The sequence below is a fragment of the Rutidosis leptorrhynchoides genome, chromosome 1 (assembly GCF_046630445.1).
Source record: "Rutidosis leptorrhynchoides isolate AG116_Rl617_1_P2 chromosome 1, CSIRO_AGI_Rlap_v1, whole genome shotgun sequence".
Taxonomy (NCBI): domain Eukaryota; kingdom Viridiplantae; phylum Streptophyta; class Magnoliopsida; order Asterales; family Asteraceae; genus Rutidosis; species Rutidosis leptorrhynchoides.
In genome coordinates, this window is record NC_092333.1 from 442,746,624 (window position 1) to 442,818,712 (window position 72,089).

Sequence of the window (72,089 nt, forward strand, 5' to 3'; positions counted from 1 at the left end):
GGAAGCATGTTTTTGTGAGCCTGAATCTATGGTACTATTTACTAGTAGGCTTCTCAGGTGAAGTAATGGAATGGTGGGACTCTATCACTGCATATTTACCCAAAGAACAGATCAGTCAAATAACCTGGGAATAATTTGCTGCTAAGGTGCGTGAGCAGTATTGCTCTGAGTATGAGATGGAAAGATTAAAAACGGACTATCTGAATATGAGAATGACAGAAAGTATGACAATGGATGAAGTTTTCAGAGATTTTACATTGAAGTTAAGGTTTGTTCAATAATGGGTACCGTCTGAGAAGGATAAGATTCAACATTTTATGCGGGTGATTAAGCCAGAGTTTGGAACAGTTGCAAGATTTGCAATGACTTTGTCACAGGCTCATGAGATGGCTAAGATTACTGAAGGTGACATCAATGCAGCGAAAAGAGAAAGTTCGAGAGGTGGATATTTTGGGGGGAAATCAGAAGGTCAATCGGGTGGACAGTCGACTCAGCAGTCGGGTAAGCAATCTGATTTTCGTGGTAAAAAGTCAGGCGGGTTTAAACATAAAAGTAAGTCTGGTATTAGTGGACCGAGATCAAGTCAGTCTGGGTGGTGTAATGTTTGTAAGTCGACCTATGTAGGTCCGTGTTCTCCAATGACCAGAAGGTGCTTGAAATGTGGAGTGTTAGGTCATGAATCAACAGCTTGTTCTTTTAAGTCTAATGTTTGTTAGAGTTGCCATCAAGAAGGACATAGATCAGTGAATTGTTCAACTGGGTCAAGAGCCGGTTATGGGGCAGGGTCAGGGGCGAGGTCGGTTACTTCTGGGGGATCTTCTGCTTCTACTGCCGGGCAGAAGAGAAAGAATCCTACACAGCAGAGGCAACGGCATTTCAGATGATGGTAGATGCAGCAACCACTACCGATGACATCATTACTGGTATGTTCTTGGTTAATTCCTTGCGAACTCGTGTGTTATTTGATTCAGGAGCAAATCGTTCTTTTATGTCCTTAGGCTTCTATGATAAGTTGAAGTTTCCTGTTAGGATGTTAGATGCGCCTTTGGAAATAGAAGTAGCTGAGGGTAAAATGGTTCCATGCACATCATCTGTGTCTGGAATTACCATCGAAATCGATGGCCACTCCTTCCCTTTAACCTGTTTGTTGATGCCTATACCTAGCTTTGATGTAGTCATAGGCATGAATTGGTTCAGAGCTAATAGGGCTAATATTAAGTGTGATAAGAAGATGATTTCTTTCCGTTTGGCCGATGGATCCCGAGTGATAGCTAGGGGAGAGCGCAGTGGATTTAACTTCCCTATGGTTTCCCTAATGAAAGCTCGGAAGGCGATATCGAAAGGGTGTGACTCGTTCTTAGCCTACGTGATTGATGCTAAGAAAGAAAAGAAGCAGGTGACCGATATTCCTGTTGTGTCAGAATTTCTCGAAGTGTTTCCAGATGATCTACCAGGGTTACCTCCAGTACATGAGGTAGAGTATAAAAATGATTTAGTTCCAGGTGCTACACCAGTTGCAAAAGCTCCTTACAGATTAGCTCTGTCAGAAATCCGAGAAATGATGTCTCAGATACAGAAATTGTTAGATAAGGGGTTTATTCAACCAAGTTCTTCTCCGTGGGGTGCTCCTGTTTTATTCGTGAAAAATAAGGATGGGTCGCTTCGTATGTGTATAGATTACCGCGATTTGAAAAAGAGAACAATAAAGAATAAGTATCCGTTACCAAGAATAGATGATTTATTTGATAAGTTACAGGGTGCTTCTTACTTTTCAAAGATTGATTTAAGTTCAGGGTATCATCAAGTACGTGTTGCAGAGACTGATATACCGAAAACAACATTTAGAACAAGATATGGTCATTATGAATTTCTAGTTCTGTCATTTGGGTTAACGAATGCACCAGCAGTGTTTATGGATTTAATGAACAGGGTGTGTCGTCAGTATCTTGACAAGTTTGTGATTGTCTTCATAGATGATATCTTGATATATTCAAAAATAGAGAAAGATCATGCTACGCATTTGAGGTTGGTGTTAGAGCTTTTGAAACAGGAACAGTTGTACGCTAAGTTCTCCAAGTTTGAATTTTGGCTGCGGGAAGTACAGTTTTTGGGTCATGTGATTTTTGAATAGGGTATCAAAGTAGATCAGTCTAAGATAGAAGCTGTAATGAATTGGAACTCACCGAAAACGCTGACAGAAATTAAGAGTTTTCTGGGTTTAGCAGTTTATTACCGCAAATTTATTAAAGACTTTTCTAAAATAGCAGGTCCATTGAATAAGTTAACCAGAAAAGATGTAGCCTTTCGATGGATGGATGAACAAGAATAAGCCTTTCAGACTTTTAAGCAGTTATTATGTCAAGCGCCGGTTTTAGCTTTACCAGAGGGATTATAAGATTTTGTGGTTTATCATGATGCGTCACGCGCGGGTCTGGGTTGTGTTTTGATGCAGAGAAATAAAGTCATAGCGTATGCTTCACGACAGTTGAAGAAACATGAACGAAATTACCCTACTCATGATTTAGAGTTAACTGCCGTGGTGTTTGCTTTGAAGCTTTGGAGACACTATTTGTATGATACACATTGTGAAATCTATACAGATCAGAAGAGTCTTCAGTACATCTTTTCGCAGAAAGAATTAAATATGCGTCAACATCGATGTCAAGAATTGATTAAAGACTATGACTGTGAGATTAAATACCACCAGGGAAAAGCAAATGTGGTCACAGATGCTCTGAGTCAAAAGAAAATCATCGAAAATGTCAGATTTATGAGAATTGAGATAGTTTCAGACTTGATCGATCGATTGAAAACAGTTCAGTTAGCAGCATTGAATGATGAAAACCTAAAGACTGAGCAAATGACTAAAAGAAAATTTGACCTATACAATGATTCAAGAGGATTAAAGACCTATAAATACTGAATTTGGGTGCCTATGCTTGGAGAATTGAGGGATTTAATCCTTGCAGAAGCGCATAAATCTAGATTGATAGTGCATCCAGGTAGTACTAAGATGTACCGAGATTTGAAAACATTGTATTGGTGGCCGACAATGAAAACAGATGTTGCAAGTTTCGTCGAAAAGTGTCACATATGTGCGCAAGTTAAAGCAGAGCACCAGAAACCGTATGGGTCTCTACGACAGTTAGAAATTCCTCAGTAGAAATGGGATCATATAACGATGGATTTTGTAACCAAGTTACCCTGAACCCAAAAAGGACACAACATGATCTGGGTGATAGTGGATCGTTTAACCAAGAGTGCTCACTTCTTAGCTACTCGTGAAACAGTTTCGTTGAGTGATTTGGCAGAGTTGTACTTAAAAGAGATAATTAGTTGACATGGTGTACCGTTGTCAATAGTTTTCGACAGAGATACTAGGTTGGTATCATTCGAGTATTAGAATGCTGCCGTATGAAATATTGTATGGTCGCAAGTGTAGAACTCCTACGTGTTGGTTAGAAGCAGGTGAGAAACAATTTACAGGTCCCGAAATTGTTCAGATAACTGCAGAAAAGGTTAAAATTGCATGAGAGAAGTTAAAAGCGGCTAGAGACCGACAAAAGATGTATGATGATCTGCGTAGACGTCCGGTGACATTTAATGTAGGTGATCGTGTTTACTTGAAGGTTTCGCCGTGGAAAGGGGTTATTAGATTTGGCAAACGTGGTAAGTTGGCACCAAGGTATATTGGGCCATTTCCGATCAAGGAAATTCTGAATGATCAAACTGTTGTTTTAGATCTTCCTTCAGAATTAGCAGGAATTCACAACATGTTCAATGTGTGTTATTTAAGGAAGTGTAACGTAGAAGACGAAAGTTTGATTCTTCCGCTGAAGGACTTGAAAGTGGATTTGAGTAAGAAATTGGTCGAAGAGCCGATTAGAATAGTGGACAAGAAAGTCACAAAGTTAAGGAAGAAGCAGATTCCAATGGTATTAGTGGAGTGGCGGCACAGCTTAGGTTCCAACCTAACATAGGAAACCGAGGAGTTGATGAGGGCGCGTTATCCCCATTTATTTAACCTTGACCAAATTTTGAGGACAGAATCTTTTTAAGGGGGAAGATTTATAACATCCTCAACCAGGCCTAGCTGTAAGATTACTAGTTTGCCCTTAAGTATATGTTGTGTTACTATATGCTTTTATTTTAATTTAACATCTATGATTATTTGATGATGTGGTTAGGACCAGTTTGTGACAAGGGTCATAGAACAGGTTTGTTTATTTGATTTGGGCTTCGTTTGGGTTACCAAATGATGTATGAAAGATATCAGATAACTGATAAATACCCATGTGTTGCATAGTATAGAATTTAATCCCAAATAAAAGACTTGTGTTTATCTCTCTCTTGCATTTTTCAGAAACTTACACACACACATCCGTACCTTCATCTTCATCTAATCAAAACCCTAAAATCTAATCTTTGATCTAGAGCTCAAATTATTCACATCTTCTTGTTCTCTGTGTTTTTGTGATCATTTTAAGTAAGCTTCTCTTTGATTCATGTCTTGATTCTTGCTTAAATTGAGTTTTTGTGTTCATATGGGTTTTTGGTGTTTTGATGCTTGATTCTTAATCATAAGTGTTTGTTATGCTTAATTGATGTTAGATATATGTTCTATATAGTTTATATGATGTTTTTTGAAGTGGTTTTGGTGTTAGATCTTGCAACAATCATGATTTGGGGTCAAAAAACGCGAAAACATCGAGCTGGACTGTTCTAACAGCCCCCATACTTTTAACAGCTCAACCACACAGTTGCGTACGCGTTTGAGGGCTCAACCATGTGGTTGAGGGCTCAACCGTACGTTTGAGGTCTCAACCACGCGGTTGAGCACTGGTCACCTTTTGGTAAAATTGTTAAGGGCATAACTTTCAAAAAGTAACTCCATTTTCGATGAATAAACTATCGTTGGAATCGTCTTGAAGTTTACTTTCTAATGATAAGGTTTTAAGAAGCTAGATCAAACTTTATTTTGGTCATAAGTAAGGTTTTTAAAGTGTATGTCTTGTTTTGCACTCATTGAGTGTCGATATTGTTTGAATTTATGATGTAGGCTTATCATATAGTGAATATATGATGGTATGTGCTAATTTATTGTATGTATTGATGTTTTATGTTGTGTTTTTTGAGTTAAAACTCGTATAAACAGCTGCTGCTACTGTTCTACATCACTCGCACGAGTGGGCCTTCACTCGTACAGTTGGGGTGGTCTACAGTATTATGAACCGTGCGAGTGAGTGGCTATGGAGAACTATTGTTTTGGGTAAGATGATACATACGGTTGGGATGTGACTCGTACGAGTCACTGGTCACGCGTGTGGAGAACCGTAAGGATCATTTAATTCTTTGATGGGTGTTCAGTCATAGACCGAATGTAGGAGTAAGTTGTCAACCACACGGTTGAGTGTTTTCAAACGTGCGAGTGAGAGTTTTACTCGTACGGTTGGTAGATCAGTCTTTAAGTGCTTAAGTGTTGGTATTTAGTGTTATTGTTTTGTTGTCGGGTTGTTATCGAGACATTATAACTAACTTGTGTATATGTCTTTCTCAGGAGAAAAGGAGAAAGAGAAGGTTCAGTGATTAGACAGCTGAACACCTTCTCATTTGCTGATAATCGGTGAGTGAGACTAACTGGAGTATATAGTATAGAGTAGCATGTTATATTATGATTGTCATGCATGTTAGATATACTTGCTACTATAGTTAGTTAGTATGTTGTGATGACTGCATGTTAGTCAATGCTTGTCTGCTGGAGCCCAGTGCATCCCTATTGTGTGGTAGCCTCGGTAGGAGAGATCAACCTGTGGGTTGGGTTCCTCATGTGGTAGCCTAGACAATCGTAGTGTATATAAGTGTGAATGACGCGTCCGTCGCGTGTGGATTATATATATACAACACGGTGGTGGAGGAACTTCTGGTAAGCCCCAGTCCGATCAACTGGTGGTTAATGGTTTGGCCGATCCGCCAGAGTCTATGTAGACGACACTTGGGTGATGTTTGTGTGTTAGATTTTGTGACATAATTAGTATGACGGTTCCTGTATACTATTGCCTGTAGTTAGTCGTACTCACTTAGCTTCGTGCTAATTCCCCTCCATCTCCACTCTGGAGGTTGTAGCTTTGTAGATTTTGCTTTTGAGAGAAGACGGGCATGATAATGTTATGTTTGACAGTGTTTAACTCTGATGAAGTCTTTTATCATATAAATTGTGTTCTTTTGTAAACCGAATGTAATTATGTCTTTTTCGTTTAAAACATGTATTTTGTTATGTGGTCACGTGACACTGTTAAAGTGTATTTGGTAATTAATAAATAAATGCTTCCGCCACGTATAAAAAAAAAATTTAGCGGTGTCACAGCACACAGGAGAATCATGCAAATAATATCTCATACGAAAGTTGCATGATTTTGGTAGGAATTTAAGAGTTGTGATCGGAGGAGTGATGATTTTCCCTGATGGTATCCTCAAGTTTTGTTAACCTTTGACCAATTTTCAGAATGTTTCCATGAATTACACTATTTTGTCCCCAAGGTGGGAGAGAACAAAAGTTAGGAGGATTGTCTAGTGAAGGTTCATGGACCTATTTAGTTGAAGCTCTACATATTGGGTATGAAGAGGTTTGAGTGGCATGGTTAAAGGGAGATGTCATTCCAACATATGTGAAAAGTTTGGTCAGATGTAAACCATACGAAAGGGACATATGAAGATTTTGAGCTGCATGTTGCATTCTTGATGCCATAAGAAATGCGACATTTACTTTGAATGTGTTCAAGAGACACCATAGGAGAGTGATCTCATTTGCATCGAGTCACCAAAGTTGTTCACCCTTTCCATAGACGTTTGTGGTAATTATCTATTGCCAAAGATCGTACGTTGGAGCGAGATGACGACAAAGGAATCCATCCTCACTGATGGAATCGGTTTTAAGTATTTCATTACATAGTGTTTCAAGAACACTATCTCTCTCTACCCACTCAGAAAATTCATCAAAGGAATTTGGGTTTAGGAAGAATGTTCGTCCTTTATTCAGAACATCCATGATGTTTCCAAACTCTTTAAGTGTCAAAGAATATCCTTTTTCATAAAGTGAAAATGATATTTTCCCATCATTTTGTGAAAGTTGAAAGTTTCTGTAGAATTCTTTGATGTGAAGAGGGTAAAGTGGTCTTCTTAGATGGAGGAATGCATCCCACTTAATTTTGGATAGATTATCAAGATAATAAGTAGACAAGTGATGGGTAAGCACTTCTCTTCCCTCAACAATAGATCTCATTTCTTAGGATTAAATGGTGATGAGTTTTCTTGCTTAGATGATTGATTCTTATAGAGAGTTGTGGATATTAATGGTGATGAGTACCTAACTTTGATGCTTTTTCACAAATTTGGTGTAGTGGAATTGATTTCATCTCAGTACTTTATTTGAGACTTTATTGTGCTTTCAAATCAATTTTATGGAATGGGACAAAGCGTGACAGACTGTGCATGATTTGGTGCGCGGTCGACCGTAATGTCAGCCGTGCTTAGCAATTGTTTGATTTCTTTCAAGAGTTATAGTTTCCACAAACATAAACTATTGCACACATTTTCTACGAAATATAGCAGTTATACAATACATTTATTCAAAAGTTAAATTAAACAAAGACTTCACAAGTCTTATAAACCACACATGTTAGTCATGCGTCCTAAACTCTCTTGCATGAAAGTGCCTTTGCCATGTCTTTTATAGCCTTCAAAATTTTGGAGTTGTTCTTTCTGAGCTTCACTTCTTTCTCAAGAATCTTGTCAACCCTTGCGCTTTGGTTTAGGTTCAAGAATTCTTCATAGCTTCTCTCCATGCTTTCCTCTTCACTTTCAGAGGAAATTTCCTTTACTCACTATGCCTCACTGAGGTCGTATTTGTCGATGTCCTCTGAGTCATTGTCGGAGCTTGCACGTCTTTTGCGAGATGTTCCGGATTAATGACCGCTTCTGGCAAGAGTGAGTTTGTTGATTGGTTTAAGAGACGGGGCATGAGAGAGATGATGAGTGACTTCTAGATGAGTGAACAACATGTTAAGCTGTAGACTGTAGGGAAGTCCTCTAGTCGTTTCAGTGAGTACCTTGTTCATTCTTGAGGCCATAAGAAAAGCTACATTGATGGCTTTATCAAACTCAATAGCCCATATGAAAAAAAATTGTGTGGCATGAACATTTGAATGATTTCCTCCTCTATAGTAGATGTTGTGATCTATTATCTTGTTCTATATGTTGTACCTAGGTAATAGATCCCTTGTCATCAAACCATGAGTAAGAATTTCAGAGTGATCGGCGTCAGGGTTGCAGTAGTGGTTCAGAAAGTCAGTTGCCTTGATGTATTCAGGTAGATTATCCATCTTGTGTTTCCTACTGTAGAAGCAGTGTCCTGTAGTAGGAACATTCAGGATTGTACCAAATTGCTCTAAAGTGAGTTTATACCACCGATTTACTAGATGAAATTTTACTATACCATCTTCAAAACTGTAGTTGGCATAAAATTATTTCACAAGTTCTGGATAGACCATTCCATCGAGGATAAGAAATGTTGTTAGTGCTAGATGCGAAAACTTCTCAACAGCCTCGGGAAATGCTTTGCAATTGACCACTCTTCCTTCTATGATGTTTCTTTTACTAATCCATTTCTTGTTGTAAGCAATTTTTACTTTTGCGCTTTTAGGTGGATCATAGACCCCTTGATCTCTTGATTCTGCATCTTTAATCCTTGCCATTTCCCGTGCAACAACACTTTAATTAAAGTGAACGTACAAATGACTCAATTGTGTAATCACTGTTTTGTAAACTTAGCTAACATAAGCACAAGTGTGTTCTAAACTTTCTTCACATTCTTAACCACTTTTGGTAAGAATGTGTTTGCAAATATATGAACACGTTTTTTCACAATATTCATATAACACAATGATTTGCAAACTTGGTTATCATCAATACCTAGTGTTTTGATGTTAACATTCTTCACATTCTCACCCTTTTTAGTGACAATGCGTTTGCACTTTAGATTATTAGTGGTTTTCACAATGTTCACATGGATTCATGTTTTGTAAATTTGATTTTCATCAACGCAAGTGTTTTGATGTTACCAATTTCTACATTATTACTCTTCATTAGTGACATTGTGTTTGAATCATGTAAACAATGAACTTATAAAAACCTAATCTAGTTGTATAATGAACCCTAGAATTCTCAATCTTAAGTTGATGCAATCTTAATCATGATTTCAAAGATTTTAGAAGTTTTCATGAACACAATTGATTATTAGCATCAATTTGAGTAGGATTTTCGAATTAGGGTTTCTTCAAGCAATGTTTGAAGAATTCATCATACCAACACAATTGAATGAAGGAAATTCGTAGACTAATCTTATCGAGATTGAAGATTAGGGATGAGAAGGAGCAAATTTGTCAGTGTGCGGTTGGAGATCTTGAGCAGTGGAGTAGAGGAAAAGAAAAACGATTTTGAATATAGTGAGGAATAAAGTCAAGAAATTGATTAAAAAGCCCGTCGGAACACATGCGGTCGATCTGCGGTCGACCGTAGGTTAAGCCGTGAATATTGACTATGGTTGACCCTGCGGTTTGCTGTGGTTCGGCAGTGCAGCTTGGAATAGTGAACTTTTTGTACGATTCTTCATGTCGAGCGCGTTTTGGCGATTTTGTCGTTTCTATAGAATACTTGAAGACAAGTTTTCTTTTCCTAACATTGTACGATCACATCCAACCGATGTTTCATCATCAATGACACATATGTAAGCATGTATATATATATAGTTACACATATATTATACACATAAGGCACATTGTCCTACAACTAGCATGCAATCTATTCAAGTAAGCATTTATTCCTAAGTTAAGCATTATCTTATTGAGAAGTCCTTTTAATCATTTAAAGGATGTGCAAATTTGAAATAGTGACACATTGACTTAAAATACATTAAGTTTTAAATGCACAATCCTCTTTTCTTAATGTTTGATCATTGATTATCATTTATCCTAAGATTACCCAACCTTTGACTTATCCCTCCCATAGATTTGCTAGATTTGTTTACCCTTCCTAGGTTTTCAACTTTCTTAATGATTAACCTTGGACTTAGAGTACTTTGTTTGTGTTTACTAGAATTGTGACTAGATTTCAAAACAATTTTATCTTTAAAACAATTTTTGTCATTTAAAGATCTTTTCAAATAATTGTTTTCGTCACTTAAAATTTCGTTGAGTTGATTTACTTTTTGTAATTCTTTTTCCAACAATTTTACTTTGTCACAACTTCTAGTATATACATATTTTACTGCTTTGTATTCATCTATCAAATCTTCATAATTAGAAGGATAGAATACATGTACATCATTACTTTGAACGCTTGAACTTTCGACTTCTTCTTCTTGGTAGCAAGATTCAACCTCATCTTCACTACGAGCATATTGACTTGGAGAGTATCTTGAACCCATGAGACAAAAGTCTTCACTTCCATCTCCATCTTGATCATCTAACCAATTCCCACCAAGACATTCAACTCTTGTTACCTTCTCCTCAAACCCATTCTTCATCATGCAACTAGAGGCTCCTTCAACTTGAGGACATATTGTATACCAACATTCCTTTGCACTTTTACATGAAAGCATTCTAACCCTTTCTTCACTAGGAAGAACTCTATGAAGTAGTGATATAGCATCAAATTGCTTTAGTACTTTTTTCACTACTTCATCATTTTGGAATGTTGGTTTCACCATACTTGAAGAACTTTGAGAAACGAGTTTTCCTCCCTTCATTATTCTCCACATGTCATAATCCTTGGATTTGACATACATCTCGAATCTTATCTTCCACACATAGACATCCTCTCTATCAAATATTGGTGCTTCATTAGCCAATCTTTCAAGGTATGCCATTGTTTGAGTTGATCACAAGAACATTTGACTCGGGTTTTTGCCCAAAGTGATTTTTGATTCAATCAAAAATGTTTCTAGAGCAAATGTTCGAGCAACCGCTCTGATATCAATTATAAGTAACTAGAGAGGGTGAATAGTTACTTAATACGATTTTTAAAACTTTTTCGATGATCAATAAGATTTGAACAATCATTGATAACAAAAATCAACTCAAACCATTGTGTGGTGTGTATGTTTGTAATATTGCAGAATGTAAAATAAAGAACATAAGCACAAGAATTTATAATGGTTCGGGTGGATGTTAACTAATCCACCTTAATCCACTCCCCGATTCTCTAATCAGGATTCTTGCTTCACTAAGAACCTTTCTCCAAATCCGGTGGAGATCCGATTTACAAGCCTTGTACTTCTCCTTAGACAACAAACCTAATCCTTTTATTCCTTTGAAAGATTATCTCCAACTTAGATCAACTTGTCTTCACCTTGGACAAGTATTAATCTTCAATGAGATTAATTAACTCCCTAGTTCCTTTTAAGGAAGATGATAGCTAAGCTAGCATATGCTTCTAATTATAAAGTACAAAGACTCACCCTTTTCTAGTGATGACAATCCTAAGACAATTCTAAGGATTATTGTAACACTATGTAAACTCACAAAGATAAGAATTTGAAAGTAAGTTTACAAAGACCCCTTCTATAATCTATGAGATTATAGAACTTCTCTTGCTAATCACAAACGTATGTATAAGTGTTATGTTCTTGTGATTCTCTGATGATTTTGAGCAGTAGAATGCAAGAGGTCTAAGTCTTCAAAGTTCTCCAAGCCTTGCTATTTATATGAAGAGATAAACAAGTCAGCCGTCTCCGCGGCTTGGACCACGATCAACCGTGTGTCGATCGCACGCGGTCCAGTCCAAAAAACTTATTCGTTGTATAGCTGTTTGAATCAGTATTGGACATCAATCTTTGGCCTCTTTACTTCATTTAACACCTGCAAAAGATACCCAACATCCTATACAAGTACTATATGTATTAAATGTCCATTTACCTTGGATGTATTACCTTGATAGTGACTTGTCATGCTCAAAATGGAAAGTCTAACATTCTTGGATACAAGTCATGATAATCGTTTAAGGCAATCTCAGTTTTGTTATAATCATTTATTTGTAATTAACACATTTGCTAAATCTCTATTGGTTGATCAACATGTCATTGATAACATAAATCTACTTTAATCACAAAGTATGCTAGTATTCAAATTTGAACTTGTTTGTAATTAATTAAGTGTGTTAATAATGTCTAGACAATTTAAGGAAGTAATAATAATTAAGCATGTTGCAAGACATCAAGTTGAATCAAGTTTAAACTTATTCATAAACTTAATTTTAGACTTAAGCAAACCTATGTGTTAATTATTCATTGTCTTTTAAGATTACTAGATTATGACATTTCAAGTATTATCCAAGTAACATAAGCATAAATTGAAGTAATCCAAATACTAGTTGGTGAAATCTCAACTTGTAACATATAGCAAGGCAAGATTGATACATATACATATTAACTAACTATTTAGTATTTAGCACTTAACACACAGTCAAATAATACGCATGTATTAATAGCGAGTAGCCAAGTAATATTCATGTAATGACTAGCAAGAGATCACAAATTAATTTAGAATTAAATATATAGTGATAACATAGTAATGAAATAAGGCTATGTAAGTTTTACTTGCAAAGTGGCATTTGCAAGATTAATGTATAAGTATACATTAATGTCCAACACATGTACAAGGAAGGAGTAACTCTTGGTTGGGACTTGGTGACCATCCTAAGTATGTGTAGATACATTTTAGATGTACATGTTTTCTTATAACACTTATGTGTTATCCTTAATCAAGGCTTAATCACCATTAAGGTGTCATTAGGCGTGATTAACCAAGATTAGTGTTCTAGTGACAAAAACTCCTTTGGGTATGAAGGAGGCAACTATTCTAAGCATGTTTGAATATGTTTCATGAATTATAAATGCCCCGAAGTGGTCAAACATTTTTCGGTCAAAATTCGGACAATGAGATTCTGCGGTCGATCTACGGCCAGCAGGAGTCAACCGTGCAACCCTGATTTCACAAATCTTGGTGCAAGGTTCGACGGCCTGACCTGCGATCGACCGTGGTCCTAACCGTGTAGCTTATTTTTCATTTTAAGCTTTATTTGGTTTTGATCTTTTTCTAGAATAAGTGTGGATTAGTGAACTTGTATATTTATGTCAAGATGTCTACCATCACCTTTAGTTATGTGCATATGTCATCATCAAAACACTTATTGTTATGGGTTAAGATTAATATAGTCATTAAGCATAGTCCCACATTAACCCACATTCTCCCCCAACAGGTTGTATTAGATCTCCCGCTTGAGTTATCCGGTATTCATGAAACGTTTAATGTTTGTTATCTTCTCAAACTTAAGGTAGACAGAGAGAGTCAGATCCTTCATCTACAAAACTTGATAAAAAAATCGGTAGACTGTAAAATTACGAAACTTTCCATGAAACAAATTCCGATAGTGTTGATTGAGTGGAAACATAGTTTTGGATCAAATTTGACATGGGAAACTGAGGCCATGATGAGAACTAGATACCCTCACATGTTTGTAGGTGACGAGATTATGAGGACGGAATCTTCTTAAGGGGGTAGATTTATAAATTCATAAATGTTATTGAAATTGATGCATAAATGCTATTAATAGTTTGTCAAAAAATATTACATTGGTACATACTATAATATAATTTTTATTTCGTAAACTGTTTGCAGCGATATACTTCGTAATAGATTTAGAAAAAATAGTGTCAAATACTCAAGCCTATAATTGTGGAGGATGTAAAACAACATAATTCTATTACCAAAATAATTTAGCGACATGATTTCATCAAAATTTAAAAGCCAAATATTTTATTCTAACTAGTGAAATGACCTGTGAAATTACGGGTTTATATAAACGAAATAGTTTAATGATATGTTTTATGTATTAAGTGAACGTAAATGCTAAAGTCATTTAGTTTAATGACCCGTGGAATCACAGATTTTGACTAAGAAACTTGTCGTTGTTTTTATAAACATATTACTATATTTAATTTGGTCAGACTAAACGAACTACATTTATTCTCCCACGACCTTCTTACAATTTTCATCACAATTATTATTTTCCTTGTCATAAAAGTCTACATTACAACATTTTATTGAGGCATGTTTTTCGTATACATATGTAACTTAATTAATCTCGTAAAAAAATCCATATTTAAATAATAATAATAGAGTTTGCTCTAAAATTGAGTATTTATATTTTTAATGATAATTAGTAGTAATAACAAATGCATCTTTAATTTTTTTTTTTATTTAAAAGACAATTATTATATGAAGGTTGTACAATATGCTTCAATTTTTATACATGTGTTCATGATGTGTTTTGTAAAAGATCGTACAATTTGTTTTAAAGTTTGTACATATGATCACGGAAATGTTTTATCATAAGGTTGTACATAATATTTCAAATATTTTACATATAGTCATGGGGGTGTTTTACCACAAGGTTGTACATAATGCTTCAAATATTGTACATATGGTCATGAGGTGTTTTATCATAAGGTTGTAAATAATACTTCATATATTATACAATGAACATGTTAATATTTATATTAAATATAATTAATTGTTAATGACATCATCATGAGGAGTTTAGAAATTTTTTCTTTATTTTGTTTTTTTTTTAAATAAAATTTTGATAATTCTTATTTATGACATCATTATTTTAAAATTTTATATGATACTATATATAGAAGATAGATAGATAGATAAATACATAGATAGATACGCTATATAGAATACTAGTTTTATGAGCCTGTACGTTGTACTGCAGTTATATAAATTAGTATTTGATAACGTTAATATTGATAGTTATCAAATATATAATACAATTAAAATGAAAAAAAAAACTCTTTAATACCGATAACATTTGTATCGAAAATATTAGTATTTAATATTAATGCATAGATTATGAGTCCGTCCGTTGGAATCATTTTAACTTCAATTAACAAATAATCGATAAAACACTAAACATGAGTCCGTAAAAAATTGGTTTAAAACTTATCGCTAAAAATATTTTTTATGAATAACTCTAATTGTATATGTTTTTAGTACAAACTAATTTCATTATGTTAAAATTTCAAAAGTTTAATTATGCTACAGAACATACACTAGCAATACTCATAATTAATATTATAAGTATGAGAACGTCATGATCATCACACTCTTATATAGCATTAGATATTCTTCGATCGCTACAAATAGCAGATTGTAATAAAGGAGCCATTAGTGTCGGTTAGAAGTATTTTGTTGTCCTAGGCGAGATAGTCAAATGATACCTCTGTAAATTTAAAAAAAATAATCTTAAAAAATGATCATATAGTATTATAAGCTTTTGCATTTTAAAAAATGATCAATGTTAATTTTTTTATTTATATTAATTAGACATCTTATATGGTATTATTTTAGAGAAACTGGTCTCAACAAGCGTACGACTCGGATGACAACCAGTCATATCAGCACGCTCAATAATCTCAGTCGCATACTTCTGTTGAGATAAGAACATCCCTGAAGAAGTGCGTGTAACCGAAATACCCAAAAAATAATTAAGTGGACCCAGGTCGGTCATAGAGAACTCGCGATGTAAAGAGGTGATGACCCGCTGTAGAAAAGCATCGGACGAGGCTGTCAAAACAATATCATCAACATAAAGCAGCAAATAGGCAGTATCAGTCCCCTTTCGATATATAAATAAAGAAGTGTCACAACGACTCTGCTAAAAACCAACACTCTGAGCATATCCAGCAAACCGCTAGTACCAGGCACGGGGTGCTTGCTTCAATCCATAAAGGGATTTCTGCAGAAGACAAACATGATCGGGGCGTGAAGCGTCACGAAATCCTGGGGGCTGATGCATATAGACAGTCTCAGTAAGATGGTCGTGAAGAAAAGCATTCTTGACATCGAGCTTGAAATGTCCCGTTCTTATTGATTAAAAACGTTCCATATTAATTGATTTCGTTGCGAGGTTTTGACCTCTATATGAGACGTTTTTCAAAGACTGCGTTCATTTTTAAAACAAACCATAACCTTTATTTCATAAATAAAGCTTTAAAAAGCTTTACGTAGATTATCAAATAATGATAATCTAAAATATCCTGTTTACACACGACCATTACATAATGGTTTACAATACAAATATGTTACATCGAAATCAGTTTCTTGAATGCAGTTTTTACACAATATCATACAAACATGGACTCCAAATCTTGTCCTTATTTTAGTATGCAACAGCGAAAGCTGTTAGTATTCACCTGAGAATAAACATGCTTTAAACGTCAACAAAAATGTTGGTGAGTTATAGGTTTAACCTATATATATCAAATCGTAACAATAGACCACAAGATTTCATATTTCAATACACATCCCATACATAGAGATAAAAATCATTCATATGGTGAACACCTGGTAACCGACATTAACAAGATGCATATTTAAGAATATCCCCATCATTCCGGGACACCCTTCGGATATGATATAAATTTCGAAGTACTAAAGCATCCGGTACTTTGGATGGGGTTTGTTAGGCCCAATAGATCTATCTTTAGGATTCGCGTCAATTAGGGTATCTGTTCCCTAATTCTTAGATTACCAGACTTAATAAAAAGGGGCATATTCGATTTCGATAATTCAACCATAGAATGTAGTTTCACGTACTTGTGTCTATTTTGTAAATCATTTATAAAACCTGCATGTATTCTCATCCCAAAAATATTAGATTTTAAAAGTGGGACTATAACTCACTTTCACAGATTTTTACTTCGTCGGGAAGTAAGACTTGGCCACTGGTTGATTCACGAACCTATAACAATATATACATATATATCAAAGTATGTTCAAAATATATTTACAACGCTTTTAATATATTTTGATGTTTTAAGTTTATTAAGCCAGCTGTCCTCGCTAGTAACCTACAACTAGTTGTCCACAGTTAGATGTACAGAAATAAATCGATAAATATTATCTTGAATCAATCCACGACCCAGTGTATACGTATCTCAGTATTGATTACAACTCAAACTATATATATTTTGGAATCAACCTCAACCCTGTATAGCTAACTCCAACATTCACATATAGAGTGTCTATGGTTGTTCCGAAATATATATAGATGTGTCGACATGATAGGTCGAAACATTGTATACGTGTCTATGGTATCTCAAGATTACATAATATACAATACAAGTTGATTAAGTTATGGTTGGAATAGATTTGTTACCAATTTTCACGTAGCTAAAATGAGAAAAATTATCCAATCTTGTTTTACCCATAACTTCTTCATTTTAAATCCGTTTTGAGTGAATCAAATTGCTATGGTTTCATATTGAACTCTATTTTATGAATCTAAACAGAAAAAGTATAGTTTTATAGTCGGAAAAATAAGTTACAAGTCGTTTTTGTAAAGGTAGTCATTTCAGTCGAAAGAACGACGTCTAGATGACCATTTTAGAAAACATACTTCCACTTTGAGTTTAACCATAATTTTTGGATATAGTTTCATGTTCATAATAAAAATCATTTTCCTAGAATAACAACTTTTAAATCAAAGTTTATCATAGTTTTTAATTAACTAACCCAAAACAGCCTGCGGTGTTACTACGACGGCGTAAATCCGATTTTACGGTGTTTTTCGTGTTTCCAGGTTTTAAATCATTAAGTTAGCATATCATATAGATATAGAACATGTGTTTAGTTGATTTTAAAAGTCAAGTTAGAAGGATTAACTTTTATTTGCGAACAAGTTTAGAATTAACTAAACTATGTTCTAGTGATTACAAGTTTAAACCTTCGAATAAGATAGCTTTATATGTATGAATCGAATGATGTTATGAACATCATTACTACCTCAAGTTCCTTGGATAAACCTACTGGAAATGAAAAAAATAGATCTAGCTTCAAAGGATCCTTGAATGGCTTGAAAGTTCTTGAAGCAGAATCATGACACGAAAATAATTTCAAGTAAGATTTCCACTCGAAATAAGATTGTTATAGTTATAGAAATTGAATTAAAATTTGAATATGATTATTACCTTGTATTAGAAAGATAACCTACTGTAAGTAACAAAGGTTTCTTGATCTTGGATGATTACTTGGAATGGATTTAGAAAACTTGGAAGTAAACTTGCAATCTTGGAAGTATTCTTGATTTTATGAAACTAGAACTTTTGAAATTTATGAAGAACACTTAGAACTTGAAGATAGAACTTGAGAGAGATCAATTAGATGAAGAAAATTGAAGAATGAAAGTGTTTGTAGGTGTTTTTGGTCGTTGGTGTATGTATTAGATATAAAGGATATGTAATTTTGTTTTCATGTAAACAAGTCATGAATGATTACTCATATTTTTGTAATTTTATGAGATATTTTATGCTAGTTGCCAAATGATGGTCCCCACATGTGTTAGGTGACTCACATGGGCTGCTAAGAGCTGATCATTGGAGTGTATATACCAATAGTACATACATCTAAAAGCTGTGTATTGTACGAGTACGAATACGGGTGCATACGAGTAGAATTGTTGATGAAACTGAATGAGGATGTAATTGTAAGCATTTTTGTTAAGTAGAAGTATTTTGATAAGTGTCTTGAAGTCTTTCAAAAGTGTATGAATACATATTAAAACACTACATGTATATACATTTTAACTGAGTCGTTAAGTCATCGTTAGTCGTTACATGTAAACGTTGTTTTGAAACCTTTAGGTTAACGATCTTGTTGAATGTTGTTAACCCATTGTTTATTATAACAAATGAGATGTTAAATTGTTATATTACCATGATATTATGATATATAATATATCTTAGTATGATATATATACAGTTAAATGTCGTTACAACGATAATCGTTACATATATGTCTCGTTTCGAAATCATTAAGTTAGTAGTCTTATTTTTACATATGTATTTCATTGTTAATACACTTAATAATATATTTACTTATCATTTAACATAATTAACCAAGTGTATCAATATCTTAATATGATTCATATGTACCTAGTAATACGTTGTTATAACGATAATCGTTATATATATCGTTTTCGAGTTTCTTAAATTAATAGTCTCATTTTTATGTATATAACTCATTGTTAAAATACCTAATGAGATACATACTTATAATAAAATCATTTTAACTATATATATATAACCATATATATGTCATCATATAGTTTTTACAAGTTTTAACGTTCGTGAATCACCGGTCAACTTGGGTGGTCAATTGTCTATATGAAACCTATTTCAATTAATCAGGTCTTAATAAGTTTGATTGCTTAACATGTTGGAAACACTTAATCATGTAAATAACAATTTCATTTAATATATATATAAACATGGAAAAGTTCGGGTCACTACAGTACCTACCCGTTAAATAAATTTCGTCTCGAAATTTTAAGCAGTTGGAGGTGTTGACGTATCTTCTGGAAATAAATGAGGGTATTTCTTCTTCATCTGATCTTCACGCTCCCAGGTGAACTCGGGTCCTCTACGAGCATTCCATCGAACCTTAACAATCGGTATCTTGTTTTGTTTAAGTCTCTTAACCTCACGATCCATTATTTCGACGGGTTCTTCAATGAATTGAAGTTTTTCATTGATTTGGATTTCGTCCAACGGAATAGTGAGATCTTCTTTAGCAAAACATTTCTTCAAATTTGAGATGTGGAAAGTGTTATGTACAGCCGCGAGTTGTTGAGGTAGCTCCAGTTGGTAAGCTACTGGTCCGACACGATCTATAATCTTGAATGGTCCAATGTACCTTGGATTTAGTTTCCCCCGTTTACCAAATCGAACAACGCCTTTCCAAGGTGAAACCTTAAGCATGACCATTTCTCCAATTTCAAACCCTATATCTTTTCTTTTACTGTCCGCGTAGCTCTTTTGTCGACTCTGGGCGGTTTTCAATCTTTGTTGAATTTGGATGATTTTCTCGGTAGTTTCTTGTATTATCTCCGGACCCGTAATCTGTCTATCCCCCACTTCACTCCAACAAATCGGAGACCTGCACTTTCTACCATAAAGTGCTTCAAACGGCGCCATCTCAATGCTTGAATGGTAGCTGTTGTTGTAGGAAAATTCTGCTAACGGTAGATGTCAATCCCAACTGTTTCCGAAATCAATAACACAAGCTCGTAGCATGTCTTCAAGCGTTTGTATCGTCCTTTCACTCTACCCATCAGTTTGTGGATGATAGGCAGTACTCATGTCTAGACAAGTTCCCAATGCTTGCTGTAATGTCTGCCAGAATCTTGAAATAAATCTGCCATCCCTATCAGAGATAATAGAGATTGGTATTCCATGTCTGGAGACGACTTCCTTCAAATACAGTCGTGCTAACTTCTCCATCTTGTCATCTTCTCTTATTGGAAGGAAGTGTGCTGACTTGGTGAGACGATCAACTATTACCCAAATAGTATCATAACCACTTGCAGTCCTTGGCAATTTAGTAATGAAATCCATGGTAATATTTTCCCATTTCCATTGCGGGATTTCAGGTTGTTGTAGTAGACCTGATGGTTTCTGATGTTCAGCTTTGACCTTAGAACACATCAAACATTCTCCTACATATTTAGCAATATCAACTTTCATACCTGGCCACCAAAAATGTTTCTTAAGATCCTTGTACATCTTCCCCGTTCCAGGATGTATTGAGTATCTGGTTTTATGAGCTTCTCTAAGTACCATTTCTCTCATATCTCCAAATTTTGGTACCCAAATTCTTTCAGCCCTATACCGGGTTCCATCTTCCCGAATATTAAGATGCTTCTCCGATCCTTTGGGTATTTCATCCTTTAAATTTCCCTCTTTTAAAACTCCTTGTTGCGCCTCCTTTATTTGAGTAGTAAGGTTAGTGTGAATCATTATATTCATAGATTTTACTCGAATGAGTTCTCTGTCCTTTCTGCTCAAGGCGTCGGCTACCACATTTGCCTTCCCCAGGTGGTAACGAATCTCAAAGTCGTAATCATTCAACAATTCAATCCACCTACGCTGCCTCATATTCAGTTGTTTCTGATTAAATATGTGTTGAAGACTTTTGTGGTCGGTATATATAATACTTTTGACCCCATATAAGTAGTGCCTCCAAGTCTTTAATGTAAAAACAACCGCGCCTAATTCCAAATCATGCGTCGTATAATTTTGCTCGTGAATCTTCAATTGTCTAGACGCATAAGCAATCACCTCCGTCCGTTGCATTAATACACAACCGAGACCTTGCTTTGATGCGTCACAATAAATCACAAAATCATCATTCCCTTCTGGCAATGACAATATAGGTGCCGTAGTTAGCTTTTTCTTCAATAATTGAAACGCCTTCTCTTGTTCATCCTTCCATTCAAATTTCTTCCCTTTATGCATTAATGCAGTCAAGGGTTTTGCTATTTTGGAGAAATCTTGGATGAATCTTCTGTAGTAACCAGCCAATCCTAAAAATTGACGTATATGCTTCGGAGTTTTTGGGGTTTCCCACTTTTCAACGGTTTCGATCTTTGTCGGGTCCACCTGGATACCTTCTTTGTTCACTATGTGACCGAGGAATTGAACTTCTTCCAACCAAAATGCACACTTTGAAAACTTAGCGTACAGTTTTTCTTTCCTCAATACTTCTAGCACTTTTCTCAAATGTTCTTCGTGCTCTTGATCATTCTTTGAGTAAATAAGTATGTCATCGATGAAAACAATGACAAACTTGTCAAGATATGGCCCATCCACCCGGTTCATAAGGTCTATGAACACAGCTGGTGCGTTAGTCAATCCAAACGGCATAACCATAAACTCGTAATGACCATAACGCGTCCTAAAAGCAGTTTTTGGAATATCATCCTCCTTTACTCACATTTGATGATATCCAGAACGTAAATCGATCTTTGAATAAACCGACGAGCCTTGTAGTTGATCAAATAAGTCGTCAATTCTCGGCAGTGGATAACGGTTTTTGATGGTAACTTTGTTCAACTCTCTGTAGTCAATACACAACCTAAATGTACCATCCTTCTTCTTGACAAACAAAACAGGAGCTCCCCATGGTGATGTGCTTGGTCGAATGAAACCACGTTCTAATAGTTCTTGCAGTTGGCTTTGCAGTTCTTTCATCTCGCTGGGTGCGAGTCTATAAGGAGCACGAGCTATTGGTGCAGCTCCTGGTACAAGATCTATTTGAAATTCAACAGATCGATGTGGAGGTAGTCCCGGTAATTCTTTCGGAAATACATCGGGAAATTCTTTTGCGACGGGAACATCATTGATGCTCTTTTCTTCAGTTTGTACTTTCTCGACGTGTGCTAGAACAGCATAGCAACCTTTTCTTATTAGTTTTTGTGCCTTCAAATTACTAATAAGATGTAGCTTCATGTTGCCCTTTTCTCCGTACACCATTAAGGGTTCTCCTTCTTCTCGTACAATGTGAATTGCATTTTTATAACATACGATCTCTGCTTTCACCTTCTTCAGCCAGTCCATGCCAACTATTACATCAAAACTCCCTAACTCTACTAGTATCAAATCAATCTTAAATATTTCGCTACCCAGTTTAATTTCTCGATTCCGGCATATATTATCTACTGAAATTAATTTACCGTTTGCTAATTCGAGTAAAAATTTACTATCCAACGGCGTCAATGGACAACTTAATTTAGCACAAAAATCTCTACTCATATAGCTTCTATCCGCACCCGAATCAAATAAAACGTAAGCAGATTTATTGTCAATAAGAAACGTACCCGTAACAAGCTCCGAGTCTTCCTGTGCCTCTGCCACATTAATATTGAAAACTCTTCCGCGGCCTTGTCCATTCGTGTTCTCCTGGTTCGGACAATTTCTAATAATGTGGCCCGGTTTTCCACATTTATAACAAACTACATTGGCATAACTTGCTCCGACACTACTTGCTCCGCCATTACTCGTTCCGACACCATTTGTTCCTTTCGTTCTGTTAACCCCTGGTCCGTAGACCTCACACTTCGCCGCGCTATGACCATTTCTTTTACACTTGTTGCAAAATTTGGTGCAGAACCCCGAGTGATACTTTTCACACCTTTGGCATAGCTGCTTCTGATTGTTGTTGTTGTTGCGGTTGTTCTTGTTGTTGGGATGATTGTTGTAGTTGCTGTTGTTGTTGTTGTTGTTGTTGTTGTTGGGCCGTTTGTTGTAGTTGCGATTGATGTTGCGATTGTTGGGATAATTGTTGCGATTATTATTGTAATTGCTGTTGTTGTTGTATTGGTGATTCTTATCACCATTTTCCTCCCACTTTCTTTTGACTTGCTTCACATTGGCCTCTTCAGCCGTCTGTTCTTTAATTCTTTCCTCAATCTGGTTCACTAGTTTGTGAGCCATTCTACATGCCTGTTGTATGGAGGCGGGCTCGTGTGAACTTATATCTTCTTGGATTCTTTCCGGTAATCCTTTCACAAACGCGTCGATCTTCTCTTCCTCATCTTCGAACGCTCCCGGACACAATAGGCACAATTCTGTGAATCGTCTTTCGTATGTGGTAATATCAAGTCCTTGGGTTCGTAACCCTCTAAGTTCTGTCTTGAGCTTATTGACCTCGGTTCTGGGACGGTACTTCTCGTTCATCAAGTGCTTGAATGCTGACCACGGTAGTGCGTACGCATCATCTTGTCCCACTTGCTCTAGATAGGTATTCCACCATGTTAACGCAGAACCTGTAAAGGTATGCGTAGCGTACTTCACTTTGTCCTCTTCAGTACACTTACTTATGGCAAACACCGATTTGACCTTCTCGATCCACCGTTTCAATCCGATCGGTCCTTCGGTTCCATCAAATTCCAAAGGTTTGCAAGGAGTGAATTCTTTGTAGGTGCATCCTACACGATTTCCTGTACTGCTAGATCCAAGGTTATTGTTGGTATGTAGCGCAGCCTGTACTGCGGCTATGTTTGAAGCTAGAAAAGTACGGAATTCCTCTTCATTCATATTCACGGTGTGTCGAGTAGTCGGTGCCATTTCCTTCAAAATAGTCAAATGGAACAAGTTAATCATACAGAATATTAAGATTAGTTAATAGTATTTCGTAGCATAATATGAACTCATTTATAAAAGCTTTTTCTTCATATTAGCATTTTATAAGTTTAAATTCGGGTAGTACCTACCCGTTAAGTTCATACTTAGTAGCTAATATACAATTCAACTACTACAATTCTATATGAAAAACTGATTATAATAATATTTCGCGTTCAAACTTTTATACAATATTTTACAAACTTACAATACCGCTTATTTTACATAAAGCATGAAATATAGCACAAAATAACTTTGATACAAGATAGTTGTGAAGATAATTCTAGCTAGTACACAAGTCGTCCAGCAAAGGCAATAAAGACACGTAATTCATACGTCCAGAAACAAGTCATGCATTCTGGTTTTACTAGGACTACTTCCCATCCTTGGTCTTGTGGAACATAACCGTTATGGCCGTTGATAAGACAGCGTGTTGTAACGTCGTCAAAGGGACGAGGGTTACGTAATGACCAACAGTCTCGTAATAACCTAAAAACCTCATTTCTTACCCCAATTACCGACTCCGTCACTTGTGGGAACGTTTTGTTTAATAGTTGTAGCCCGATGTTCTTTTTCTCACTTTGGTGAGAAGCGAACATTACTAACCTGTAAGCATAGCATGCTTCTTTATGTTGCATGTTAGCCGCTTTTTCTAAATCATGAAGTCCTATATTCGGATACATTGAGTCAAAATAATTTCTTAACCCGTTGCGTAAAATAGCATTTGGGTTCCCCGCAATATATGCATCAAAGTAAACACATCGTAACTTATGGGTTTCCCAATGTGATATCCCCCATCTTTCAAACGAAAGTCTCTTATAAACCAAGACATTCTTGGAATGTTCTTCGAATGTCTTACAAACTGATTTCGCCGTAAATAGTTGTGCCGAAGAATTCTGACCAACTCTAGACAAGATTTCATCAATCATGTCTCCGGGTAGGTCTCTTAAAATATTGGGTTGTATATCCATTTTGTGTTTTTATACTGTAAAATAGACAAGAGTTAGATTCATAAAAAAAAATACTTATTAATACAAGCAATTTTTACATATATCATAAAGCATAAGCACACTATATTACATATATTACACCACACGAATACACCTATCTTATTCCGACTCGCTCGTTTCTTTTTCTTCGATTTTGGTTCGTTTTGCCAAGTTTCTAGGGATATATGATGTTCCCCTAATACGAACTGTCGTTTTCCACAACGGTTTAGAAAAACCTGGTGGTTTAGAGGTTCCCGGGTCATTGTTACAACTTAAAGGCTTCGGGGGTTGACGATACATATAAAGTTCATCGGGGTTGGAATTAGATTTCTCTATTTAGATGCCCTTTTCCTTATTATTTTCTTTTGCCTTTTTAAATTCAGTTGGGGTAATTTCTATAACATCATCGAAATTCTCGTCGGAATCCGATTCATCGGAGAATTGGTAATCCTCCCAATATTTTGCTTCCTTGGCGGAAACACCATTGACCATAATTAACTTTGGTCGGTTGGTTGAGGATTTTCTTCTACTTAACCGTTTTATTATTTCCTCCACTGGTTCTATTTCTTCTTCCGGTTCCGATTCTTCTTCCGGTTTCGATTCTTCTTCCGGTTCCGACTCTTCTTCCGGTTCCTCTTCAGGAACTTGTGAATCAGTCCACGAATTATTCCAATTTACATTTGACTCTTCATTATTATTAGGTGAGTCAATGGGACTTGTTCTAGAGGTAGACATCTATCACATAATATCAAACACGTTAAGAGATTAATATATCACATAATATTTACATGTTAATAATATATAGTTTCCAACAAAAATTTTAAGCAATCATTTTTAAAGAAAACACGGTCGAAGTCCAGACTCACTAATGCATCCTAACAAACTCGATAAGACACACTAATGCAAATTTTTCTGGTTCTCTAAGACCAACGCTCTGATACCAACTGAAATGTCCCGTTCTTGTTGATTAAAAACGTTCCATATTAATTGATTTCGTTGCGAGGTTTTGACCTCTATATGAGACGTTTTTCAAAGAGTGCATTCATTTTTAAAACAAACCATAACCTTTATTTCATAAATAAAGGTTTAAAAAGCTTTACGTAGATTATCAAATAATGATAATCTAAAATATCCTGTTTACACACGACCATTACATAATGGTTTACAATACAAATATGTTAAATCGAAATCAGTTTCTTGAATGCAGTTTTTACACAATATCATACAAACATGGACTCTAAATCTTGTCCTTATTTTAGTATGCAACAGCGGAAGCTCTTAGTATTCACCTGAGAATAAACATGCTTTAAACGTCAACAAAAATGTTGGTGAGTTATAGGTTTAACCTATATATATCAAATCGTAACAATAGACCACAAGATTTCATATTTCAATACACATCCCATACATAGAGATAAAAATCATTCATATGGTGAACACCTGGTAACCGACATTAACAAGATGCATATTTAAGAATATCCCCATCATTCCGGGACACCCTTCGGATATAATATAAATTTCGAAGTACTAAAGCATCCGGTACTTTGGATGGGGTTTGTTAGGCCCAATAGATCTATCTTTAGGATTCGCGTCAATTAGGGTGTCTGTTCCCTAATTCTTAGATTACCAGACTTAATAAAAAGGGGCATATTCGATTTCGATAATTCAACCATAGAATGTAGTTTCACGTACTTGTGTCTATTTTGTAAATCATTTATAAAACCTGCATGTATTCTCATCCCAAAAATATTAGATTTTAAAAGTGGGACTATAACTCACTTTCACAGATTTTTACTTCGTCGGGAAGTAAGACTTGGCCACTGGTTGATTCACGAACCTATAACAATATATACATATATATCAAAGTATGTTCAAAATATATTTACAACGCTTTTAATATATTTTGATGTTTTAAGTTTATTAAGTCAGCTGTCCTCGTTAGTAACCTACAACTAGTTGTCCACAGTTAGATGTACAGAAATAAATCGATAAATATTATCTTGAATCAATCCACAACCCAGTGCATACGTATCTCAGTATTGATCACAACTCAAACTATATATATTTTGGAATCAACCTCAACCCTGTATAGCTAACTCCAACATTCACATATAGAGTGTCTATGGTTGTTCCGAAATATATATAGATGTGTCGACATGATAGGTCGAAACATTGTATACGTGTCTATGGTATCTCAAGATTACATAATATACAATACAAGTTGATTAAGTTATGGTTGGAATAGATTTGTTACCAATTTTCACGTAGCTAAAATGAGAAAAATTATCCAATCTTGTTTTACCCATAACTTCTTCATTTTAAATCCGTTTTGAGTGAATCAAATTGCTATGGTTTCATATTGAACTCTATTTTATGAATCTAAACAGAAAAAGTATAGGTTTATAGTCAGAAAAATAAGTTACAAGTCGTTTTTGTAAAGGTAGTCATTTCAGTCGAAAGAACGACGTCTAGATGACCATTTTAGAAAACATACTTCCACTTTGAGTTTAACCATAATTTTTGGATATAGTTTCATGTTCATAATAAAAATCATTTTCCCAGAATAACAACTTTTAAATCAAAGTTTATCATAGTTTTTAATTAACTAACCCAAAACAGCCCGCGGTGTTACTTCGACGGCGTAAATCCGATTTTACGGTGTTTTTCGTGTTTCCAGGTTTTAAATCACTAAGTTAGCATATCATATAGATATAGAACATGTGTTTAGTTGATTTTAAAAGTCAAGTTAGAAGGATTAACTTTTATTTGCGAACAAGTTTAGAATTAACTAAACTATGTTCTAGTGATTACAAGTTTAAACCTTCGAATAAGATAGCTTTATATGTATGAATCGAATGATGTTATGAACATCATTAATACCTCAAGTTCCTTGGATAAACCTACTGGAAATGAGAAAAATAGATCTAGCTTCAAAGGATCCTTGGATGGCTTGAAAGTTCTTAAAGCAGAATCATGACACGAAAACAATTTCAAGTAAGATTTTCACTCGAAATAAGATTGTTATAGTTATAGAAATTGAATTAAAGTTTGAATATGATTATTACCTTGTATTAGAAAGATAACCTACTGTAAGTAACAAAGGTTTCTTGATCTTGGATGATTACTTGGAATGGATTTAGAAAACTTGGAAGTAAACTTGCAATCTTGGAAGTATTCTTGATTTTATGAAACTAGAACTTTTGAAATTTATGAAGAACACTTAGAACTTGAAGATAGAACTTGAGAGAGATCAATTAGATGAAGAAAATTGAAGAATGAAAGTGTTTGTAGGTGTTTTTGGTCGTTGGTGTATGGATTAGATATAAAGGATATGTAATTTTGTTTTCATGTAAATAAGTCATGAATGATTACTCATATTTTTGTAATTTTATGAGATATTTTATGCTAGTTGCCAAATGATGGTTCCCACATATGTTAGGTGACTCACATGGGCTGCTAAGAGCTGATCATTGGAGTGTATATACTAATAGTACATACATCTAAAAGCTGTGTATTGTACGAGTACGAATACGGGTGCATACGAGTAGAATTGTTGATGAAACTGAACGAGGATGTAATTGTAAGCATTTTTGTTAAGTAGAAGTATTTTGAAAAGTGTCTTGAAGTCTTTCAAAAGTGTATGAATACATATTAAAACACTACATGTATATACATTTTAACTGAGTCGTTAAGTCATCGTTAGTCGTTACATGTAAACGTTGTTTTGAAACCTTTAGGTTAACGATCTTGTTGAATGTTGTTAACCCATTGTTTATTATAACAAATGAGATGTTAAATTGTTATATTATCATGATATTATGATATATAATATATCTTAGTATGATATATATACAGTTAAATGTCGTTACAACGATAATCGTTACATATATGTCTCGTTTCGAAATCATTAAGTTAGTAGTCTTATTTTTACATATGTATTTCATTGTTAATACACTTAATAATATATTTACTTATAATTTAACATAATTAACCAAGTGTATCAATATCTTAATATGATTCATATGTACCTAGTAAGACGTTGTTATAACGATAATCGTTATATATATCGTTTTCGTGTTTCTTAAATTAATAGTCTCATTTTTATGTATATAACTCATTGTTAAAATACCTAATGAGATACATACTTATAATAAAATCATGTTAACTATATATATAACCATATATATGTCATCGTATAGTTTTTACAAGTTTTAACGTTCTTGAATCACCGGTCAACTTGGGTGGTCAATTGTCTATATGAAACCTATTTCAATTAATCAGGTCTTAACAAGTTTGATTGCTTAACATGTTGGAAACACTTAATCATGTAAATAACAATTTCATTTAATATATATATAAACATGGAAAAGTTCGGGTCACTACAGAGCTGGTGAACTGGCCAGTGTCGAGAAATGGCAAGACTGAGAACAGTCTGAATGGTGGCCGGCTTAACAACCGGGCTAAATGTCTCATCACAATCAATACCAACCTGCTGGCTACGACCATTAGCAACTAGTCGAGCCTTATACCTGCTCAAGGTTCCATCAGCATTAAACTTGTGCTTAAACAACCACATGGAGAGAACTATGTTCGTGTCCGAAGGGCGAGGCACAAGAGTCCAAGTACCGTTTTTAATTAAAGCATTATACTCTTCGGTCATAGTGTGTTGCCAGTTAGGGTCTTTAAAGGCGTGGGGGTAGGAGGTAGGGATAGTAGAGATGGTAGACACATGGAGGTTTAGACATTCTACGGGTTTAGTGGTGCCAAGTCGGTGACGGGTGATCACGGGATGAGTGGAGGAGGTGTTAGTAGTGGTTGGATTTGGTGGGTTTGCCTGGATTGGATGGGGTGGTGGTGTAGGAGATGGTGGCTGTGTAGGAGGCGCGGTATTTATGGGTGAGGTAGGTGGTGTGGGAGCGGTAGTAGGAGCGTGATTGTCGGCGAAGCTACGAGAGAACGAGTTGGGTGGTGGATCTAGGAAATCATAGGAAACGGTAGTGGTGGTAGTATTAGGCGAATATTGGGGGGAACCATACGGGAACAAGGTTTCGTGGAAGGTAACGTGTCGAAATAATATAACTGTGTGGGTGGAGAGATCAAGGCATCGATAGCCCCGATGATTAGATGGGTATCCAAGAAAGATGCATGGAGTAGAGCGGGGAGCGAGTTTGTTGGTTGTGTTTAAATAAGGGTAACAGAGGCAACCGAAGACACGTAGTGTGAAATAATTTGGTGGATTTTTGTAGAGTTGTGTGTGAGGAATATCGTAGTTAATGGCAGAAGATGGGAGAAGATTTAGAAGGTAGGCGGCCATGTGTAGTGCCTCTGTCCAGAAAGTTGGAGGTAGTTTAGCTTGAAATAGGAGGGTGCGGATTAGGTTATTTATGGTGCGGACCATTCTTTCAGATTTTCCGTTTTGTTGGGAAGTTTGAGTGCAAGATAGACGAAGTTGAATGCCATTTGATTGGAACAGTTGGTGTAAAGCGGTGTTATCGAATTCTCCCCCTTGATCACATTGGAAAGCTTTAATTTCAGTGTTGAATTGTTTTTTAATGAATGCACGAAATTGTACAAATATATTGAATACTTCAGATTTATTACGTAAAGGAAACACCCATAAATAATGCGAGTAATGATCCAAGAAAATAACATAGTATTTAAAACCACTAAGACTTAAAACTGGAGAAGTCCATAAATCAGAATGAATGATATCAAATGCAGAAGTAACATGCGAACTAGAACTACTGAACGGAAGTCTCACGTGCTTACCAAGTTGGCATGCATGGCAGAACTCGGGAGGCTTCGTTTTGTTACAAGCTATGTAGTTATTAGAAACAAGACGACGAAATGATTCAACGCTGGGATATCCGAGACGTTGATGCCAAGTAGTGGCGGTAGTGAGGAGAGCATGTTGGACAAGTGTAGATGACTGAGGTGTGAACGGGTAGAGATCTCCGGTGCTGTCACATCGGAGGAGCAGACGATGAGTCACGTAGTCTTTGACAGAAAAACCAAACTCGTCAAAACAAACAGACACTTTATTATCACGTGCAAAACGACGAACAGAAATAAGGTTTTTTACAATGTTAGGTGTAACGAGAACATTAGACAGGTGTAGGGGTCGGTTAACATTAGGCAAAATGCTATGACCAGTGTTGACAACGGGGATGTGGTTCCCGTCACCAACAGCAACAGAAGGATAAATGCAATGATTAAAAACAGTACTTAAATTTTTAATGCTAGAGGTGAGGTGAGTTGATGCACCAGTGTCCATGATCCAACCGGAATTACCATAGTCTGAAGGAGTGTTGGCATTAAATGCATTCGGTATAAAAGTCTCCTGATGTTGCATTGGACCGACAAATGGGCTGTTAGCAGGTGCAGCAGGTCCGCTGAAAAAGGTTGTAGGCCTAATACCGTGTTGCTGTCGTTGGGCCTGCATAATTCTGTGGGCTGAAAAATGTTGCTGAGCTTGCATAAATTGTTGATTCAATCCATGTTGGACTATTAAATTTTGTTGGGCTTCTATAATACCTAGTAATTCAGCATCGGAGAGACTAGAAAGTTGTGAAGAATCCATAGACTTCCGTAGATTGCAATCAAAAAAAGGAAACTTTCGATGACAGTAAGTTAATTTTCAACCGATTGAAGGCTAAAGCAAGTGATCTTCAAGTGACTATCAAATTCACAATTTTTGTTTTTTATTAAAAAACAAAATAACAATTCTTTGTTGACCGAGAAGATTGAAAATGAAATTGGTAGGCTCAACAGTTAATTGTGAGGAGCAAATTATTGTGTTGGAATCCAAAATAAAAGGAATGATGAGAGAAACAGTAAGACAAAACACCTCAATACAACGTATAATAATAATAATATTATATGACGGAAAAAAAAAAAAATTGGTAGTGGCTTGAATATGAAATTGAGGAAGCGAGCTTTCAAATAAATTAATGTTACCGATAATATTATTTGATGCAATCGACGACGGATGCTGCTGAAGATGTGACGGCAGTAAGCTTTTATTTATTTAGGGTTTGGGTATGGCCTGATACCATGTTAATCTACGATTATGATTATCATTTGATTGCTCCCAAAATAATACATTACAAAGAGTATATATAGTCTACCACATAAAATCCCTAATGGGCTCTTATAAGAATGGGCTACAAATGAATTTACCAAACATATGGGCTAACAAATATATCTGCTAACAGTTGGTACCTTTGGTTTGTTTACACTTTCTTGACAACACCTAAACTTAATATTTTGCACGGTTGATACCTACGCTTTGCCTAACTTTCGTGGTTGGTACCCCAACCTAACTTTCGTTAAGTTTTTAATGTCAATCCCTCACCTGTGCCACACATGTGAGGGCAAATTCATCTTTTAAATCACATACATACATAAAGTAAAGTCACCAGCTATCACAACCATCGGTAAGTTAGCCATATTCCTTCATTCTAACCAAAAACTTAAATAAGATTGTATAAATCTTAAATAAGAAGTTAAACATAAATTAAGAGCAAAGATAAAATCAGTACATATCATTACACATTTCAAACCAAATTGGCCCGGTTTTATACCCAAATCACCAAACTCAAACCCAAACCCTAAATCTAAAATCAACGAGTTGAGGATGATGAAGAGGTGGGTTTTGATTTACCAATAACGATGATGGTCCCGAAAACAATGGTGGTGCCGGAAACGATGGTAGTGCCGTCGGTGGTGCCAGAATAACGTTAGCGAGTTCAAGCATCAAATGGATGGTGGTTCCGTCGCCTAGGGTTATGTTTGTTTGTTCCAGATCGATTTCGATGGTCGTGATGTCGGGTCAAACCAGTTTGCCCATAGCCATCACCTGTGGTGGTCTTCATGTAAGATCTATCATCTATGGTATTTAAATGGTGTTTTATGGTGATTATTCATCACCACCATAGATCAGATTTTTCCAACGAGGCTACTTAAGATATCTTCTAATATTGAAGGATTATAAAGACAAAGGACGAAAAAGAATTGTTTGAGATTTGAGATGGGTGAACTGTGAAAATGAAATCTTATTTTCTAAGTTTGAAGATGTGAGAATGAATATAATATGAATTTTTAGATTTCAGATATGATAATTTGAATTTGAAGATGTAAGAATGAATATAAATTGGATAATTACATTTTAGATTGATAATGACGATGAAATGCGTTGCTGTAGATTATTTTCTTATTTTCTGATATCAACATAACATTATTACTTAAACTTAATACTCCGTAATTAATAATAATTAATAAATAATAATAAGAATAAATCACGTCGGTGACCTTTACTTTATGTAATGTGTAGATGAACTAAATTATTTAAAAGACGAATTTGTCCTCACATGCGTGACACATGTGAGGGGTTAACATTAAAAACTTAACAGAAGTTAAATTGTGGTACCAACCACGAATGTTAGACAAAGCTTAGGTACCAACTGTACAAAAAATTAAGTTTTGGCATTCCTTTTCATGTATGGTAGTTAAAAAGGTAAGTATCTATTATTTAAAAAGAAAACCAATATATCATTAAATAATTATTTTATTAAAATAAAGAAAAAATTCACAAAAATTATTAAAGTGACATGTGTCGGATTTTAACCAGGAGGTGACATGTAGAATTTATAGCATGTGCTTTAGTAAAAACTAGATTTATGAGCTCGTGCGTTGCACGGAGACTCCTAAGCAAACTAAATTGAAATGTAAAACCTATATCATTTGACGTTATTATAAGTTAAATATGACAAATATCTTTGTACATCTAATAAACTAAAAGTTATATCATTTGACGGTATTATAAGTTCACTTTAATAAATATATATCAATATCTAAAAGTAAGATGACTGACAAAACCTAATCAAACGATAAGTATGTATTTAAAGCAAATTTGTATAGTGACCATTTATTGAAAGCAAATTTAAGCATAATAGTCTAATAATGAAACTAAGAAACTGAATTAAAAAAAAAAAAAAAAAAAAAAAAAGATAAGACAAATTTATTATAAATTAATAGTGTACCAAGACATCCCGTTTCCATCGACAAAGTAGATTAGACCCTTAATCGTCGAGTGACTAAGGGACCTCTTGCTTTTTATGAGGCTGACCTGATGGAGACTGAAGTTGTTTGTGTTAGGATTTTAGTACGCTTCTTGAGTGGACTCACACCGGTAATCTCGAAACTGTCATTTGTTTCACTTATTTCCACCTATTTCAGAAGAAACCAACTGCAAAGTGGAAAAGTGAGTATGATCAAAATAGTCAGATTATAGGACTATTTCTACTTGAAGGTCATTAATTTATTACGTCACAAAAGGTCTGCATAATTTTGTTTAGTTAAACTATCTGAGTTTGGAAATTTATTATAAATAGCACCTTGTTTGGTGTCATTGTCACATAATAGTCAGTCTTAATATTGCAAACAGGATCCTTGACTTGAAGCTATGCATCAACAATAGAAGAGAGTGTATCTTACTTTGTATAACTTATATATATTTGTTACTCCTAAGTCCTAATGATATCATACTCATAATTTTTTCTTATATGGTAAAAGAGATGATTGAAAAGAAGCCAATGGTACCAAGCTAAAAATCATTCGACGAATAAAGCCAACTTTCGTCTTGGCAACATATTACAAATTTGTTTAATGCGTCATACACATTTGTGCGAATGTTTAACCCCTTAAACTCATTTGACTCACTAACCTCTTAATCAAATTATTGTTCTATTTAGTAAGTTTGCTATGTGTCCATACTAACAGTGAACTGAAGACACAACCTTCTATAAGATAGAGTACTTTACTTACTATTAACTTTATCCCACTGATTTCTTTGTTATTTATTTATTATATATCTAAAAATAGAACTGAAAAATGGATGAATGAATGGTGATTACCATTGTTTTCTAGTATTTGAATAATTGGAATAATAAAAGCATATGATCATTTGTAAAAGGTCCCCATGAACTTACCAACAGTTCCAATTTAACGAAGAAAAACATATACCGTGTATTATTACTTTGAACTATAAATTACTCGCCTAATTATAAAGTGGATGATCACACATCGCTTCTACAAGATGGTCATCCCGAGGTCAATGAATTCTTTTCACAAGTTGCTCAGTGTTGCATTAATTAAATTTGAATCTACCTGTTGATAATGCGTAACTGTCAGAAAATTTTACTGTAAGAGAGTACTCGATCCAATTTGTAAGCATATAAAGACCCAACTAATGAACACAAACTATAGTTCTCTAACATTGTCCACACAAAAGATCAAATATGTAGGTTTTATATGTCCTTAATCTAAATGTATCACTTAGAGCTGCAAAATTTATATAAAGTTCATATCATCTCATACTATAATAATATCCTGAAAAACATATGGGTTACTATGATTTGGGTAATGGGTACAAAAAAATACTCTTTTTCTTAAAATTGAAAAATGTCGAGTCTGAGTTGGGGTGACTCATAAGTCCACAACGTATTGTGAAGAAAAATTCACATATATATATATATATGTGTGTGTGTTGGACGGAGTCCAAATAATTGACAAACATTTAATTGTCAAATTGGAATTTGCATGCTAAACAAGTGGTTTTCTATTTTTAACTGTAGTTGCCTAACTTTGTTGAAGTCAATTGAAAAGAAAAGTGAAACTTGTGTACGTCTCTTAAATTTCACATGGAGGTAGGCATACATGTACAAGTTGGTTTTTTGCATGGGAGACTAATTAGTAAATAGATTTGGCAAAATTGATTTTTTGCTACTTACAAAACGAACGTACAAGGTTTTCAAGTCAAAGAAGGCTGCATTTCATTTCATGTTTTCACATGTATATGTGCATGTATAAATAGAGGTTCATGCAGAGTAAAATTGGTATCACAAATTAGAAGAACATAGTTGATTCATATATCAACGAGAGTGTTATTTGTGAGGATATAATTAAGAGTTTATTCTTGTAAGGAGTGTAAAAGAGTTTACGAGAAACTTAGATTTTATACTAAAATATAAGGGGCTTGGGTTTGGGTTAACTCATAGTGTACTTTTTCTTGTAACGGGTGTCTTTTATATTATAAGAATAAAGGAGACTCTTGGGGGTGAACGTAGGCAGGGTTTTGCCGAACCACGTTAAATCGTTATGTTATCAGTTACTTTATTTGCTTTCTATTATTTCTCGCAAGTTTGTCTCAAACAAATTATATCCTCGCTTCTGCTAGTGTGGGTGCGTCAGACAAGTTTTCATAACAAGTGGTATCAGAGCCAGGTTTATCAGATTTCGTTTGGTTTGAGATGGTGGGAAATAGCGGTATGCAGTTTAAGGTGGAGCCATTTGATGGAACCGGGAATTTCACCTTGTGGCAAGCAAGGGTGAAGGATGTCCTGGTTCAATAGGGCTTGGCAAAGCCGTTGAAGGGTAAAAAGGACGGAAAGCCAGAAAAGATGACGGATGACGATTGGAATGACATCAAGGAAAGATGTGTCAGTACCATTCGCCTATCCATCAGTGATAAGATCATTAATAATGTCAGTGGTGAGACAACCGCAACGGGGTTGTGGGTGGCCCTCGAGAAGTTATATCTCGGGAAGAATATGACCACAAATCTGAACTTGAAGAGTGATCTTTATTGGTTGAAGATGGAAGAAGGCGGGAATATCATTGAACACATGAACGTGTTTAATGGTCTGGTGGATCAACTTGCAAAAGTTGAGGTTAATATTGAGGAAGAAGGTAAGGCCCTTATTCTTCTTACCTCTCTCCCCAGTTCGTATGATACTTTGGTTACTACTGTTCTTTACGAAAAAGGTACTGTAAAGATGGAGGAGGTAGTACCGACACTCTTATCTCAGGATAAGAGACGAAGATCTGATGACTGTTTTAAGCATGAATTTGCTATGGTTGGTCATGGAAAGGGAAAGTTTTCGGGAAAAAGATCTGGTGATAAAAGTATGTCCAGATCAAGAGACGAAATGAAGGGTATCCAGTGCTTCAAATGTCAGGAGTGGGGTCACTTCAAGAAGGACTGTCCACTTTGGAAGAATGGTGAAGATAAATCTAGGGGTTCATCGGTTGCAGTTGCATTTGATGAATCGGTTAATTTGGGAGATGTTCTCAAAATCTCCAAAAGTTCTACTTATGCTCAAGATGAATAGATTTTAGATTCGGGTTGTACGATGCATGTGTGTTCCAAGAAAGCTTATTTTGATAAGCTAATATTAAAGAAGGCTGGAGTGCTGACTTTAGGTAATGGTTCAACATGTGATGTTGAGGGTCTTGGCATGGTGAAAATAAAATTGTTTCACGGAGCTACTTACACTCTTAGTGGTGTGGCGTATGCACCAAAGATGTGCAAAAATCTAATTTCCCTAAGCCAGTTGGATTCTCAAGGATACGGCTATTCGGCCGTAGGTGGAGTTATGAAAGTCACACGTGGCGTGAAGGTCCTGATGATTGGATAGAAGTATGAGGGTTTATATCATCTGGTGGTGAGTACAAGACGTACTCGTGTCTCGAAAGTTTGGAAAGTGTGTACACGGGAAATTAATCGGGAACATGTGACGACATGTTTGATCGAGTTAGACGATAGTGAGAAGGGAAATCCTACTAAGGGAGAGGTAACTCGAGACTCCTCTCCGGAGTCAACTATGTAAGTTGACGTGGTTAGCTGCACATGATTATTGGCCGTTTTATTTGAATCAGGTTCAGGACCGAGGTGATTCAAGGTGTGTGCAGCGGTGATAACGGAGGCCAATGATGAAAGTACTAGGTGATAGTATTTTCGATGACGAAGAAGATAAATGTTCGTCAAGGTGGAGATTATTGGACGGAGTCCAAATAATTGACAAACATTTAATTGTCAAATTGGAATTTGCATGCTAAACAAGTGGTTTTCTACTTTTAATTGTAGTTGCCTAACTTTGTTGAAGTCAATTGAAAAGAAAAATGAAACTTGTGTACTTCTCTTTAATTTCACATGGAGGTAGACATACATGTACAAGTTGGTTTTTTGCATGGGAGACTAATTAGTAAATAGATTTGGCAAAATTGGTTTTTTGCTTCTTACAAAACGAACGTACAAGGTTTCCAAGTCAAAGAAGGCTGCATTTCATTTCATGTTTTCACATGTATATGTGCATGTATAAATAGAGGTTCATGCAGAGTAGAATTGGTATCACAAATTAGAAGAACATAGTAGATTCATATATCAACGAGAGTGTTATTTGTGAGGATATAATTAAGAGTTTATTCTTGTAAGGAGTGTAAAAGAGTTTACGAGAAACTTAGATTTTATACTAAAATCTAATGGGCTTGGGTCTGGGTTAACTCATAGTGTACTTTTTTTTGTAACGGGTTCTTTTATATTATAAGAATAAAGGAAACTCTTGGGTGTAACGACCCGTCCTAATCCATAAGAACGAATACAATAACATATGATTACATCGCGAGGTACTTGACCTCTATATGATACATTTTAGAAACATTGCATTCGTTTTTAAAAAGACAAACTTTCATTACATCGGAAGTTGATGGCATGCATACCATTTCATAATATATCCAACTATAATTGACTTAGTAATAATCTTGATGAACTCGACGACTCGAATGCAACGTCTTTTGAAATATGTCATGAATGACTCCAAGTAACATCTCTAAAATGAGCAAATGCACAGCGGAAGATTTCTTTCATACATGAGAATAAACATGCTTTAAAGTGTCAACCAAAAGGTTGGTGAGTTCATTAGTTTAACATAAATAATCATTTCCATCATTTTAATAGACCACAAGATTTTCATTTCCATTTCTCATAAATATACGTCCCATGCATAGAGACAAAAATCATTCATAGGGATTGAACACCTGGCAACTGACATTAACTAGATGCATATAAGAATATCCCCTATCATTCCGGGACATCCATCGAACATGATATAAAACAACATCGAAGTACTAAAGCATCCGCTCCAACGGATGGGGTTCGTTAGGCCCAATAGATCTATCTTTAGGATTCACGTCAATTAGTAGATCGGTTTACTAATTCTTAGGTTACCAAGCAAAAGGGGCATATTCGGCTTCGATCATTCAACCATATAATATAGTTTCGATTACTTGTGTCTATTTCGTAAAACATTTATAAAAGCAGCGCATGTATTCTCAGTCCCAAAAATATATATTGCAAAAACATTTAAAAAGGGAGCAAATGAAACTCACAATACGATATTTTGTAGTAAAAATATGCATACGACGGAACTGAACAATGTAGGGTTGGCCTCGGATTCACGAACCTATATCAGGTATATATATTAATACATATAATCGTAATCAAGCAAATTTATATATTAAATCTTAAATTATATATCCTATATATTTAATTTGTATATATATCTAAAATAGTCAATATTTATATAGTGTTATATATATACATATGATTAATATTATATTAAAAATCAATAATTTGTTATATGTAAATATTTATATAAATAATCCTAATATATATAATTGTATGAAATATCATGGTAGTGGTAATAAATATATTCTTATATAGAAAATATTTATTTGTTATAATAATTTTATTAATATGAAAGTAATAATGATAATAATAATATTGATAATAATAATAATCTAAATGATAATTTTATAAATTTTGATAAAAATGATATTAATAATAGTAGTAATAATAATAATTATAATAACTATAATAATAATGATTTTTCTAATAATGATAATAATAATGATATTAATAATAATACTTAAATTAATATTAATAATGATAATAATATAAATTATATTAATGATAATAATAATAATAATAATAATAATAATAATAATAATAATAATAATAATAATAATAATAATAATAATAATAATAATAATAATAATAATAATAATAATAATAATGATCATGATAATAATAATAAGATAATGATAATCATAAATAATTAAGTAAATAACTACCTCAATGAAGTAGCCCTTAAAAAAATGCCCAAGTCCGGGTTTGAACCCGCGACGTCCTGCTAACCCGATAACATCCATAATCAAAGCTCTGCTATTTCTTTTCTGATTTACTTATCGATTTAAACGGTTATAACTACTCGTTGTTTTATGTGATTTCATCTTCATCATTTTCCTAATCATAACCATAATCATCTAATCATCATACCCATTATATCATCATTATCAAATCCTAATCTTCATCTATCCTCATTATCATTCATCATTCTTAATTTCTTTTATCATCAACATCATAACCTTACATCTATCATCACTCTTAACATTTAATTTGCCTACAACGTTATTAATTGTGGATATCCACAGCCCAACCAAAAATGGGTCACGGCCCAATTAATAGTTTCACAAGCCCACCATTAATTAATCCATTTTTGATCAAATGGATTTCATAAGCCCAACATATGATACGGTCATGTAACTGATTAAATGGTTGTTTAAGTTTCGACGGCAGGAAAAAAATATACCGCATACACTCATCTCCACTATCTCATTAAATATTCCAAGTGGGTTATATGATTATGTTTTGTCGGTCACCATTAACTCTAAGATATATATACTCCGTAATATTACACTTAAATTAGGGAGAAGGAAATGTTGTGGATAGTAATTTGAACAGCGATTGTAGCAGATAACAGTGATCGAATAATAGTTTGAGAGGGTTCGTGGGTTTCTCAGCTGTTCAGAAAGGGATAGCAGCTGTGGGTTCGTACAAGAAACAGGAAAAAAAACAAAAAGATAATGTTAGCAGTATGTTTACGAGGGTGGTTTTCAAAGGTTCAAGGAGATGAATTTTAGAGAGAGAGAAAGAGAGATGATGAGGTGGGTTTTGGGTCTTGATTACTAGATGATACAGAAAAGATACGTAGCACTTCAATATAGTTTTGTGGCGTTTGATGGTTTGATAACGCGTACCGTAGTAATCAGTGATATTGAATGTATGTTGCAGGTTTTCGAAATATAATCAGAGATATAGCAGTTATAGGAATTGTTGATGACGGTGGTGGTTTGGAAAGAGAAGCGGTGGTTAAAGATGGGTTCGCGATGATGGTTTCGAAGAAGAAAGAAAAGAAAACTGGTTTGATTAATGGGGTGTTCTTGATCGAGTGGATTTACGAATGAAACAGAAAAGAATGCACAGGTGGGTTGTTTTCGGTTGTGGGTGGAGTAGGGTGACGATTGTTGTTGTGGGTTTGAGGAGGGTGTTCATCTTAGGTGACGGGTTGATTGTCGGTGGTCAATGGTAAATAGAATAATAAAGGGGTGATAGTCGATTCTAGTTGCAACAGACGAAGCTAGTGAACCATGGTGAGGATTGGTGGAGGTCTCACATGGTGATTGTCTATGATGTGTGTTTGTATGGTGGTGGTGGAAGGATTACGGTGGTGAAGGTAATCGAAAACAGAAAATAGTTTAGTGATTGTTCAAAGGTGGTGATTAAAACGGGTTTGTGGTAGTTTGCGTTTGTCAACAATAGAAACGACACAGAATAGGAGATATAGAGGTGGTTTTATCTTGAGTGACGAATGATGTCTTGGTGAGGGTGGCCATGGGCTGTGAGGGTTGTATTGCTGAAGGTGTGATTTTGGTGATGATAGGGTGGCAGTTCAGTGATGGTGATCATCGAAATATAACTAGAATAGATGATGATCGGGTTGGTTTGTATTTGAAGTTTCTTGTGGGTTCAAAAAAATAATGGAATCGGTGGTGGGTTTAAGTTGGTGATCAATCGTGGTAATAACGTTTGGTTGTTTTGAAAACACAAAGTAATAGAAATATGGAGCAGTGGTGGGTGTGTGCTTATATATTATGCACATGTATAATTATATATAACTCATACTCCGTAATATATTAAGATGGTCTTAAGAAGAAACAAAACCAACAGTAAATCAATCAAGCACAGTAAAACTCAAATTAGGCACAGTATTAAACAGTAATATTAAATCTCGTGAAGTTTATTTGTTTGCATACTACCGACAGTTTATCTCGGATGGCTATATCGTGTCCGTTGCTAAACAGTTAATGTATAAAAGTGTTCTTAAAAATCTCAAATTTTTAGATTAAATATATTTAATTATTTCACTCATTAACTGTTTGAAACCTGATTAAAAAGGTTCGATAATTATTTATTTTCTGTTCCAATTTATATGTACGGAGTACTAATATTTAAACTTAAAAAGGTAAAAATATTTTTAACAAATCTAACATCTTCATAATCGATTTACAGTTCAACTTTTATTTTAGTCCTTCATGAACATGTAATATATCTATATTAAAACTAACGAAACGTCAACCGAGTGTTACTGACGTTTACTAATTAGGCTCGAAATCATTCATTTTCAATATACACATTCTATATATATATCAAATCTTAATTAACAAGTTTAAGTAAATAAATATATTAATTATATTCTTTTTAACAACTAAATATAATATTATATATTTACAAGTAATATTTATATATATATATATATATATATATATATATATATATATATATATATATATATATATATATATATATATATATATATATATATATATTTAAATATATATGTAACTATTAACAAATAGTTGTTCGTGAATCATCGGGAATGTCGAAGGTCAATTGAATATATGAAACAGTTCAAAATTTTTGAGATCCAACCTAACAGACTTTGCTTATCGTGTTGAAAATACAATATCGTATCGAGAGTTTGATTTAAAATTAGTCAAAATTTTCCGGGTCACTACATTGGGGGTGGACGTAGGCAGGGTTTTGCCGAACCACGTTAAATCGTTGTGTTATCAGTTACTTTATTTGCTTTCTATTATTTCTCGCAAGTTTGTCTCAAACAAATTATATCCTCGCTTCCGCTAGTCTGGGTGCGTCAGACAAGTTTTCATAACAATATATATATATATATATATATATATATATATATATATATATATATATATATATATATATATATATATATATATATAAAACCAAATATGACATACAAAAATCTAATATTACAATAATGACTTGCAGCCTTAAATAAATCGAGTTATAAGGTTGTAGGTGGTAAAACTAAGCACATTCAACCCACTGATCGATTAGTCTTTTATCTGATAAATTTTTTGACTCCTTCGAGATAAAAACATAATAACCCAAATCAACTCAGAGTATTAACAAATCAGAATCACACATTTAAATTAGGGTCTACTGAAAACGAAATTAATATAAAATCAATAAAAAAATCATAAATCAAATTCCACAATTCACGATTCAAGATAATAATATTTGTGAAAATTACATACCTGATCCAAAATCATCGAAAGAAAAACTGGTAAGGTTTGCTGAAATCGAAAGAATACTGATAACCGGATCGTTCGATTGACGATGAAAACGTAACTGGTAATATGAAACCATCTTCTTGACAGTAATCGAAGCCCTAATTTCTCAATAGTATGCAGTTCATGATGGTATGCAGAAATCACTGCCCTAATTGAAGCCCTAAGATGTTGACGATGGTACGTTATTGATCAGATGATATTGATGGTGATGGTGGTTTTCTAGGGTTTTCAATTTTGAGAGACAGAAAGAGTGTGAACGTGATTGAAACGTGATTTTGATTTAATCCGTTGTTTAAGGGGACCCCTGTCATTTTCTTATAATTAGTTAAAATAATCTGAAATTAGGAGAAAAAAGAATTAGCTGAGGATGAACGTGGTTGCGCCACGTGGATTTATGTTACCGATTTATGCATGTAGATAGAAGATAGATAGATAGATAGATAGATAGATAGATAGATAGATAGATAGATCGATCTATCTATCTATCTATCTATACATTATATAAAACATGTGCTATAATGTTGACGTGTCGTATTCTTATTGAAACTGCCACGTGTAATTCTATCGTTCTTCCAATTTATTAACTGAATTTTCTGAAATAAGGAAAGTATTATTCTAAATATAAATATACTTGCTATATTAATTAATAATTTTAATAATTAATATTTTTAAACTAAGCAGTAATTGGGAATTCAAACACAACACCCATTAAAAAATAATATTATAATTAATATTATATAATTAATAATTAAACGCGGAAAAAATTGGGAATTCATGAAATTTCAATTTTATTAGGGTTAAAATGAGTAGAATATATAATACTTTTTAAATTTTAATTTAAATCCGAATAAAAAGAAACATATATTATGATAAAATCATATTTAGCGGTTTTAATTAATAAATAACCATTTTAAATTTTTTTCACTCATTGTCATCTAACAAAAGTTTTTTACGGGCTCATATTTAATGTTTTATTGATTATTTGTCAATTGAAGTTAAAATGATTATTTGATTGTCCTTATAAAAATTTTGATCTATGTTTATGTTTGCTCTTTTTCGTCCGAGATTTTTGACATAATGAAAATAATTCGTACTAAAAGCATATACAAATTTGAGATGTACCTGAAAACTATTATTTAACGATCGGTACTAAAGCAACTTTTTACGGGTTCATGTTTGGTGTTTTATCGATTATTTTGTCAGTTGAAGTTAAAATGGTTCCAACGGACGGGCTCATAATCTACCCGTTATTATTCAATATTAATGTTTTCGATACAAATGTTATCGGTGATAAAACATTTTTTTCATTATAATTGTATTATACATTTGGTGAGTATGTATACTAACGTTATTGTATACCAATTTATATAAGTGTCGTGCAACGCACGGGCTCATAAAACTAGTAGATAGATATAGAAGATTGGGAGTATATAGATAGAAGATTATAATTATTGTTAACGTTAATTGTGATTGTTAATTACAGTATTATTATTACTGTATCTAAAAAAAAAAAAAAATCAAATCGGGTGACCATTACAAAAAGCCCAAATTAAAAAGTCCAAATCGATATCAACGAATTGGTTCACCGTCACACAAGAGTTCAACACGATAATAAAAAATAAAAATCCCAAATAAAACTTTCAATTTCAATCCTCTCGTTCCTCTCTCTCTATATATATTACGTATAACGCCGCTCACAGCCTTACTTTTCCGACCACCGTCCGGACTCCTCCTTCGATCACATCCTCTGGCACCGCTATTGTTTCATTCCCTTTCGCCACTACATCATCTTCCAGCCGACATCATGTACGTTATCCTTATTCTATATATTTCAATTTCTAGGGTTTTATATCTGTTTTTGCTGTTATATGCATTCATATAATCTGAATTAATATTAGTATTAGTATAATAATTAGTATACTAGTTTAATTATATCAGATACTGTGAAATTTTAAACATATGTGAATTTTTTTTCATTCTTCCATATATAATTTAGCAATCCTCTACCACGTGGTCAAAATAGTCAAAATTAGAATAGTTTAGCTGATCATCATAATCATAATTGATAATACTGATCATATACATAGTACTGTATATGTATATTTTATTTGCTAAAGTCTAAAAACAGAAGTTACGCGAAGAATATTCGAAAGGTTTGGAATATTCGCTGAAAATAAAGATAGCGGTTCAGTTTTCGCGCTAATAAGACTGCGGGTCACTTCGCTAAGTTTCCGCGGATAGTTAAGCAATCCGCAGATCGCGGATACTTCGAATACTATAAATAGGGAGCATGGCCTCTCATTTATAGGTTGTTGATTTTCTGCCCATTTGCCCAAGCCTTTGTGATTTTCACTTGTGACTTTGCCCAAGGAATTTCTACATTGTGCTAAGGTGAATTATGCTAATTGACAATCAAGACCGGGTCGGGTGGTTGATCACTTGATTGATAAAGTGAAAGACGATCATCGGGGCCCAAAATAATCATCAAACATCCCATCCTCCATCTTAATCTCATTGCACTCAATCCGTCAATCCGTAATTAAGTAACTCATTAATTAAGGATTGATCAAATACAACAAATTTCAACCTATTGATGTTACATTTTATCCATTGGTTGCAAATAAACAAAACACCAATGAAATCCTTTTATATCATTATCAGTTATATTTATTATAACCAATCAAAGATAGTTGTATGATGCAGATCTATATTAATAAAAAACACAAAATGTCAGTATACAAATTAATAAATGCGGATACATAATCATACAATCATACTCTGAAATAACAACATACTAATTTTATTCTGATAGTATGACCGAAGTAATTATCATACATGTTTTAGTATCATGAATTTGCATTAGACGTCGCTAGACATGTAATAGCCTTAACTCGGAAACATAGACAATACAAATCATTCCATAAACTTATTATTTTAGCTGCTTATCGAAAGTTTAATTGTCGTGTAAAATAGCGTTCATAATCTATTAAAATGCATTATTAAAGTTCCATTATTTGTTTTAGAAAAAAATATATTATATTCTAGCAGTGAAAGCCTAACCCAACTTGACCAGTCTGACTAACCCATTTTGCCACCATAAGGTCTATGTGTAGCTTTTGTTCCACTCCGAAGCTAACCTGAAATTATTCTCGTAACTCGCAGTTTGTAAGTAGTCCATTTCCTGATAGCGTAATACATGAAAAAATTAAGATTTAAGAAACATTCCATTTTAGTAGTCCACTTATTATGCAATTCACGAATGCACTTCCATATGTTAATACCTATTAGTATGATTTCATAGCTTCCATATGTTAATGCTCAATAGTCAATAGTATGATTTTATATAAAATTATTGCATAGTCAGGGCTCCCAATGCTTATTACTAAAAAATTAATCATAAATTTACTCATGATCTCAATAATTAGTAGTATATATATGCTACCTCGTCGTCAATGAGCAGAGAAATTAATCATCAATCTCTCTTCTTGATGTGGTTAATGCACAACGATAACCTAACAGACAATTCCCAATCCAATTTAAATAATATTTTAGTAAATAAACCCTAATACAATTCCTATGATGAACCTTAAACTGATGAACGAAACTGATTTCAATTTATAGGCAAGCTCCAGAGTGTGAATCTACCATTTGAATTTATTTAATAAAAGGAATGATTGTTGAATGATTTGTGAGCAGTGTAGGCGTTAGGGCACAAAGGGATTTGTGAATGAATTGTGATTCCTGATGCGTGTTTAAGATATAAAGTCTTTTGATATAACTATTTGCAAAGAATTCAAGGAATTTAGATCCGATGATCATTGATTTAACGTGGCTTTGTAATCTAAGGGTCAATATTTTGCCATGTCAACTTTTGATGAATTTGTTTTGCTAATTATCACTTTGTTATAATATATAGAGACGATAGGCATACGTATATACTATTAAATATGTAATCAACAACAGATTGGAACATGTGGATTACTAGACTAATAATTTACTGTTATTGCAGAATCTAGGGCTAGCAATACAGCTTGATTTACTGATTTGCCACTGTTAAAATGGATGAAAAACAAGAACAACAGCAGCAGAAACAAGAAGAAGTACCAAAATCAGAACAAGCAGTGTGTAACTTTTTTCGTAAACCTTCCAGAAACAAAAATATACGAAAAAGAGGTCACGAAGACAAATCGGATGAACAAGAGGAACCATCTGTTGTGATTAACAAGAAAAAGTCTGTTGCACCAGATAATAAGTTGCATTTTGCTACTGCATCGTCTAAGCGATCTACTACATCAGAGCAACAAGAAGCAGATACAAAAGCAACGGTGTTTCAGTTCGATTCTTCGAATGAAATTCAAGTTCAGAATGATAATAGAGCGACTGCGACACTCGAAACCGAGACGGATTTCTCGAGCGATGCGAGGGCTATCAGGGAAAGAGTTCTTAAACAAGCGACTGAGGCTTTAAAAGGGAAGGGTGATAATAAGGGTGATGATGAGAAGTTGTATAAAGGTATTCATGGGTATACGGATTATAAGGCCGGTTTTAGAAGAGAACAAACGGTTGCTAGTGAGAAAGCGGGCGGGTCACATGGACCTTTGAGAGCTTCTGCACATATTAGGGTTTCTGCAAGATTTGATTATCAGCCAGATATTTGTAAGGATTATAAGGAGACAGGGTATTGTGGGTATGGTGATTCATGTAAGTTTATGCATGATCGTGGGGATTACAAGTCGGGATGGCAGATGGAGAAAGAGTGGGATGAAGCTGAAAAAATACGAAAGAGGAGATTGGCTACGAAAGGTGATGATGATGAAGATGATGATGATCAGGAAGATATTGAGGATGATGAAGATGGACTTCCGTTTGCCTGTTTTATCTGTCGGCGTCCGTTTGTTGACCCTGTTGTGACTAAATGCAAGCATTATTTCTGTGAGCATTGTGCCTTAAAGGTTTGATTCTTCATGCCATCTGTTTTACATTATTGGTACACTTGAATTTGCTTTACAAAGTAGCATAAGTAGCATAATGTTATTATGTATTGTGCCATATACTTCTCATATATTTATTAACTTAAAGACGAGACGTATGTCCATACAAGATATGAAATATATATGTAGATTGATTGATGGATGTAAGTTTTAATTGTATAAATTAAACTTGAGTTTGAAACCATCATATTAAATGTAAGGAAATATGTAAGACATGCTAAACTTTGTTATTATATTCAAGGGGAATATTGTTAAGCATGCTATTCTTTGTTTAATTAAACTTCTGCATGCCCCCAGTACAAATTCCATATTGTTTTGCCATTTTAATATCTCATTTCTTAACCTTTTTTTTTTTTTTTTTTTTTTAATTTCTAACATGCAGCATCATTCCAAGAAGAAAAAATGCTACGTGTGCGACCAGCCTACTCTTGGGATATTCAACACTGCACATGAAATACGAAAGAGGATGAATGCTGAAAAGAAATAAACATGTAACTAAAAATTTACATCTTTGAACTATGGTACTGATTACATACTTTGCTAGTACTTTTATGCAAATTCTAAGCTCTGCCTTTTAATGTTAAATTTTGTACTTGACGTAGTTTCACCTTTGAGCTACTGGTCCTCGCTTGACACAGAAATTTAAACAGCGTAGTTTGTAACAAAGGATCGTCTTACATGTGACATGATATGGATTGTTTACAACCATATTGTTTTTCAATTACTTCTGTCCTTTTCGATTAATGAAATTTTAGAGGTATACATTAGGTTTACATTCTAATGGTTGATTTAAATGTGTGTGCTTTTTTTGACAATTCGCACAGTGAACTTTGCTATGTGACCAATAAGTTAGTAAGACATAGAATCGCAATAGTAGATTTGGAATATCTTAACTAAATAAATATCGGGGATTCATTATTAATATTTAAATATTGGAGAACATAATTTACAATAATGCTATTAGGTGAACAGCTTTAAAGCCAAACCTCTTATGAACATCATCACTGTTAGGTTAGTTTTACTTTCCACTACATAAGATCTTTTACTTCACACAACCTCGGTAGTAATCAGCCTCTTTTGATCCATAACCGACAACTTTTTCTCTTTAAGTTTGGTTTCTTGACTCCAATAATGTGGAGATTGTGAAGTCAATAATGGCCACAACAAGTTCTTCTGTTCTCTAGGTTTTCTGATGAATGTCTTTGTGTGTTGTCTTATAATCCCGTTTACCGCCTTTAGGTAGTTGCTTGAATCATGGTCTCTTAGGATCGTACCATCTGACCCGTAAGCTGTAGGATGTTGTAATGTTTCTATTGGGTGTGGTGAGTTTAAAAAGGTTCGAATAGCAGCTTTGGTGGGACCACGATGTGTATTCTCCATTGCGTATAGCGCACTTCCGGGAGGGAGTAACGGATGATGTGGCGACGATTTCTCGTCAGGTTGGAGTATAAACATTTTCCCTAGTGGTGTATATAACAGACTCTGCATACACAAGTAAACATTGAGGATTAAATTAGATTTATATAATATAATACTCCCTCCGTCCTAAAATAACTATGTCATTTGACTTTTCAAAGTCTTTCTTTAATAATTTTTGGCTTTAAATATTTTTGTTTGTGCTATTTTATATTTGATGAAAATTATATGAATCGATTCGGTTTTATAATATGTTTATATTGATATAATTTTCATCAATCAAATATTATATAACACAAACAAAAATATTTAAATTCAAGTAAAACAAAGACAAAAATGTCAAAGCGGTACAGTATTTTTTGGACGGTAATTTGAGTGCAGTACATGTGGGACAAGGGAGACGTAAAGTATACTTACGCTTCTATTTAAGCATAAAATAACTATGTCATTTGACTTTTCAAAGTCTTTCTTTAATAACTTTTGGCTTTAAATATTTTTGTAAGGGAGAGGTAAAGTATACTTACACTTCTATTTAAGCATAAAATAACTGTCATTTGACTTTTCAAAGTCTTTCTTTAATAACTTTTGGCTTTAAATATTTTTGTTTGTGCTATTTTATATTTGATGAAAATTATATGAATCGATTCGGTTTTATAATATGTTTATATTGATATAATTTTCATCAATCAAATATTATATAACACAAACAAAAATATTTAAATTCAAGTAAAACAAAGACTTAAAAATGTCAAAGCGGTACAGTATTTTTGGGACGGTAATTTGAGTGCAGTACATGTGGGACAAGGGAGACGTAAAGTATACTTACGCTTCTATTTAAGCATGGATGAGAGCGGAAGGTACCACACAAACGCTTAAGTAACTGGGCAACATGGTTGGGGTAATTACAGGAAAATGCTCGGGGGACGATATCTCTATGCATCATGACACAATGAACATGGTTCTCGTCTAGCCCCAAGTGATCGAGAATCTTTTGTCCATTACAGAACACGAATGGTGAACCGAAGGTGACTACTGGTCGTAGAGCCGATGGTTTTACAACATTCCGGGTCAGTAGCATCAAGTTAACTAATAGAGAAAGACTGCCACCTAGAGAATGACCTGTAAATTGAAGCTTTGCTCTTTCACCATATCTGTTTAAATGTTCGAGAATATGAGGCATAAATTGCTCGGATATACCCTTTGCCGCCTCGTATATTCCTCTATGAACTAGCACACCTGTTCCCTGGTTCATAAAATTTTCATCGTGAATACTGTTTGCTACCTGAAAGTAACCTATTTCGTACTCCCTAACACTACTGTTCCAGTTTGACTTTTGAAGTTCTTTTTCAAATTTGATTTTAAATATCTTTGTTTTTGTTATATAATATCTGATGAAAATTATACAATTGAAAACACGTTTAAAACCTACTCCGTTCATATAAATTTTATTTCATCAAGTATTATATAACCAATACAAAATATTAAAAGTCAAGTTATGCAAGAGTTCAGAAAGTCAAATGAATAGTTATTTTGAGTATTAGAGAAGCATTTTACCTCAAACTTAGTTGGTTCGAAGAAAAGATTGGCCTGCCATGATGCCACCGAATCCGAACCCTGAAATCATTGTTTGAAAATTAAGTTTAGGTGTTTGCAATCCACGTTGGTTCTCATCAAAAATCATATCTTTTAGGATGTATTGGGGTACCTGGATGACGAAACACCGAGTGTATATGCTCGAATCATCACAAATAAACCATTCACAAGGTGAGGAGTGAAGGGACTGAAGATCTCTTGCAGCCTCTTGTTTTTCTTTCTCGGGTGCTGCAACAACTGCTGTCATGGTGGAAGCCGCCATGTATGCCGCCATCTCAGATTTATAAATTCTGTTAGAGGAATCTGTTTTCACCAACGGATGGTTGTTCGTGTCACCACGACCCACGCTGACATCATCGTCTTCCTTCCGTTTTTGTTCAGTTTCACGGGATATAAGACCACCTGCTTGAGATTGAACATATGTTGCTGCTGAAGCTGCTATCTCATAAGCGGAAGTTCGTTTTATACGCTTTTCCGGCATCTGATTGGTAGCTAAAGTAGTCAAAGGTACACGAACCGAGTCACGCGCAATGGCTTCCGCTAACGCTTTCTTCTCCAATGATGATGTCACAAATTTTAAATCGTAGTATCTTCTCAAATCGTCCTCCTACACGAATTGTCATAAATTTACAATTTTGCCCTCATTGGAAAGCAAAAACGAGCGATGAGTTGAAACATACCTCGATCTCCGGGATCACATACGCCATGTTACATAAGAAAGCCAGTTGTGAAAAGTGTTTAGTATCGGACCAAGAAACGTTCTTCAAAAGTTCCGAAAACGTATCCTGATTGATGATGACATCATCTTCATCATCACTATAATCCACCTCACACGTTCCATCTTCGACGCATTCTTTTTCTTCATCATTATCACCATCGATTTCATTCGTTTGTTTTTGAACCCATCGGCTTCTAATTTCCATCAACCTCTCAATCCAATTAGCCTTTTTCTTATCTTCTTTCTCCATTTCGATATCGTTGACATCAGCCGTTTCATCTCTTTCGTCTGTCTCCATATTTGTATCAAAGCTCGTCTCCTGATCAAACAAACTTTTCTTTAACGAGTTCGGAGTGATGAAACTCGGGATATTGAACTCAAAAATACCCATCGAACGACTGTTTTTCAGTTTCGGCTGATTCACCGATGCCTGAACACGATTAGCAGAATAACACATATTGTTGTCAGAGTATGCTCTTCGAATCATCGCACGTTGCCTTAAATTTTGTCCTGAAATTGACCGATTAAGAACATTTCGCCTATGTACTGTTACTGAGCCGTCAGTTTTTGGGGTGGTTGGTTGGCTAGAAACCGTCATAGTACCGTAAACCATCATAGGCATCAATATAAGCTTCTCCTTCAAATGGCCTGAAACATATTTTTCTAGAATATAAGCAGAGAACTATATGTTTATTAAATTGTAGTCCCCTGAAACCAAAAAATTCTTGTAGTAACATAATATAAAGACACTTAACAGGACAAAAGAGACATAGATTACAACGACAACATTCGTTTCATCCCAGATTTAACCCAGGTAAACATTTATTCTGAGGTACGACCGCCTTTTTATTCTCAGACGAGGTAAAATAGTTACAATAGTAATATGAACACGACACAGTATCTTGTTAAAGACCTTTGTCTAGGAATATTGTGTGTAATGACTTTTTTACCCTCTCATTCGAACAAAGAGACGTGTTAGTTGTGTAGTATTGTAAACAAGAAAGAGCAAATACGAATCAAACATACTGGTATATTTGTCTTGTATTTGTCGTATGGAGTTAATATCGAAGCGAGAAGACTTTCAATTTAACGTTCTACCCTAAGTTATGATTGCTTGAAGCATCCGTCTGTTCCAAAACAATTCCGACAGTTTAAAACAAACTTCATTAAAAAAAAAAAAAAGTGAAAAATGATCATCATTGGCAACGTTCTAACACGAGTTGAATCTATACGATTCACATAGGGAAGCCGTACATAAGTGTTTTGGGTGAATCTTGTAATGAAGAATAAGGTGATAGATTAAAAGGCTGGGCAATACTTTAGATGTTTACTTTATAAAAACTTAAGGCGAATAAGGTGATGGATTAAATAAGTGTAGGTTGTAACTTCTTGTGTGAATGTTATTTTGCGACACTATTGACCATTTCTGTTAATATGTAGCCAAACGGGAGTCGAACTCCTAACCTCCCTTTAGAGGCAGACCACCAACCGCTAGACCAAATGATTACTTCTAATATACAATTGTAGATAAATAGTATATATTTTTAGTTCCTGTTTCAATACTCCACAACTCGAATGCACAATTGTAGATTAAAAAGTAAAATCTATATACTTATATAAAAAAGAGTGTGTTAAAGTATACTTGTCAACACGAGAGTAATTTTAGGGAATGAGGACAAGTGTATTTTACACATGTCAAATCATCAAATTTTTAAATTACAATTAATCTATAATTAACAAATAAATAAATAAAAAAACATTAACTAAAAAGAGGTTTAATAAAATAAATCGAATAAAAAAAAATAAATACAAATATTGAATATATAGATTAAAAATTGAACGTGTATACCGAAGAGTTTGTCAAACAAAAACTTATCTCACTTTTACTATAATTATGTAAACATCAACGATCTATCTTAGTCTAAATATGCTTTAAGTTGTGATCAATATAGTTTTGTTATCAATATATAGTTATCGAAAACAGCAGGTCGATCTATAACGGTTTTTTGAGCAGACGTGCATCGCACGGGCTCATAATCTAGTAAACTATAAACTATAATTATTCTAGGAAAAAAGTTGATTATTCTAGAAAACATTTCTTATATAAATATCTTATTAGTTTGGCACTTTATTAATATATAATATATAACTCTGTAATATAAATTTTTTTTGGTCCTATGAAGAAAGTTATTGAATTCATAAGTTATGCACGGAATATGTCCTTGTTGATATGATATTCCAACAAGTGTGTGAAAAATACGATACCAAGGTAATGCTTTTATAGTTTGTATTAAAAAAGATTTGCATACCTAAACAACAGAAATTCTTGACCAAAAAAATAAAAGATTGATTGACATACATAAAACATCATTCCCAAATTAAAGGTAAAATAAAACTAAGAACACGAAAATTGTCCATGACACAAACAAGCATAAAAATTAAAAAAAAACAAAAAAAATACTTACTCTACTAATATTGAAAAACACTAAAAAATGAATGCCAGCAATGAGAAAACGCAGAATAAAACCCCTGGTAACCAATCTAAGTATGCGTATGCTATTCTTTTTTAAATAATTTGATATTATATAATGTTATAGAAAACAATATAAAAAGTTACTCGCTCCCTCAACCTACTCTCTATCTTAGCATGTTTTAACTGAACTTTTCTTATCTACATCGGTGTTATATCAACATAACCCCTTCCACTTTCCTTCCACTTAGTTCTATATATCTTACACTTCCACTTTGAACTATTTAAATTAATTAAATAAATAATATATAAAACAATACAGTAATAAAATTATTAATATTGCATTTATCCCGGCCAAAATTTTTAGGGAGACATAATTCGAGACAGACGAAGTATATAATACTAGCACCATGCACCACCGGGTAATTACTTTTTCGTCCCACTACAAATCGTCCCACTACACGTGTCCACTATTAAAATTTTAAAGTATTTATTTGTCAACTTTGATAGTAAATACTTTTTTGGGTTATGTAATATTTGATGAAAATTATATAAATGAAAACCCACTTAAAACTTAAATCATTCATATAATTTTTATCTATTTCGTACAGATAAAAAATATTTACAGTCAAAGTTGACAAATACAAAATTTAAAAAATTAATAGTGGACATTTATAGTGGAACGAGTGTAACGAGTGTAGTATGTAAGAAACAACCTACATAGATTACGTATATGTTCGTTATTATAGGGGATCATAGATGTTTGTTTAGTTCCAGTTTGAGATTTCATTGTAGCTCAATATGCTACTCCGTGTCACATGTTTGTTGTCATTATTGGATTGTAGAGAATAAAATGATTGAAAACAAAATATAAAGTTTGTAGAATGAAATTTTCTTGAAGTACAGTATTTAAAAGAGATGATTACATGAGACTATTCTAGTGATTTTCTTTATCGAATAAAAAATTTAAGACTAAATGATCAAATGCTTTATATATAGTAAATAGAAAGATAATGGATACTTTGTATACGATGATTCATTTATTTTATACCTGTAAAAATAAAATATATAAAGTTAAGGAAATAGACAAACCCAATACTAAACTAAACAGTTGTAGTTTATGTTAGAAACTCTCCCTTTCTTGGCTGGACTGGGCTGGAATTTTGGGCCCACAATAAACTTTTAATAGATTATTAAGACATCAAAATTGTCAACAGCAAAAAAACATGCAACGCATAAATGCATGTGGGGTGAGGGTGCTAACTTGATATAAAGCTGGGTTTGTATATTTAGCTCATAATTAAGGCCCTTAACAGTGTTTAGTTATAAAAACTGTCAAACACTCACGAGATTCATCAGAATAATGTCTCACTATAATTAGTTTTATATTAATATAGTCCAGTAACATGGTATAAAGATATAAATATTTTGAATCAAAACTAATTATATTTAATTATTTATAACCTTATGAAAAATATAATATAATATTATAATATAATATATAATATAATATGTAATATTAAAGCAAGAATATACTAGCTAATTAATCAATAATTAGTAGAATCCAGATGAATTTATCTGTCAATTCTAAAGATTTCTAAAAAGTTCGAAACTAAACATTTTGTTTTTCAAATATAATTGTCAGCTAAATAAGGTAGTTCATATTTGTATCTATTTTCATGTATTTTTGTAATTTGTGACATGCTGCGTCTTGCAGCTTCGAGAGGGCTATTGGGTCGAAAATGTGGCCCCTAGCTGTGACGATCTTGTATATTCGTGAGATTAATATATACATACCTTGCTTTTCAAAAAAAAAAAAAAAAAAATAAATGTATAGGTAAATATAAATTATTATCTTATTTATATTTTATAAATAGTAAATAAATAGAGAGTAAATATTACTCCGTAGATATGAGTGAAATGAGGACATGCAAACAACAACCCACCATTTTCTACGAATACAGTTCATTTATACATCAGGTAGCATTAATTAATTAATTAAATTAAAGAACCACGACGGAACAGAAACAAATTTGAACCGTTTATATTCCAGAAATAATAAAATTAAAATTAAAATTAATTAATATCACTTACCTATTTTCTTCAATGCATTAATAATTTGTCATAAATTCATATTAAAAAGCCCAAATACATACCTAATCGAACCTTGAACACCGATCGTCTATCAACTCAAACCGATTCTTCCACGAATTCAATCGAATTTTGAATAGGACGATTCTGCCAAAATTACACCAAATTACCAACTATACCAATTTCATCCAAAATTTACATAATTATGATCAATCAATACATACATTTCCTATACCTACATTTATTCCTCAATGATATAAACGTCACCGATTTCGAACAATTCGTTCCAAATGTTTCACAAATCTTACTAAAGGTATTCTAAATTTCGACGTATCACGATCAATTAGTGCGTGTGTGCGAAATATATATTTTAATTATTATTATTATTATTATTATTATTATGAATAATGAAAATTGAAAATAAAAATAAAAAAGAGGAACTTACATGTCCACTGCTGCGAAAGCTCCAACGAATGGAGAACTCTCGCAGCAGAGTTGAGAATGAATATATATATCTATGATGATGAAAATATATACATGAATATATTGTTGATCAATCGGTTGTCTCACAAGTTTTACAAATTTTGATAATTCAAACACGCATAAATGATTTTTTAGGTTTTGTGTAAAATTAAGGTGAAAGGAAGGAAGATGAGAAAAAATAATAAAAATTGGGGAGGGGAGGGGAGGGGGGGTCACAATCTTTCGGTGGTTAGTGAGATCTGGTAGGACTTTATATATGGGCTGAGAATCTCATCACGTGGTTTTAAAAACTTGCCACGTACACTTTTCCTTTCTGCAATATTCTTTTGACCTTTGTGCCTATTGATATTAACTCCACACGACCTATTTTGCAAACGTTAAAAATCTAATAAAAAAGATTATTTTACCCCCCTTTTTTTTTAAAGGCAAAATAATATTATAAGAAATAAACAAAAAAGTAGCGAGAGAAGCTAGCCAATACACGGAACAACGAAAAAAACACACACACACGAAAGAAAACTCAACCTAATAAAACACAAAAACAAACTAAAAGCGCCTCACTCTCAAGACAAACAACCGAAAGCCAAACGAGAAAACATACACGGACCTAAAGTACATGAATACAGCAAAACACCACGCCAAAACACAAATTGATAATTCTATGTTTCCGATCTAGGCGACGAGCAGCAACATGAGCAACAATCGTCGTCGTCGTCATCATCATCATCATCATCATCATCATCATCATCATCATCATCATCATCATCATCATCATCATCTTCATCTTCATCTGAATCCTTCAACAAATCATCGATGACAAACCTTTCATTCCAGAAACGTTTATCACGACATCTTTTACGTTTCCATTATTTTTTTTTCATAACGAACTTAATAAAATGATGTTTCATTAAAGGGCGAAATTTCCTCTTTTTAATCCGAAATCTAGATACCGCACTTTGTGCCAAACCAACATCATTTGTATTCACACGGGCCACATGATTCGAACTAGAACCATTAGAGCCATGATATTCACCAACATCAGGCTCAATACACTGTGTAGGCTCAATAGAAGATTTTGACACATTAGAAGACTCGTGGGCTTGTCCACTAACAATGTCCTTTCACCCATTAAAATGGGTATTATTTGAATCAGTAGTCCGTTGAGTTGGAACATTAAAACATTTACATGCTTTTGTCTCCTCGAAAACTACATCATTACCGTCTGCACACAACATTGATTCAAACGATAAATTGACATTGGAAGAAGTAAGATCAGCGCATGCTTTTGAGTCTTCGAGAATTGAACCATCACCTTTTTTACTTGGAAATGAATCAAACATGTTGCAGCTTGCATTAGTCTCACTGCCGTTGTTGCAAATCGAGGAAGCAACACAAGAGTCAATCTTCGATCTTTCGACAGAATCACTAGCCGCAATTTCATCCGGTGATCTGGAGGTTTTTACGGCCTCCACATGTTTTTCATTCTCGAATTGAATATTATCATATTTGTTTTCAATGCATCACTAACGCTATTCGAAGAATTGTCACAACCAAATGATGGGCACGAGGATGTAGAAACAGAGGAACCTTCAACTGTCTTGGAATCATCCATCAATAAACCATTAGAATTTTTTTCGGAACCATCATACTCGCTCTTGTCAACACCATCGGAAAAAAAATATGATGTTTTGCAATCGTGTTCGATCAGGGACCATGTGTACCGCTCCTTGTTAAAGCTAAATATGATATTGTGATTACTAACAGACTCAGGAATATTGAATACAAAAATCTTTACATCTACCTTTATTTTTATAGGAATGTTTACTTAGAATTCGCGTTGGAGTTACAAGGTTTTGGATGACATATTGGTATTTGATCCTTTTGATTAAACGAATAATTTTTCTCATCGGCAACAACATCTGCGAATCTACTCCCGTTCCACCTTGCACCCAGCTTCTCAATTCTTCCATTTTTTGAATTGTCCACTTTCACTTCAATAGCAGAATGACCAACGAAGGCCTCTTTCTTCTCCTTCGCTATATAGGCACGCTGTAACGACCCGCCAAAATCGTTATTGACGCGGTACGTTATTCATTGATTTCATAGTGAGGTTTTGACCTCTACACGATACGTTTTGTAAACATTGCATTCTTTTGAAAATGCACACCATAAATGAATATCTAATTCCAAGGTTTTCAACATCTGATGATTTCTACATATAGACAATCACCGTAAATAATAGTTTACAATAATACATCCGTTGACAATGCAGTCAAAATAAGATACATGGTGATGATTTTGTAAATGCAAAGTTTTCTCGAATAAAGCATGTATGACTCCATGCACATAGCTTGTATAACGTATAAGCAAACAGCGGAAGACTTCTAGGAACCTGAGAATAAACATGCTTAAAAGTGTCAACACAAAGGTTGGTGAGTTCATAGTTTTAAATGTTGCGCATAATCTGTATATAAAGATGGATCACAAGATTTCAGTTGTTTCATCCAGAAACGTTTATCAAAATATTCTACGAAATTGAGCACCTTGGTAACCAAACTTAACGTATATATAATAAATACCCCTGTTTTAACATACATGCAACCAACATGTACAATACACGCAAACCAACGTGTACTAAACTCAAATAGCATACGTCCGTTTTATAGTTCAGGCTAGGGTCTCTATACCTGGAATGGACGGGGATGTCATGCCCTATGGATCCATATACAACTATTCGCGTCCACCAGTTCTTATAACTGGCAGCTACTAGTTACCAAAGCTAAGGGATTTTCGGTTCAAACTCGATGTAAAATTTAGTATGTACTTGTATCCATTGCGTTTAAAATAAAGTGCATGTATTCTCAGTCCAAAAATATAGATTGCATAAGCAATTAAAAAGGGAGCATATGAAACACACCGTTCAATATTGTGGTTCAATATTGTAGGAAAATATATGTAGGTGCAACGTAAATGATAAGTGCAAGGTTGGCCTTTGATTCACGATCAAAACCCCCGAGCAATACCCATAACCTCCTTAGCTATAACCCATAATTTCATTATCTTTAGCCTGTTTGAAAACCCTTTTTAAAATCACTCGAACATCACTCCGTCGTAGTATTTTATGTATATACTAATAATAATAATAATAATACTATTAATGATAATAATAAGATTAATAATAATAATAATAATATTAATCTTAATAATATATATATATATATATATATATATATATATATATATATATATATATATATATATATATATATATATATATATATATATATATATATATATATTAGAGAGAATGAGGTCGAGAGATAGGAAAGATCAAATGAATTCGGCAGAAATGATCGAGTATACATATAGATATAATAATAATAATTTAAATAATATAATAATATAGAAAATAAAAACGTGACAATTAACATTCAATAATATCTGCCGACAGTTTTCGCGGACCGGTATTTCGTACTCTGTTGCGAATAATTGACGGGTAAAAGTATAAATAAAAAGAATTCCACTTTTTATAATTAAATACATATATTTATTTTGGTCTTAAGCTTTATAAAACTAGTTGTAAAAAGGTCCATTTATTTATAAAATTTCTATATACGTTCGATGTAGTGTGTACTTACTAGTCTGCTGATCATTCTGTGCCACCGTAATTTATTGAATTCGTTTAATTAAATCGAATTAACGAATTTTAATATTTTAAAAAGTCGTATTTATTAAATACTTCAGGGATATTTTATGTAACTTATAATTAATAATTTCTATCATGTCGCTTTCATGTGAATAGTAAATTAATTAATTTCGTTTCATTTACTATTCACATTAACAGTAAATGAATTAATTTTAATTCAACTATTTAAGTTATGTTATTGTACGTTGTGCTTTACAACTTGTACATCTTTGATTTAACTTCGTGTCTTCTTAAAAATTTAAAAAAATACATCATAAAAATAAAACGATTATATACGTAAAATTTTTAATTTGAAATTGTATCATTCACTAGTAAATTTTTATCATTTCGTATATAAATATTATTCGCATGTTTTCGTATATATATATATATATATATATATATATATATATATATATATACATACACAATTATATAATTATCACAAGTTATGACGTTCGTGAATCGTCGGACAAACAAGGTAGTCAACCGTTATATAAAACTCATCTACAAAAGTTTTAAAACTTGTCAAAATGCATTGCTTAAATATTAAATCATATAGAGAATTGATTTAAATAAGACGAAATTTTTCGGGTCATCACAGTACCTCCCGTTAAAGAAAATTTTGTCCTAAAATTTGAGTGGGGTTGTCATGGTTAACAATAAGAAAGTTTTCATGACGAATATGAGTTGAAACTAGAGTTTTATCATTATTGAGTAATATAGATAAAACGATTCGGTTACTTGAAGTGTATGGGAGGAGCTATCGCAAAAGAGTGAAATGATGAAATCAAAGATTCGTTTCAACTCTTGACGTAGTCACGGTTAATTTCCAGAATTCAAGGAAATTAAAGAAGATCTTTGTAATCTATATAAGATTTGATTCTTCGGCGATTAAGAAAATTATGATTTTCTTTGATTAAATGCGTAATCTGCCTCGATTGCTATGTCAGTTATTTCGCTATAAATCAACTTCTTCCGTTTCATTATTTTCATCACTCCTACATCTTCTTCCTCATTTCATACCTTTAAAAGATTGTGAAAATGCTTCATCCAGTTCTGATCCTTGATCTCATTCTGACTATCACCACAATCATCCTTCTATTCCAACTCCCACCAGAGGAATCTGTTTACTTCTACTTCGCTCTTGGGGTAGTGGTTTTCATAATCCTTCCTTGCATCTGTCTTTCCATAATTATTGACATCTACGGTTAATGATCTCTTCTATTTGCTGTGATTTATACTCATCTCTATATTTCGAAGCTTTATGTTATTTTTTTCTCTTCTCGACTTTGTGTGAAGCAAGTAATGGTTCAGAATTCGTAAGTATGAAGTTTCGGATGAACATAACTAATGTTCTAAGAAAGAAATGGCAATAGCACGATTTGACTTGTTAAATTACTAGAAAATCACGAAAAAGACCGAATCATCAAGAAAAATATTTTATTGATATGTTTAGAGGTTAAATAGAATGAAAGAGTAATGTAACATGGCACATGATAAGGGTATGATCTGTGAACCTTTATCACGTTCCATTAGAAACTCAGCATGACTTACTGTAATATAACCACGTTGGCCCGACGTCATTATATTATACTAACTCATGCTTCAATTCCCAACACTACTTAAAAAACATCCATTTTTTGAATTTTTCAGAATTTAGAAACTAAAATAGTTTCTTTTATGATGTAACAAAGATAGCGCGAAGAGATAAATAATTTCAGATAATAATAGTTATGAAGATATCTTCAGAAATATCGAAGATATTTATAATGAAAGATATGATGATATCTTAGAATTTCTAATATCGAAGGATGATGAAGAAGATTTGTTTGTAAAGGTTTAGAGTCAGAAGCAAGGTATTCATTAATGACTTCAGCAGAAACTGAATCATTTGGATTCTTTGAAGGCATGTTTAGTCTTTGTGATTTGTCCACAGCCTCCTTCATGGTTTGCTCAACTGTTTCTCAGTACCAAATTTTTCTCATTTTCTGAGTTTTTTCAACACACTACTCTTTATCATCAAACTTTCGACTGTTAAGGTCATTTATAGTTTTTGCTGCTTCATCAGCTTTTTCAAACTCCAAGAACTGATTCGTAAACTGGGGTGCTTTTCAGAAATTTATAATTGAAGTACATAAGTTCATGAGATAGATGTTATATGTATATATATATATATATATATATATATATATATATATATATATATATATATATATATATATATATATATATATATATATATATATATAATTATTGATGTTGCGGTGTTCGAATATGATGATTGATGCTTCCCAGTATTTGGTATGACAATTATCGTTAGAAGATGTAGACGCGTACATGATAGGATTTTAATGAATAAATATCGTGATTTTTCGGAGAGACTTAAGTCAAAGGTTAATGAAGTTGCTGGTACGTTTACTGTTAATATGGTGAAATATAAAAGGTTCCCTGGTAAAAAAAACGTACATATCAAGGTTTTGATAAGGCTAATCTGAAAAGTCGACGTTGACTGATTGGAAGTGTGATAAAACTGGATACCTTAAAAAAATTTGCAAGGTTATTTTCGGTAATAACAATGCCAATAGATCACAGATTTATGTTAAATATTTACTTAGGTTCTGGGAGTTTTCAGGTGCATAACTATATGCAAAAATCTTTCTTTTCGCAGATAATGTGTGGTTGGATCATCCTCTCGATTGTTTCTTGATTGAGGTGTTTTCAAGAATCATGAAGGGTTTGAACGTAGATTGTAATCGTCAATATACATATGATGTTTTAGAATCTTGAATGATACAAATATTTTTCTGGGTTTTATGAATAGAAGTGATGTTCTAGCACAGTTTTAAAATCAAAGTATAGTTTTGAAAGATGTAGGGATCTAAGAGTGATGTCACCCGTTAAATCTTGACCTGAATTCTGTTTTGTCAAAACCAGAATATGTAATTGAATTTGTATGAAATGATTGTGTATCGATGTGAAGGTAGTGAGTATAGTTAATGATTTTTGAATCAAAATTTGAAGAATGTACAGTGTAACATATTAATTGTGAACTTATATATTTTCCGGGTATTACCTACCCGTTAAAAATTTCACAAGTAATATTTTGTACAGATGAATTTTACTACAGTCTTTATATATATATATATATATATATATATATATATATATATATATATATATACATACATATATATGTATATATATATATGTATATGTATATATATATATATATGTATATTTTTTTTGGATGTAATATGGATTTAATGAGTTAATATACTATTAAATTCATTTGATTTTCGTCTGGAACTAGAAATGAATAATCTCTAAAACATTAGAGATTGCAAAATCTTCGCGGAGTATTTCACTAATGTAATCAATACTTTATTATCTATTCTTATTGACATTCCTCGGTGAAGGATATTAGTGCTTGTGGAATTTTGTGAACTTCGCAAGTTACGAATGATGTTTTCTAGAAAGTTTCGAATACATCGAAAATGAAAGTGTAAAATCAAACAAGTAATTGATTAATACGTTTGGTTTATTATGAAATAGAATTCATTGAGTTAAAACAGAGATTGTAGTTAACGATGGTTAAGTCGTATATCATAGCATATTAGTAATATGAATTAACCGAGTAGTACTTACCCTTAAAAATTCATACGTAATAGCTTAGTACGAAAAGATATATTATGGTTTCCAAAATTCATATATATATAATATATAAATTCTTTGGAAATAATAAGTTAATACTCCATAACTCGTTATTTCAATATAACCATTGGTGATTGTGTTGTCGATATTGTCGGTGGTTATGGAGCTAGTGGAGCTTATGGTGCTACAGGTGTTGCTGGTGTTGGTGATACTGATGGTGATGTAGTGACCCGAACTTTTCCATGTTTATATATATTAAATGAAATTGTTATTTACATGATTAAGTGTTTCCAACATGTTAAGCAATCAAATTTGTTAAGACTTGATTAATTGAAATAGGTTTCATATAGACAATTGACCACCCAAGTTGACAGGTGATTCACGAACGTTAAAACTTGTAAAAACTATATGATGACATATATATGGTTATATATATAGTTAACATGATATTATGATAAGTAAACATATCATTAAGTATATTAACAATGAACTACATATGTAAAAACAAGACTACTAACTTAATGATTTTGAAACGAGACATATATGTAACGTTTATCGTTGTAACGAAATTTAATGTATATATATATATTATATTAAGAGATATTCGTACATCATAATATCATGATAATATAATAATTTAAAATCTCATTTGATATTATAAACATTGGGTTAACAACATTTAACAAGATCGTTAACCTAAAGGTTTCAAAACAACACTTACATGTAACGACTAACGATGACTTAACGACTCAGTTAAAATGTATATACATGTAGTGTTTTAATATGTATTCATACACTTTTGAAAGACTTCAAGACACTTATAAAAATACTTCTACTTAACAAAAAAACTTACAATTACATCCTCGTTCAGTTTCATCAACAATTCTACTCGTATGCACCCGTATTCATACTCGTACAATACACAGCTTTTAGATGTATGTACTATTGGTATATACACTCCAATGATCAGCTCTTAGCAGACCATGTAAGTCACCTAACACATGTGGGAACCATCATTTGGCAACTAGCATGAAATATCTCATAAAATTACAAAAATATGAGTAATCATTCATGACTTATTTACATGAAAACAAAATTACATATCCTTTATATCTAATCCATACACCAACGAACAAAAACACCTACAAACACTTTCATTCTTCAATTTTCTTCATCTAATTGATCTCTCTCAAGTTCTATCTTCAAGTTCTAAGTGTTCTTCATAAATTCTACAAGTTCTATTTTCATAAAATCAAGAATACTTCCAAGTTTGCTAGCTTACTTCCAATCTTGTAGAGTGATCATCCAACCTCAAGAAATCTTTCTTATTTACAGTAAGATATCTTTCTAATATAAGGTAATACTCATATTCAAACTTTGATTCAATTTCTATAAATATAACAATCTTATTTCGAGTGAAAATCTTACTTGAACTGTTTTCGTGTCATGATTCTGCTTCAAGAACTTTCAAGCCATCCTAGGATCCTTTGAAGCTAGATCCATTTTTCTCATTTCCAGTAGATTTATCCAGAAAACTTGAGGTAGTAATAATGTTCATAACATCATTCGATTCATACATATAAAGCTATCTTATTCGAAGGTTTAAACTTGTAATCACTAGAACATAGTTTAGTTAATTCTAAACTTGTTCGCAAACAAAAGTTAATCCTTCTAACTTGACTTTTAAAATCAACTAAACACATGTTCTATATCTATATGATATGCTAACTTAATGATTTAAAACCTGAAAACACGAAAAACACCGTAAAACCGGATTTACGCCGTCGTAGTAACACCGCGGGCTGTTTTGGGTTAGTTAATTAAAAACTATGATAAACTTTGATTTAAAAGTTGTTCTTCTGGGAAAATGATTTTTCTTATGAACATGAAACTATATCCAAAAATCATGGTTAAACTCAAAGTGGAAGTATGTTTTCTAAAATGGTCATCTAGACGTCGTTCTTTCGACTGAAATGACTACCTTTACAAAAATGACTTGTAACTTATATTTATGACTATAAACCTATACTTTTTCTGTTTAGATTCATAAAATATAGTTCAATATGAAACCATAGCAATTTGATTCACTCAAAACGGATTTAAAATGAAGAAGTTATGGGTAAAACAAGATTGGATAATTTTTCATGTTGTAGCAACATGAAAATTGGTAACAAATCTATATTAATCATATCCTAGCTAACTTATATTGTATTATACATGTATTCTAATATATTATGTAATCTTGGGATACCATAGACACGTATGCAAATGTTTTGACATATCATATCGACCCATGTGTATATATTATTTGGAACAACCATAGACACTCTATATGCAGTAATGTAGGAGTTAGCTATACAGGGTTGAGGTTGATTCCAAAAATGTATATACTTTGAGTTGTGATCTAGCCTGAGACATGTATACACTGGATCGTGGATTGATTCAAGATAATATATATCAATTTTTTTCTGTACATCTAACGTTGGACAACTAGTTGTAGGTTACTAACGAGGACAGCTGACTTAATAAACTTAAAACATCAAAATGTATTAAAAGTGTTGTAAATATATGTTGAATATACTTTGATATATATGTACATATTTGTTATAGGTTCGTGAATCGACCAGTGGCCAAGTCTTACTTCCTGACGAAGTAAAAATCTGTGAAAGTGAGTTATAGTCTCACTTTTAAAATCTAATATTTTTAGGATGAGAATACATGCAGGTTTTATAAATGATTTACAAAATAGACACAAGTACGTGAAACTACATTCTATGGTTGAATTATCGAAATCGAATATGCCCCTTTTTATTAAGTCTGGTAATCTAAGAATTAGGGAACATACACCCTAATTGACGCGAATCCTAAAGATAGATCTATTGGGCCTAACAAACCCCATCCAAAGTACCGGATGCTTTAGTACTTCGAAATTTATATCATATCCGAAGGGTGTCCCGGAATGATGGGGACATTCTTATATCTGCATCTTGTTAATGTCGGTTACCAGGTGTTCACCATATGAATGATTTTTATCTCTATGTATGGGATGTATATTGAAATATGAAATCTTGTGGTCTATTGTTACGATTTGATATATATAGGTTAAACCTATAACTCACCAACATTTTTGTTGACGTTTTAAGCATGTTTATTCTCAGGTGATTATTAAGAGCTTCCGCTGTCGCATACTTAAATAAGGACAAGATTTGGAGTCCATGCTTGTATGATATTGTGTAAAAACTGCATTCAAGAAACTTATTTCGTTGTAACATATTTGTATTGTAAACCATTATGTAATAGTCGTGTGTAAACATGATATTTTAGATTATCATTATTTGATAATCTACGTAAAGCTTTTTAAACCTTTATTGATGAAATAAAGGTTATGGTTTGTTTTAAAATGAATGCAGTCTTTGAAAAACGTCTCATATAGAGGTCAAAACCTCGCAATGAAATCAATTAATATGGAACGTTTTTAATCAATAAGAAAGGGACATTTCAGTTGGTATCCGAGCGTTGGTCTTAGAGAACCAGAATTTTGCGTTAGTGTGTCTTATCGAGTTTGTTAGGATGCATTAGTGAGTCTGGACTTCGACCGTGTTTACTTGAAAAATGATTGCTTAACAAATTTTGTTGGAAACTATATATTTTTAACATGTGAATATTATGTGATATATTAATCTCTTAACGTGTTTGATATTATGTGATAGATGTCTACCTCTAGAACAAGTCCCATTGACTCACCTAATATTAATGAAGATTCAAATGTAAATTGGAATGATTCGTGGACTGATTCACAAGTTCCCGAAGAGGAACCGGAAAAAGAGTCGGAACCGGAAGAAGAATCAGAACCAGAAGAAGAATCGGAACCGGAAGAAGAAATAGAACCAGTGGGGGAAATAATAAAAAGGTTATTTAGAAGAAAATCCTCAACCAACCGACCAAAGTTAATTATGGTCAATGGTGTTTCCGTCAAGGAAGCAAAGTATTGGGAGGATTACCAATTCTCCGATGAATCGGATCCGACAAGGATTCCGATGATGTTATAGAAATTACTCCAACACAATTTAATAAGGCAAAAGAGAACAATAAGGGAAAGGGCATAAAAATAGAGAAATTTGATTCCAAACCCGATGAACTTTATATGTATCGTCAACACCAGTATTTCTTAAGTTGTGACAATAACCCGAGAACCTCTAAACCACCAGGTTTTTCTAAACCAATGTGGAAAACGATGGCTCGTATTAGGGGAACATCATATATCCCTAGAAACTTGGCAAAACGAACCAAAACCGAAGAAGAAGAAACGAGTGAGTCGGAATAAGATAGTTGTATTCGTGTGGTGTAATATATGTAATATAGTGTGCTTATGCTTTATGATATATGTAAAAATTGCTTGTATTAATAAGTATTTTTTTTATGAATCTAACTCTTGTCTATTTTACAGTATAAAAACACAAAATGGATAGACAACCCAATATTTTAAGAGACCTACCCGGAGACATGATTGATGAAATCTTGTCCAGAGTCGGTCAGAATTCCTCGGCACAACTATTTAAGGCGAGATCAGTTTGTAAGACATTCGAAGAATGTTCCAAGAATGCCTTGATTTATAAAAGGCTTTCGTTCGAAAGATGGGGGATATCACATTGGGAAATCCATAAGTTACGATGTGTTTACTTTGACGCATATATTGTGGGGAACCCAAATGCTATTTTACGCAACGGGTTAAGAAAATATTTTGACTCAATATATCCGAATATAGGACTTCGTGATTTAGAAAAAACGGCTAACATGCAATATAAAGAAGCATGTTATGCTTACGGGTTAGTAATGTTCGCTTCTCACCAAAGTGAGAACAAGAACATCGGGCTACAACTATTAAAAAAAACGTTCCCACAAGTGACGGAGTCGGTAATTGGGGTAAGAAATGAGATTTTTAGGTTATTACGAGACTGTTGGTCATTACGTAACCTTCATCCTTTTGACGACGTTACAACACATTGTCTTACTATCGGTCACAACGGTTATGTTCCACAAAACCAAGGATGGGAAGTGGTATTAGTAAAACCAGAATGCATGACTTGTTTCTGGACGTATGAATTACGTGTCTTTATTGCCTTTGCTGAACGCCTTATTTATTAACTATAATTATCTTCGCAACTACTTTGTATCAAAGTTTTATGTGCTATATTTCATGCTATATGTAAAAAAAAGCGCTATTGTAAGTTTGCAAGTTATTGTATAAAGGTTTGAATGATATTTTTTTTTTTTTGTGATTAGTTTTTCAAATAGAATTGTAGTAGTTGAAATGGTATGTTAGCTACTAAGTATGAACTTAACGGGTAGGTACTACCCGAATTAAAGAGTATAAAACGCTAATATGAAGAAAGAGCTTTTATAAATAAGTTCATATTACGCTACGAAATACTATTGACTACTCTTGATATTCTATATGATTAACTCGTTTCATTTGACTATTTTGAAGGAAATGGCACCGACTACTCGACACACCTTGAATATGAGCGAAGAGGAACTTCGTGCCTTTCTTGCTTCAAACATATCCGCAGTACAGGCTGCGCTACATAACAAAAACAACCTTAAATCTAGCAGTACAGGAAATCGTGTAGGATGCACCTACAAAGAATTCACTGCCTGCAAACCTTTGAAATTTGATGGAACCGAAGGACCGATCGGATTAAAACGGTGAACCAAGAAGGTCGAATCAGTGTTTGCCATTAGTAAGTGTACTGAAGAGGACAAAGTGAAGTACGCTACGCATACCTTCACAGGTTCTGCGTTAACATGGTGGAATACCTATCTAGAGCAAGTGGGACAAGATGATGCTTACGCACTACCGTGGTCAGCATTCAAGCACTTGATGAACGAGAAGTACCGTCCCAGAACCGAGGTCAATAAGCTCAAGACAGAACTTAGAGGGTTACGAACCCAAGGATTTGATATTACCACGTACGAAAGACGATTCACAGAATTGTGCTTATTGTGTCCGGGAGCGTTCGAAGATGAGGAAGAGAAGATCGACGCGTTTGTGAAAGGATTACCGGAAAGAATCCAAGAAGATATAAGTTCACACGAGCCCGCCTCCATACAACAGGCATGTAGAATGGCTCACAAACTAGTGAACCAGATTGAAAAAAGAATTAAAGAACAGACTGCTGAAGAGGCCAATGTGAAGCAAGTCAAAAGAAAGTGGGAGGAAAACGGTGATAAGAATCACCAATACAACAACAGCAATTACAACAATAATCACAACAACTATCCCAACAATCACAACATCAATCGAAACTACAACAAACGGCCCAACAACAACAACAACAACAACAACAACAACAACAACAACAACAACAGCAACTACAACAATCATCCCAACAACAATAATAACCGCAACAACAACAACAATCAGAAGCAGCTATGCCAAAGGTGTGAAAAGTATCACTCGGGGTTCTGCACCAAATTTTGCAACAAGTTTAAAAGAAATGGTCATAGCGCGGCGAAGTGTGAGGTCTACGGACCAGGGGTTAACAGAATGAAAGGAACAAATGGTGTCAGAACGAGTAATGGCGGAGCAAGTAGTGTCGGAGCAAGTTATGCCAATGTAGTTTGTTATAAATGTGAAAAACCGGGCCACATTATTAGAAATTGCCCGAACCAGGAGAACACGAATGGACAAGGCCGTGGAAGAGTTTTCAATATTAATGCGGCAGAGGCACAGGAAGACCCGGAGCTTGTTACGGGTACGTTTCTTATTGACAATATATCTGCTTACGTTTTATTTGATTCGGGTACCGATAGAAGCTATATGAGTAGAGATTTTTGTGCTAAATTAAGTTGTCCATTGACGCCTTTGGATAGTAAATTTTTACTCGAATTAGCAAATGGTAAATTAATTTCAGCAGATAATATATGTCGGAATCGAGAAATTAAACTGGTTAGCGAAACATTTAAGATTAACTTGATACCAGTAGAGTTAGGGAGTTTTGATGTGATAATCGGTATGGACTGGTTGAAAGAAGTGAAAGCAGAGATTGTTTGTTACAAAAATGCGATTCGCATTATACGAGAAAAAGGAAAATCCTTAATGGTGTACGGAGAAAAGGGCAACACGAAGCTACATCTTATTAGTAATTTGAAGGTACAAAAACTAATAAGAAAAGGTTGCTATGCTGTTCTAGCACACGTCGAGAAAGTACAAACTGAAGAAAAGAGCATCAATGATGTTCCCGTCGCAAAAGAATTTCCCGATGTATTTCTGAAAGAATTACCGGGATTACCCCCACATCGATCCGTTGAATTTCAAATAGATCTTGTACCAGGAGCTGCACCAATAGCTCGTGCTCCTTACAGACTCGCACCCAGCGAGATGAAAGAACTGCAAAGCCAATTACAAGAACTTTTAGAGCGTGGTTTCATTCAACCAAGCACATCACCGTGGGGAGCTCCTGTTTTGTTTGTCAAGAAGAAAGATGGTACATTCAGGTTGTGTATCGACTACCGAGAGTTGAACAAACTTACCATCAAGAACCGCTACCCACTACCGAGAATCGACGACTTATTTGATCA

General features: G+C 33.7%; 2 protein-coding genes across 2 annotated transcripts; one reads left to right on the plus strand and one right to left on the minus strand.

Moving 5' to 3' along the window:
* The first annotated feature begins 47,419 nt into the window (after positions 1-47,419).
* On the plus strand, positions 47,420-49,149 carry LOC139872917 (zinc finger CCCH domain-containing protein 1). Its single transcript, XM_071860856.1, has 2 exons — positions 47,420-48,359; positions 48,781-49,149. Exons 1-2 carry the CDS (start codon positions 47,466-47,468, stop codon positions 48,883-48,885), a joined length of 999 nt encoding a protein of 332 aa, XP_071716957.1. The 5' UTR covers positions 47,420-47,465; the 3' UTR covers positions 48,886-49,149.
* A 266-nt stretch (positions 49,150-49,415) lies between these two features.
* On the minus strand, positions 49,416-58,781 carry LOC139902866 (phospholipase A1 PLIP1, chloroplastic). Its single transcript, XM_071885525.1, has 9 exons — positions 58,698-58,781; positions 58,381-58,653; positions 58,120-58,287; positions 56,393-56,396; positions 52,088-52,773; positions 51,520-52,014; positions 51,369-51,428; positions 50,641-51,057; positions 49,416-49,880 (listed from the first exon to the last, which is right to left on the minus strand). The coding sequence occupies exons 1-9, from the start codon at positions 58,779-58,781 to the stop codon at positions 49,446-49,448; spliced, it is 2,622 nt and encodes an 873-aa protein (XP_071741626.1). The 3' UTR covers positions 49,416-49,445.
* Between the last annotated feature and the right edge of the window lie 13,308 nt (positions 58,782-72,089).

Excerpts from the sequence above, each read along its gene's own strand:
- LOC139902866 (XM_071885525.1), bottom strand. The coding sequence starts at position 58,781 with ATGGATGATTCCAAGACAGTTGAAGGTTCCTCTGTTTCTACATCCTCG. Across the intron at positions 52,015-52,087 it reads ATGTGATCCCGGAGATCGAG|GAGGACGATTTGAGAAGATA; the intron begins GTATGTTTCAAC and ends CAATTCGTGTAG. Across the intron at positions 51,058-51,368 it reads TCGAACCAACTAAGTTTGAG|GGAACAGGTGTGCTAGTTCA; the intron begins GTAAAATGCTTC and ends TTTATGAACCAG.
- LOC139872917 (XM_071860856.1), top strand. The coding sequence starts at position 47,466 with ATGGATGAAAAACAAGAACAACAGCAGCAGAAACAAGAAGAAGTACCA. Across the intron at positions 48,360-48,780 it reads GTGAGCATTGTGCCTTAAAG|CATCATTCCAAGAAGAAAAA; the intron begins GTTTGATTCTTC and ends TCTAACATGCAG.